The 70,236-nt window shown below is 46.5% G+C and overlaps 1 protein-coding gene and 2 long non-coding RNA genes across 6 annotated transcripts; 2 read left to right on the top strand and 1 right to left on the bottom strand.

Moving 5' to 3' along the window:
- Nucleotides 1-11,823: 11,823 nt before the first annotated feature.
- On the bottom strand, nt 11,824-14,750 carry LOC119153384. The gene is made up of 2 exons (XR_005106129.1): nt 13,837-14,750; nt 11,824-13,035 (listed from the first exon to the last, which is right to left on the bottom strand). It is a non-coding gene; the product is annotated as an uncharacterized LOC119153384 (long non-coding RNA).
- Nucleotides 14,751-15,252: 502 nt separating this feature from the next.
- On the top strand, nt 15,253-47,270 carry XPNPEP1 (X-prolyl aminopeptidase 1). 4 transcript variants are annotated; one of them, XM_037399842.1, is made up of 21 exons: nt 15,253-15,359; nt 16,498-16,593; nt 19,270-19,400; nt 25,648-25,711; nt 27,444-27,548; nt 27,847-27,939; nt 28,861-29,004; nt 29,385-29,480; nt 31,724-31,805; nt 32,762-32,972; nt 35,739-35,828; nt 37,146-37,196; nt 38,337-38,395; nt 39,088-39,165; nt 39,666-39,737; nt 41,572-41,632; nt 42,472-42,541; nt 43,756-43,929; nt 44,806-44,882; nt 45,576-45,674; nt 46,722-47,270. In XM_037399842.1, the coding sequence occupies exons 3-21, from the start codon at nt 19,284-19,286 to the stop codon at nt 46,848-46,850; spliced, it is 1,872 nt and encodes a 623-aa protein (XP_037255739.1). In that variant the 5' UTR covers nt 15,253-15,359; nt 16,498-16,593; nt 19,270-19,283; the 3' UTR covers nt 46,851-47,270. The 4 variants fall into 4 exon arrangements, 3 of the variants coding, with proteins under 3 accessions (XP_037255739.1, XP_037255738.1, XP_037255740.1); XM_037399843.1 differs by lacking the exon at nt 15,253-15,359 and adding an exon at nt 16,087-16,108; XR_005106128.1 differs by lacking the exons at nt 16,498-16,593; nt 46,722-47,270 and adding an exon at nt 44,125-44,260 and having other exon boundaries at nt 15,314-15,359; nt 45,576-45,665.
- A 336-nt stretch (nt 47,271-47,606) lies between these two features.
- On the top strand, nt 47,607-52,249 carry LOC119153385. Its single transcript, XR_005106130.1, has 3 exons — nt 47,607-48,819; nt 49,501-49,622; nt 52,053-52,249. It is a non-coding gene; the product is annotated as an uncharacterized LOC119153385 (long non-coding RNA).
- The last annotated feature ends 17,987 nt before the right edge of the window (nt 52,250-70,236 follow it).

The following is a 70,236-nucleotide window of genomic DNA, read 5'->3' as shown; positions in this document are numbered from 1 at the left end:
ACCTCTGAGAACAGTCTCTCTGCCTCACTGAGGTTCACAGGAAAATTCCCTTTCTTTCCACGTAGTTACCACTTCCCCATCAGTTTCTACCCCTTCAGATGGACTGACATTAGCATATACAAACACGTCATATAAATCCATCTGTACTATTACATCTATACACATACACACACATCAGTTTGGTTTGATTATTTATTCTGCAAGGACAGTCTTTGATCAGGAATGCTTGTTTCCCAAGAGGCAATAACACTCTTCCGCCAAGTAGGGTACTGAATTATGTTGTGCATTTGCGGTACGTAGACACAGCTTTACCCATTAGCTGGCTTGAACACATCTCATTGTGTATGGTTGGTTGAGCTGGTTCTCTCTCCTTCTGCTGGGATACTTATTCTCAAGGCTTAGACATGGCTGTAGTGAGCTACTTAAGCATGTGCCTAACTAAGGATATGCACAGCCCAAGGGAGGCTGGAATGGGACACATCCTTGAGTAGCTGCTGAACTAGTGTCCTGATTTGGATCCCAGTGTCAAAAATATAAATTGGGTGACAGCAAATGGTACTGAACAAGATGGCAATTTGTGCCACCACCCCGCAGAAGGCTGGGGGGACTTTTACAACCTCCAAGTATAGGTATAGGCTTGGATGGTGCTGGATGGGAAAATGGCATACAAATGTTCAGCTGGCATTAAAACAGATGAGAATGGCAGTGTTGGCGTTGGCCCTCTGTCAAGCCAAACTGCCACTATGAATCCAGCATCCTGCCTGGCTTTTGGGTAGGAAACCAGCTCCAGACCTTGGAGCTCTGCTCTGTTTTTCTACAACTGGGGGGCTTTTCAAAGCTGTTGAACCTACACATGAGAACCGGCTGTTTCACTTCCTTTCCCAACACCAGAGGTGTAAAGAGGCCAGCACACAGCCAAGAAAAGGGGCCGTGAATCAGCTGGGAGTTTCTGAGCATCTGACTGGTACCCTTATTTGAATTGAGTGCTCCAGTGCTGGGGCTGGGGGCAGCTACTGCTGCTGGGGACCAGCTCTCAGGTTCCTTTACAGTGTCCTCTGTGCTCAGCTCAGTGATATGAATGCTTTGGGAAGCTGGCATGGAGGGACCCATTTTGTGATCTACCCTCTGTCACTTGCACCACTGCTGTGCCCCCCCTGCTCTGCAAAAGCTGCTCTTGATTTACAAAACGTGTAACTCAGACCTTGCCTCTCTGCCTTGTGAGTGGGTATTTGGGACGGTGACTTGCTGGGACTGTGGGAGTGGTTCTTCCCTGTCTCATGGATGAACAATACGGTCCCTTCACTTATGATGTTGTTATCAATGATTCAAGACGAGATAGCAAAAATACTTTCCACACTGTGTAACTAGCTTCCTCGCAGAGAGATCCAGCTGCAGATATGATACTCATGCTCTAGTGCTTTCAAGGATTATCAGTGTAATTTTGGATGCTAATGGAAAAATAACACTGAGTGTTAAAAAACTCCCTCAAACAACAGCTGTGATAAAATGGGATTGTAGTTCTGTCACTGCTGTGAACTTTGTGTATGAACATAGGCAGGTCTTCGGGAGAAAATATCAAGTTTTCATCCACACATATGAGAGTCCAAGTTTTCAGATGTCCTGATGGATGGTCTTTCAAATCCCGGTGCAGCAGGTGGTGTTGCCATAATTTATAACCTGTCCTCCACCTGGGTGTTCATTTTCGCAACCTTTGACTGAAGTGTCCTGAGCCACTGATTTCTCTAACTGGATCCCACACTTTGTGCTTCTGTTTTGAAGCCAGCTTTACTTCCAGAGTCCTTCTGGCTTGTGGGGAACTTTCATTCATCTCAAACAAAGTCAAACTGGTGATTCAAGACTAATGAACTGCTGTGAATACTCTGCTTTATCAGAGGAAATAGTTGGAGGCTGAAGTCTTGGTCCCTAACAAGTCTTTGCGAGGATATTAACATGTCTTGCCAAGACCTAGTAATTCCCTTGCAGCCAATGCAACATTCTTCAGAGGCCATAAGGCAAGACTGGAAAGGGGGATCATGTGCCTCAGCCCAAGCTGAATTAGCTACTTCAGAGAAACACCCCAAGCATATGACTTCTTTTCCAGACACAGATCTAAGGTAACAAAACACACCATATTTTGGTGAATCCATTCAAGATATCTACTGTGAAGAAGTCTCAAGTATGAAAGGGAGAAATAGATTTTCAAAAAGGAAATTAAAACTGCCCATACAATGCAATATTCTTAGGAAAACAAATAGCTCTGATGATCTGGGTTAAAAAAGGAATTGCAGAAGAGGATATTGCACAGCTATGACTAGATTTCGTTTGCCTGTTCTCCTCTGAGAAAGGTGTCAGGAGAAGAAAAACAGAAAAACGCTAAATGTATTCCCTGCAATGTAACTGATTATGCAAAATACTGTCATCCTGGGAGCTGCCTACAGTAGGTTAAACCTGGCTTTCAGGAGATGAACAGCGGGTTTTCAATTATGGCATTTGAGACCTCCGGAGGGGGGATTATGAGAAGCTAGTATAAGTCAGATGGCCCTTTTAAGACACACTTTTTATTCAGCAACAGGATGAGCCCTCAGACAGATACTCTTGCAAGCACTCAAGGCATGTACAGTAAAGGGCAGGACAAAGATCCCTTGAAAGAAGCTTCAGGAGTAGTGGTGCATGGTTTGGACTCGGGGTGGGGGGAGGAGTGCCTTGGATCCCAGGGTGTTACCATCGTTGTGCCCCTGCTGAAATGCTGTGTGGGTAGTGTGGGAGTAGCCTTGGTGCCTGCTAGTCAGGTTACCTCTGTGCCACACATTGTTGCTGGGCTATTTCTCCAGCCTGAAGGGCAACGGGAATTTTACTGGCAGCTTCAGTGAAAACAGGCCAGCAGGCAGTGCTTTGCATCTCCTACACTAAGGATCTTTACTTGTTCACCATTCATTGTTCTGACAGTTGTCTCATTTATTCACTTTTTACATCAAAATTAATTCCTCTAAAGCTTATGTTCAGCCTTAAGCTTCAGCATGTGCTAATAGTATTAATCATTCTGGAAATAGCTCAGTCTGCTATCAGTAGCTATCTTGATGACACACTGTCCCAGCTCCACATTGCTTCCCTGCTCTCTGGGGGTGGCTCTTGAGCAACTAAATAGGCGCACAGCACGGGAGAGGGGTAGGAGGCAGAAGAAAGCAGAGAGGGATGCCCTTGGGTTGTGCCTTCATGCTTTGGAGTGTGTGCCAAGGTGCACTTAGTTGCAGCGTGACTCAGCCATGGTTTCTTCTAGGGGGGTCTGAGCTTCCCCTATGCATCCCATCTGTCCAAAAGGAGACATCACACAACATGTTTGGGGTGGTAAAGATGGTCTAGAAACCTTTCAAGAAGAGTCCTACTGTCACAGGTGTCAAGGGCAGATGGGACCAGCAGAGAGGAGAGCCAGGTCTTGGAAATAGTCTAGGATCCTGCAGATCAAGTTAAGTGTTGGTGCTGCTGTGTGACCTGCCCATATGGTTTGGCCTTTTTATTAGCCAGACTTCTGTGGATGTGTCTCTTCAGAAAAAGGAAGGATATGGTGGAGGACTTTGAAACCTCCTCCTGGATATATTAAGAAGTAACACCATGTGTGGAATCACCAGCAGAGAAATTCAACTGAAGTCTAAAAATAGAATTTCCTTTTGCTTTCTTATTCAAAAAAATGCTAATGCCCATTTCTAGGATTCTCACATTTCTTTATCTAATGGACAGTTTTCAAATAAAAGCATGCTCTAGGGTAATGTTATGTTCCCTTCACAATTGCCTCTGCAGGTTTTCTCTTCTTCGTGATCATATAAAATCTCACAGCTAGCTATGGCAACTGTGGAAAAATGCCAGTAACAGTAGCAAGGTTGCAAGTAACACATTGCTAGCTTCTTTGAACATAATTTAGCTGCTGAAAAACAAATGATGGTTACAAGCATATGACCAGTCACCTGCCTGCTTCCCGGCCCATGGCTTAAGAACTTCAAATTAGTACAAAAATATTTCACAGTTAATTAAAAGCCTTACTTTTATGAAGGTCAATAAGGATGGCTCTGCCCATGATTGCACACAAAAAATTTCCAGTACAATTGGAAAATCACTTTTGATGTCTTAGTTTCCCATTTTTAAATAGTACAAAGTACTCGCAGATGTGACTTTTCCACAATCCACAGCATGTGTCAGGAGAACATATAGGGCATTTGGTGGTCTCAGGCATACTACTGTACTCTGCTGCTGTAGTGCAAGATGCGCATGATGAAATAGTCCTTGAATAGAAAAACGTGAGGTCATTTTTATCTATGGATAGGCCATGAAAATGTAAAATGCATGGGATGTACATAGCAGTGGAACAGAATACTGCTATGGTAATTGTTTAAGAAATATTATACTTCACTCACAAATCAATAGACAAGTCAACAAGTTCATCTGAGATTGTTGTGTATCTATTTGAGGCACTTCAGTAGTACTTGAATTTCAGTATCCTAGTATCCCATAGCACATGTCAAAATATTGTATTGGTAGTTGAAATTAATTTAATTACCTCACTTCTTTGGCACTGATCATCTATTTTGACACTACCATCCTTCAGGTAATGCCCTTGCTTCAACTCGGAGCATACTGTCAACATTAACAGTGAATCATAGTTAGGAGAGAATAATCAACTTGCAACCTCATCTTTTTTCCAGCTAACATTTTGCCATGAAGTATGTTTAAAAAGGCTGGAAATGAACATAAAATTGAAAGTTAAATGAGCTACTTCATGGCTTTTACTATAGCAGCAACAATACCTGTGTCACTAAGCAAATCTACTGAGAAAACTATTTTGCTGTCAACAGTGTTGGAAAAAAGCCAGAGGTCCTGTTCAAGTTACAACAGAAATGCTGAAGTTAAACAAATGTAAAAAAATTATAATTTTGTGATTTTTTTTTTTACTCCCTCCAAAAATGTGGCATATGTCTTGCATTACAGGCTAAGGCATCCTATTCAGCCACATTGCTTTTTAATCAAATGCTTTCCTTGACTTGTTGCTTGACATTAACCCACTGCTCCCCCTCTGGATCCTTTCCTCTGTCTCCGTGCTCCCCTCTCCCTTCTGCTGCTGCTGTGCTGTTCAAGTTAACATCAGTTCCAAAAGTTCCCTTTTAATCAGACCGAGACTGCTGGCATGAGCTGTCAGCAGTATTCATTTCTCTAGGCTCTTGCCTTATGTTGCATTGCCTTGGCAACAAGATTTAGGAGCAAGGCAACAGCCTTGAACTTGTCAGAGTCTGTTGCAACGCGCTGAGCATGTATTACTCTCTGGCACCTCAGGTTGCTATAACAACTACTAACAATAAAACTCATCTCCCAGCTTTAAATACAGGAAATTTTACAGTCTGTTTCCTGGCAGGGCTGCAGCAATATTATGTGAATCCTGGCTATGTTTGTTTTGCCGCCTTCTTCCTTTTCGCACATGATAGCAGCCTCCAGGGGTGAAGTGATGATACATGAGAAGGAGTCTGGCAATGGGCAGCACAGCCCGTGGCAGCAAGCGTGGACGCTGCTGGTGCCGGGAGTGGGGCTGGGCGAACAAAAGGCCGAGTGACCGCAGGGACAATGCTGGGCACAGAGCCCCAGCAGCAAACCCCAAACACTCCAGACTGCAGGCTGTGCCCAGTGATGCTCAACACCTGCCCGCACCATGTTTTCAGCTGTGGCATTTTGATTTTTCCCCTGCTCCAGCAAAATACACCTTGCATGGGTGTCTGGGGTAGGAGCCTGCAGCCATCAGACAGGAAATTTGGGTCTCTGTCAGCACAAGTGTTTGCTCCCATTCTTGCAAATACGCAGTTGGCATTACTGATGGGAATAAAGGAGCAGTGCTAGTGTGGAGAGAGATGCAAGGGACCAATGACTCTTACAGAATCACAGAATATCTAAAGTTGGAAGGGACTCATAAGTCCAGCTCCCTGCTCCTCACAGAACTACCTAACACTAAATCATAGTCCTCCAGACATTCCTTGAACTCTGACAGGCTTGGTGCTGTGGGGATCCAGTGATCAACCACCCTTGGAGTGAAGAACCTTTTTCTAACCTCCAATCTGAACCCCCCCTGACGCAACTTCATTCCATTTCCTTGCATCCTATCGCTGGTCACCAGAGAGAGATCAGCACCTCTCCCTCCGCTGCCCACCTCCAGGAAGCTGTAGGATGCGATGAGGTCCCCTCTCAGCCCTCTCTTCTCCAAGCTGAACAAGACAAGTGACCTCAGCCACTCCTCCCAAGTCTTGCCCTTGAGGCCTTTCATAATCTTGGTTGCCTTCCTCTGCCCACACTCTAATAGTTGGATGTCCTTCTGTTGAGGCTCCCAAAATGGCACACATTGCTCGAGGAGGGGCCGCACCAGTGCAGTGCAGAGTGGGACAATCACGTCCCTCAACTGACTCTCTGTGTGCTTGATGCACCCAGGACACGGTTGGCCTTTTTGGCTGCCAGGGCAAATGTTGCCTTATGTTCAACTTGCCATCAACCCATGAGCCCAGATCTTTTTATGCAGGGATGCTCCCCAGCCTCTCCTTCCCCAGTCTGTATGTATAGCCAGGTTTACCCCACCCAGGTAGAGATGGGTGAACTCATGTACTCATCATATACATGTGCCCTGCTTGGCGCAGGTTGTCATGACACTAATGTCACAAATTAGGTCTGAGCCACTGGTGCTAGGTATTAAAAAACCCCAGCTCTTAGCAGAGACAAGGCTTTTAGTGCCAGAAGAGGCCTTTATGAGGAACATTTTCAGTCAATGGAAATGCAAGCTGAGGATGTAAATTGAGCCACTGCAGCATCAGGAATCATGGAAATTTCCCAGCAGCTCACCCACTGCCCTGTCACACCTTCTTCCTGTGGCTTCATTCATGAGGACAGTGCAAAGTACTCATCCTTTTCCTGTATGTCAACACCATGAGTATCTCGTGCAGACTTAACATCATTCTCACTTTTCCATAGCACCGGTCATATTTCTTCAAAGTGACAGAATTTATAACCCATGACTCAAACAATGGGAAAGCTTGTTTAAGAATAGCTCAGGATACAGCACATTGGAAGCATGGTGAGGAATGAAAACAGGAACAGAAAAGAAGTAGCATATTTTTCCTCCTTTATGACTGAAGCCCAGCTCCTGCAGCCAGGAAGCGCTGGTGGTGATACAGCACTTGGTGAGATGCAGGAGGAGGCTGAACTCTGTCTGAGCAAAGGTCTGTTTGTTTAGACGGATTTTAAAATGTAGAAATGGTGCTTTTTTTTTTTTCCACAATTGCTGCCAGCTGAAGGACAGTGGTTGTGGGTGGCAGGAGTGGCTGGAAGTCTGGTCTCGTACTGCTTTCCAGTGACTGCCACCCTGTAGGGTCAGAGGCTGCAATACCTCAGGGACCCCAAGCACAGAGCACCACCTGGACCCACAGGTCTTTTAGAAATGACCCTAAAGAAGACCCATGTGGGCAACGACTTACTGCTGATGATAACAGAACTAGTGCATGGCAGAAAAGTTGCAGGCAAGGACCGTCCCGGGGTATTCACCGTCTTTCTACAGGGATCCTTTTAATTGCTTCATTTGCTTTTTCAGGCTCGTGCTTTCTCCTGCACAGAGTTTTGAGTAAACATTCCCCATACTGAGTTGCTAAGAGCCAAGCAGCTGACCTGACAGGGACACCCCAGCCCACAAACTTCTCTGGAGCTCCTCACATTCCATGTTTCATTTGGAGAAAAAAAAAAAAAAAAAAAAAGCCCAGTTTTTTTGACTCCTAATCTAGAGTTTTGGTCTCACAGATAAGAACAAATAATGAAACATAACAAGCTTTTGTTTTAAGAAAAACAGCTCATCTGAAAAGCCCAGGGCTCAGTTCTGCAGTTAGATCTCAGGAGAGCTGTGTCCAAAGACCTGAAATAGCATGGACAGGGTCTCAGATGGTCCCAAACCTCTGACAGATACAGGCTACTGATCACTGTCTCTTGGGCATGGGAGTTAAAAAATGTGGCCAGGCACCGAACTAAAGCACCCAAACAGTCTCAGAGTTCAGTGTAACGTGCAGGGCATATGCCAGTGCCCAGGTTTGTGCCTGAGTACTGATCACAGCCCGGGACTGCTGCACAGCAACTGCAGGGCTTGCTCTCACAAGGCCAGTTACAGAACCTGGGCTACATCGTTAAGGTTTATGGTTTCTATGTGGGACACGTAGAGTGTTTAATCCCAACTTTTCCACTTGTCCCGTTATCTGAGACAGACAGTAACACAATACTTTGTGTCTGGACTCCTGCACCCACTGGAATAAACATCTGTTTCTTGTACTGTGATTCATTCAATATACTGCATGGCACGGGACACCAAATTATTTCAACACATTCAGGCTCAAGGGATTTTTCAGCAGGTGAGTGGGCCTCGCTCACAAAGGTGGCGACTTCGGGAGGGAGTTGGGCCTAGTAAAATGTAGCCCTTTACTATATATTTACAAATAAATTTCTACTATACTGAAAATGTTAATTAGAAACAAAATCCATGTCTGGTCCCTCACTGGCAACCCCAGATGCCAGGCACTTGAGTTAGCATTGCCCAGAGGAGATGTGCCACTAACCCAAGTGCTGCCAGGAGCTTGCAGGAGGACTCCTGTTTGCCCCCTGAGCAGAGAGCGAGAGAAGCGGGATCTAGCAGCGTTACAGAAGGCAAAGACACCTGGCCTCATTAGTTTTATTGCCAGAGCAAATAAGGAAACCTTCTGCAATAAAAATGCTTCCCAAGTGTCAGGCCAAAATACAGGCAGGTCACTGCACCCTGTTAACTGTGGTGCTGTTGAAGACTTTGAGGAAGAATGGCATCATATGAGCTAAGTAAAAGCCTCTGTTGTGCAATAGGCATGATTTTCATATTTAAATATGGAATATATCCATAATTATATCCAATTCATCAGGATATACCTCCTTAGCAGCATGGAGTTTTACGCAAGCTGAACAAATGATCTCCTAAAGTACTTAACAGGGCACCAGTGACCACTGTGGCCTCTTTTGCATGCAATTAGATCTAGCTTTTCCCATTGTTTTTTCCTGCTAGAACAGACAAGGGAAAACTAAGAAGTTCTGGAAATGGCTATGAGTCTCACATTTCACTTGCAAATAGGCGAGTTCAGGTGAGCAGGGATGTGTGCACACTGTTTGGTGTTGAAGCAGAGCCAGGCAGAAAATTCAGCAAACATTTCATTTTTATCCTTGTTGTTAAAGGTTTGCAAGTGAAGTCCTAACATCTGGTATTTAACTGAAAAGAGCAGACGTGGAAATACTCAGATATCTACCTGGCCTGCTGCTGCCTCCCTTTCCTTTCCAAATGCAGCTGCTGGGAACCACCCAATCATGATCAACTTCCAGTGCTGGCTGGATAAATTGTCCTCCCAAGAAAAACTAAGATAAAATCTCTAGATAGACTTGTTTCTTCTCTCCCTGCTATCTTTTCCTCCAAACACACCATTTGTTGTTGCAGTTTCTAGTTTCACTGTTTCCAAACATACAAAATTTATTTTAAACATGATCCAAAAGGACTCGTGCCACATGTTTGAAACCTCCATTTAACTCAGAGCTGAGAGCTTAAAATACAAGCAATTCTCTGCTGAACTGTTTTCAGGCCCTTCCTTGCCTTGGCACATTACAAAGCTTCTGTTATGTACTACCAAAACATTGCCATTAATTGTTAGGTAATTTTCTAGGGTGGGATTAGGAAGAAAACCGGGCTTAAAAGTACTTGCTGTCTCCTGTGTGGACCCAAGCATGCCTCTGGGCTGGGAGGATGTGACCTTGCTGAGCCGGCACAGAGGCATGAATGCAACCAAACTCACTGCGGGGCTTTTGTGAGTAAAACCACTTGCACGTGATGGTCTGCAGGACAGCCCCTGCGAAACACAAATACAACTGGGTTAGTTATTGTCCAGGCAATCCCAGTGCTGTCACACGGACAGGAGGGGCTGTTTGGCCATGTGTGCAACCTTGTAAAAAACACATTTTGACCCGTGTTCATGGGGGTGGAAGTGACCTCCCCCCTCACCTCCAACCCTCTGTGGGTCTTGCTAAGATGTTTCCCAGCTTGGAAGTGGTGCTGAGGCTGCAGCACTGTGGGACGGTGGCAATGGGAGAGCCCAATGGTGTGGTGGCCCTGGCCCCTGCGCCGGGAAAGTGGGGCTTTCACCTGTCCAGTGTCCAGGAGATGTCCCAAGGCACTGGAAGGATGCCATGATCCAAAAGCCAGGCTTCGCATAAGCAGAGCTGTAGCATCCCCTGTCCTCAGTGAGAGCTGTGCAGATGCTCAGTCCCCTGCTACAAATCCCCATTTCCTATCGCTGCCTCCCACAGCATCCCGCACCTTGATTGCTGCTTTGAGGGAAAAGAGATGTGTCCCAGTCACAGACTAGTCACTGGGTCGGCCTCCGGCATCACAGTCTCACTAATGTGCCAAACATCTTCTGCCATGAAAAAGCTGTGGGCTTACTCAAAGTGGGCAGGGGTCATTTTGGGAGATTAGGTTGCAAAGCAAGTCTAAATTTCACAGGTGCCCGACAAGAGAAGGTGAATGAAATTAAAGTTACAACCACAATAAAGGTATCATGAGTATAGAGGGGTTGATAAGATAAAGGGAGTTCTTTTATGTCTTATTTCCTGGTCTTGATCACTTGATACAGATCAAGATTACAATGGAGTTAATGGCTCTGTCACTTGGTGAGGTTGGTCTCAGGCAATTTTCTTTGCAATGTGTCAGATCTTTCTCCCTCACCCCTCTCTTTTGTAATCCGATGCAAACACAGCATTATACGAACATAAAAGATAGCTCAATCAGGACAATTTAATTAAAAGCAAGTTACGTTGAAGCGTTTTCATAAACCACCTTTGCAACAGAATTTGCACCATTTTAGTCAGCATCAAACAGCCATTTAGAGAGGACAGTTTCATCTCTTCTAAACATTTCAGATTATATATCATAGACAGCACTGCCGGATAATCATTAAAATATTTTACATTATCTACATTGGCAAGTTCATTAGGGCCACTTCAAAGCTTCCCAGAGACCCAAAATGCCCAGGAAACAACCATCAGACATTTTTGGCTTAACCGGAAAGCTCATTCTGCTTTCTCTTATTTAACTTATTAGTCATGTATTATTCAAATGAAATAAATAGTGCTGCCTTGTGCACTCATCCGGCCAAAGCCTTTAGCAGCAATCAGCTGGCTCATTCAGCCCGGGCATCCATCAGCCTCCACATGGGCCACGTCTCAGCACCAGTCCCTCAATGCACTCCAGAACTCCCAGGGCTCATCCATGGGCTTAACTCTGGTCCTGCTGGGTCAGGCCCCTGGTGGTACTGGGATGCTCGCAGTGTTTAGGCCTAGGTCTCTGCAGACAGGCAGGACACCAGCCCATATGACACAGTATGTCTCCACCTGTGCAATGGCTGTTTACTGCAGAGGGCTTGTCACAAGCATATCAGGAGATATCTGCAAAATGCTTTCTGGCCTGAACACATGTTTTCTTACAAGACCATTCCTCTTCTGGAATGAAGTTCCTATGCAGAATACCCATCAGTTTGTCATTATTATTTCTATGAGGAAGGGGAGGAAATTTGTCTAAATTTTAGTGCTCAGTGAGTCAGAATCAGTTGGAAGTCACCTGTGGGTGCAGAAGCCTTCACAACATGGCTCTGCAATACCAGGCACTCAATAGCAACTAAGAAGCTCTTGCAGACATCAGTGTTTTCCCTTCTACTTTCTGCTTCCTTTAGCACATTTTTAGAAGATGGGAATGCAGATTTATTTTTTTTTAACCTTTATTAAATCAAGATCTTGATCAGGAAGACAGAATGGGGACACATTTCGGTCACCAAACAACACAGTAAGGTGTTTCAAGTGGTAACTTAATTCCTTTTAAATTACACAGAGACATCAGTATGACATTGATAGTTGGTCTGTCCAAAGTGGTGCTTGTTATTTCTGTCCTGAGCTGGGACAAAAGGAGAGAAAGTTAATAAAATTCAATCCTCCTGATTTGCTCCCCTTCCACTCTGGGGTTGTAGAGTAGCTAGAGGCAGGACAGATCTGCTCTGATGCTGTAGCTGCTCTGTGGACTCTTCGGACTAGCTGTGGGCAGGCAGGATGGCACCTCCAGACTCGGAGGAATTAATGAGGCAAGTTTAATGGAGATTCTGAGCTTTCCCCTGCTCTGTCCTTCCCTTGGTATGCTGGACTGTGTGATCAGCCTGGTTATTTCATGCTGTGGACAGTCCCCAATTCACACTCCCACATAAGGAGATATATTTTCTATCCTCCCTGTATTTGATTGCCACTGCTCCCACAGTCTGTTAGCTAACCCAAACTAATTTAATAATGATTCACTGGCAAAAAATAATCAAACACTGGCACAGGCTATAAGATTACCTTGTGTTTAGCCACTGTCCTAAACTCAGCCAAACTGAAAGCTCTGCAGAGCAGGAAGGGAAGAGACTAGACACCCTTAGCTCTGTCCCTGGGAAGTGAGTGTGGAACATGTGGACCGTGCCAAGGGGGTGTTGGAGTCTCTTTCTCCCTTGGGTACACCGTGTACAAGCTGGGAAGCACAGGAGAGGAAAAGGCATCCCCACAGTGCAGCACTACTTGGTGAGCTGGAAAGGCACGTGACAAACATTTGAAATGTTTCCGACTGATCCATCCCCCTTCCCTGGGCCAGCACAGAGCTCCGGCAGGTGCAGCTCTCCACAACCCTCTATTAAAAGCCACAGCCAAATGCAAAATCTAACCCTGAATTATTATTATGAGTCAGAGGAGGCTGAAAGGACCTTTTCACAGCCCTGATTGGATTCAGCTGTAGAGTTTGCCATTGGCAAATGATCTCCATGATCATCATGCCAATGTTGCAGTGCTTTTAAAATGTCCTGACATGTGCTTTACTATGAGCATCACTGGATTCTGGCCGGTTTCCAGGAAATGAATCTTCTCAGCAAATATTCTGCAGGGTGAGCATAACGTGTTCTGTAACACAAATGCAAAACACGGCTGTAGTTTACCCTGAGGGGGACACTGATGTGCTGATCTAAATGGGCCCTTCCAGCCCAAACTGCCAGGATTGTATAAGATCCTTGTGGGGAGGGCTGGGAGATGGGATGAGAATAATTGGGAAACAGCAATTAGCTTCAGCCAAGGCAATTAATGAGGAAAGAAAATTCTTCCTGCTATAACAGCCATGATCACCAGCCTCCCCTCCCCTCTCTCCCATCCCTCTTCAAGGAGACCCTACAACCCTGGCCCCATCCAATGACCCTTCCCAATGCCGAGGTGCTGGTTGCAGGACGGACCTTTTATTCTCTTCTACTGCATTATGAGTTTTGCTGTGCTGTGTTATGCCCTAGATTTTACTCCAGAGATGTGTGAGATAGACCTCTGCAATGTGGAGGGAGCCGCAGAGGGCAGCAGTTGCTGGCTGGGGCTGGCTGCAGGATTTGGGGCTGCAGGAGGGCTGAATTGCTCAGCCTGGAGAATGGTCAGAAAGAAGAGGGAGCCAGATCCTTTCTAGATGTGCACAGCGAAAGGGCAAGGGGCAACTTGCAATGAGGAAATGCTGCTTGGATATCAGGAAAAAAACTTTTTGTTCCAGGGTGGTCAGCACTAGCATAGGCTGCCCAGAGAGGTTGTACTGCTCCTGTCTTGGAGATACTCAAAACCCAGCAGGACGGTCCCTAAGAAACCTGCCCTAGCTTTGAAGCTGGTCTTGCTTTTAGCAGGGGGTTGGACTAGAGACCTCCAAAAGCCTCTCTCTCCCTGAATTATCCTCACCTGATTTTGCTTCACGCTTCACCTGGAAATATGCAAATAGTCAGGGAGACCCAGGCGGTTTAGTAAAAGACTGACTTGTGCTGGCTTGCTAGACGCAGCAGCAAATGTTTGGCAGTTTGTGGGTAAAGCTCTGTGAGCTACAGCATTGGTGTGGACTGAAGACGGAAGGACGAAGGGCAGAGTAGCTGGAGGCTGCACTTTTTCTCCTCTGGAAAAATGCATGCAGACCGGGGCCCTGAGGCCAGTTTCATGAGTTGGTTGTGTACCCACACAGTTGTCCGGTACCCGTGGGATGCCAGGTGCAGTGCTCAGCCCATGCATCTTCAAGGGCCCGCTTCCTGAGCACCATGCAGCCAGCCGAGCATCTCCTCTCCTACTGAGTCCCCAGGATGTGTGGGAAACCCTGAACGAAGGTGGCTCCCACTGAGCACCACATTTTCCTCCTTTCTTCATCCTCTGTGGAGTGGCAGTTACACTGGGTGCAGTGACAAACCCCACGCAAGAAGAGCGGCTGCAGTGCTGTCACAGCATGGGCGCCAGAGGGTCCCCAGGGTCCCGGCTGCTGCAAGCAAACCCCTCTGGCCTGGATGCAGTTACAAAGCAGGTAATTTTTTTTTTTTTTTTTTTTTGCTTTTGTTGCTTCTTGGTGGTGATCTTCTCATTTCTGCATTTCTGTAACAGCCTCCTGGGTTTGTCACTAGGCTTGACTTATGGCCCACCTGTAGAAAACTACTAGGGGCAGAGGAGCGCAGTGGAAGGTATTTTCATTAGCGCACGCATGGCAAACGGCCAGATTTCACACCAGTTCCACCCACCGCTGTTACAGTAGGAGCCTCCTCCCTTCCAAGCAGAAAACTGCCGGGAATTCACCTTGAAAAGCAGCCGGGCAGGACCCTTTCTGCCGGGGGCTTCGAGCAAAGTAATGGGAAGCCAACGTTTCCCCGGAGCCGTGCTCAGCACTGCAAAGCCAAAGCTGCGGGGCGCCCGCAGCCCGCCCGTGCGGTGCTGGGGGAGCCGCCGTGCGCCCCCGCCGCGCCGGCCCCAGCCGGGGGCCTGGGCTCCCATCCCCGCCCCGGGCCCTGCCCGGCAGCTGAAGAGTGAAGCGGCCCGCAGAGGCGAGCGCCGGACGAGGTCCCGGGGCCAGGGCCCGGCAGCGGTGCCAGACGATCCGTCCCGCCGTTTTTTCGAGGGAGGCACGGGCAGCCGGCTGCAACGCGCTCGGCCTGCCCCGGGTTTCGCACCGGCTTCCCGGCCCGCCTCCTCCGCAGGACGGGGCCCCCCTCGGGCTCCCCCAGCGGGGACCGCACCGGGCCGCCGGGGCGGGCTGCCCCCGCCGGGCTCAGAGGACGGCGGAGGCTGGCGCGCGGCGGACGGTCCCGGCCCCGGCTCTCCCCGGGCTCCGCCTCCCGCCTCACACCGCCGGCTCCCCCGTGACGTCCGCCGTGACGTCAGCGGCGGGTGGGCGCGGCGGCCGACGTGGGCGCTGACGTCGCGGCGGCGGGCGGCGGGCGGGCCGGCGGCAGGTGAGGAGCGGCGGGGCGGGGGCAGGCCCGGGGGTGCCCGGGGGCAGCGGCGGGGAGCGCTCGGTGTGCGCGGTAGCTCGGCTGCGGGGACCCGCACCAGGCCTCCCCGGCAGCCGGGCCCCGTCGGGGTGTCCGGGCCCGAGCGGCCCTGTCAGCCCTGCGTGGGGCTGGGGGAGGCCCGGGTGCGGCCTGGGTGGGCTGCCGGTGCGTTTGGAGTGTCGGTGGGTGCCAGGGGGGCGAGTCGTGGGGTCTGTGCCTCGGTACGGGAGTGCTTGGGCTGCCCTGCCTGTGGCCAGCCCGGGCCAGAGAGGCCTGGTTTTGAGGTGGTGCTGCTGGTTCCTGATAATGCGAGCTTACGTGCTTGTTTTGAACAAGTTTATTCGTAAAAGAGAAAACGAAAAGGCAATTAACAGGAGGACGAGCCTATCTGAAGCAAACAGGACGTAAACCCTCAGGATGGTCTAACACAGCAGCCACAGGCAACCCCGATGCAGCCTGACCGGCTGGCCTTGCCTGCCTCCCCGCCGCGGCCCTGCCGTGCCCCCGAGGCAGCAGGCCTGGTGTCCCCGACCGTTGCTGGCCTGGGGCTGCAGCAGCCCATCGCGCAGTGTGCATGAAGGAGGCAGGAGGAGGTGTCTGGCTCCCCGGCAACATTTTTGTGGTCATCCTTTACCCTGCATGTCTGATGGAGATGCTATCCGGGTAGGATCTGGCCTGGGCTCTTGGAGAACTGACTCCCCGCAGTTTGGGTGAGGTGTAGGTAATGTAAGTCTAGACAATGCCAGATTTTGGGATCCACCTCTGACTGCCATCGTGCTGTATTGATACTTTGCAAGTTGCTGCTTCTCTGCCTTAGTTTCCCCATGTGTAAAATGGGGAGTGCCCTCTGACAGAAGGATTGCAAAATCAAATTGGCATAAAACAGCACATGCTTGCAAGATTTAATCGTAAGTCTTGACAAGCAAGTGCCTGGCCCTTGATGTTCCTTGTTCCCCCACGGTTCACCCTCAGTGCGTCTCTAATCTTGCCAGTGGAACATAGTATTAATGCATTCTCAGCTCTTTGCTGGGGAATAAGAATGTTTTATGGGGGGGGCAAAGTTTGTTAGCTGTTTCAGTTTTGCCCTTTGCTTTCTCAGGCACAGTGAAGCTTATGAAGGCCAAGCAAAGAGCTGAATGGTATTGTGCATGAGCAGAGGCAAGAAGCGTCCAGACGTGGGGAGCTACAGAGGCAGGTAACATGGCAGTCTGATACCTTTGAAAAAGTTAGGTCAGAGAAGGGGACTGTGTCTTGCACTGCTAAATCCACTATCTTCATTTGAGCTGTGTTTGGAGTGATTAAATAATGATAGAGAAGATGTTTTAACTTGGTAGAGGCTTATAGTTACGGCCAAGAAAGGAAAGGTCACCTGTTAAAAATTATAGGGGGACCAGAGTAAATGACTACCAAAGATATGGGAGAAAATAGCTTCTCTTTCTCTGGAAATTGAAGACAATTTTATTGGAAAGTTTGTGAAGGTTTTTTTTTAAAGTGATTTCTTATACTGTAGGGGTTGTCTAATTTAGATGTTCTTCTTAACATGGCTTTTGTTGCTAATCTAGCTTTGTTGCATTTTTAATATTTGCAAGCAAATCTTTCGACAGTGAGAGTACTTATAAATTAAATGAATTATTATTTTTTTTTTTTAGCCTTGAGAGAATCTCTTGCTTGCTAAGAAAACTGTAGCTTGTCAGCAAGGAGCTTTATTACAAGGCAAAGCCTTGTCATTCCTTGCCTATTTAAATGAGACTTTCAGGCTTCTGGAGACAAAGTGCAGGTCGAGAAAGGAAGCTGTGTCCTTATGAGTTTGTAGAAAGGGATTTTTTTCTGCTGGCCTGTTGCTGTGTTGTTGCTCTCTCTCCTTTCTGTTTTTCCTCTGTCTGAACATAAATCAGCAGCAGTATTAGAGAGTGTTACAGCAACTTGTTACAACGGACAGACAAAAACAATCACAGTATAATAAAGTTCAGTGTAGCCTATGAATTTGTCCTGGAAATAAATCTGAGGTGTAATCTAATCCCAGAAAAGGCACTGGAGTCAAGATACCAGTTTGAGGATTTAGTGTATGGTGCCTTTTGTGCTTGTTTTGCTTCTTGTGGTCTGGGTTGTAAAACATAGTGCACCTGTGGGCAGACAGTCAGTCACAAGCCTGGTGTGCTCTAAACTTCCTGGGATGAGATGTGTGAATGGTGGTCTCGGGTTCAGATTTTTACACCTGAATGCATCAGACCTTGGTTCAGTTCCTGGTTTGGTCACAACGCTGCTGTGTGACCTTGGTCAAATCATGTCTTCCTGTGGCTTGTGAAATGGAGGCAGGTTTTCTGCCTTCTTGTGTAGATGGCAAACATCACAGGGCAGGGACTCTGCCTTATTGTGTTTTGGCATAAGACTGTAATGTCTCTTGGGCTTCTGGGTAGTTATAGCGGTATAAATAGAGTTAAGTGCTTAGATAAGCAAAAAATGTTTGAGTTTCATACTATTTGCTTCTCCCACCTATGATCTGTTTGTAGACATGGCTGTGAAGTGAGCTGTGGAGTGCACTGGTCAGAACAACATACTGCATAGCTGGTGTTCAGGCAGCACAGAGCCTACCAATCTTGCCCTGGAAAGCGACAGCATTAAAGTTGTAGGATCCCAGCATGTTCTTAAAAATTTGAAAGGAATGGATAGAGAAATGGGAAGGGGAATATCCCACTTTGGGCACCCTTTGGAGATGTGAGTGAAGAAAACACAGAGAGAACCTCTTCTGAAGTTCAGGTTACTTGGTTTCCATAGGCTTTCAGGCCAGGCCTCCCCCACAGCTTGAATATCCTCTGCAATCAGCTGGTGCCTTCCACTGCAGCCTTCATTCGCGCCAGCACAGCAGCATGACCTGATGCATCACTGTGCACGGTGCTCCCAGCGGGACCCAGCTATTGACGGTTTCTGGGTAGTAAATTGAGAGGCTGATATTCACTGCAATGCTAAAGATATATCTATTGCAAAACCACTGCAAGGGAGGATAATTGGCCTGTGCCCTTGTTTTGCCCTCTGATCTGCTGTCTTCATTTAGCCTGTGCCCCATCCCTGCCTGTCTGACACCAGCTGAGATCTGCAGAGCATTTGCCAAAGGTCTTCAGAGAAGCTTTCCTTAAGCATCCCTAGTTGTCCCCTGGCAGTCACTTGTGAGAGCTCAATGGGCTATTCTTCCTGCTAGGTGAACTAATGTGCAGCCCAGAGGTAAATATGGCCACTGAACACATCCCTGTGTATGTCCTTGGGAGTAATTTCTTTGCCCTGAGTTAGTCTGGTCACCAATCCACTATGAAAACCTGGGCTATAGTGAAACTTCTAAAAATCGCCACCTTAACTTGTCCGTTTCCGAGTCTTGATGTGCGTGGCTTGCTGTGGCGTATAAGCCACAGCATCTCTGCCCCCAGAGTGAAAAGACTGGACGCTGTTCTTTATGCATGTGATGGGTGGGGCTACTTCTGATCTGTGAGTATTTGGGACCATCGGTGTGACATCCCGAGACCTTTCCTGGCTGTCATAAGGCATGTCTGAGGTGCTCTGTTTCTTGGTGCTGCCCACGTGCAAGGAGGGTTGGCACATGTTAAGCTTGCGTGTCATTATTACTGGGCATGTCAGTGCTTGATGAGATGGGAAAGGTCCTTTACGGCATGGACCAGCTTTGTCTCTGTGGCCTCAACCTGATCCCTCATTCTCAAGGAACATAAGTGAAGTGATAGGACAGGAGAAATTCTTGGGTGGGAGGGATGATGTTGGCACACTTGTCCTCAAGGGGAGTTTTCAGTGGTGATGGCCTCCAGCCTGTGCATGTGAGTGGCCTGGGATGGCTGGAGAAGCTCTGAAGTTTTGTACTTTATTTCAGTTGCAGGTAGGAAGATGAGTCCAAAAATTACAACAGAGCTGCTGAAGCAACTGCGGCAGGTGATGAAGAGTCCCAAGTATGTCCAGGAGCCTGTGCAAGCCTACATAGTGCCCTCTGGAGATGCTCACCAGGTATGGATGGATGGATTATGAGAATGATTGCATTTTCCTTCCCTACAAGAAATAAAAGCCAGGGATAACTAAAATCATCCTTCATTCACTTGCTTTAATGGTTCTAGCATAAAAGCTTGGGTAACCTGAGAAGCGTCATGTTGGAAAAAGTTTCTGGAGTCTGTTCAGGAGACTGGAGTTTTTATGTTCTTGTAACAAATCAGCATGGATGTTCCACCAGCAGCTTCTCATCAGATTGTCTCCAGGGAGCTCACGCTGTAAAAAAGGGAGCTTGCCAGAGCACTTGCTGTCCCCATCCTGGCTGTTGGGAAGAAAAGATTTACTAGGGGAGGAAGGGGCATTATCTGGGCTTTAGTTTCCCCATTAGCACTTCCTGATCAACGCATAACTCTTAAGCGAGGTGGCGAAGGACTGGTTGCAGAGCTTTCCCTTTGCTACATCCAGTTCTTGCTGGAATTGCTGTCTTATGCTAAAGCCCTCAGATTCCATGCAGAGGGAGGGGCCTTTGGAGAGCAGTGAGGTGATGTGTTGCAATGACACTTCTCTTTTGATGCTGCTCTGCATCAGCTTGTCTTGTGCACTAAAGACAGGAGGGAAGTCTGGGCCCAGGGTGGTAACCCGTGGCGGTAACTGTGTTGTGTGCAGTTTTCCACTGTTAAGATTTCTGTAGTCTGTAACATAAATTTTAAATTGCTGAACTGCCTTTTACCTTCCCCACCTGCTCATATGCTAGTTTCACTCTGCTGTTAGGAGACCCAAGAACTTCCAAGGGTTTTTCCCTCCTCAGCCATTTTCAGGAAAGAAAAGACCTGAAGCTTTCCTGGCTCACACCCAAAGCTCCCTTTTACCCCAGGGTGCACGAGAGCAAAATAAAACTGAATCAGGACCTTTGCCCTTGACTTTGCACTGGGGTGAGCTAGGTCCAGACTTGCCTGCGCCTTGGGACCATATGTGCAGCATCATGTTTCCTCTTAGGGAGATCCAAACTTGGGCAGGTAGAGGGAAGGCAGTTTTCTGCAGCTGCTATTGTCTGCTGCATTCCTGCCTCAAGCTGCCTCTGTCCATATATAACTCTGGTTTCATTTCACTAGACGTTAAGTGCTGTCATGTGAGTTGAAGAATGTGACCCTCAGGACTTCTGGGTTTTTCTGTTGCTTTCTTTTCCTTGACAGAATGCAGTTAAGCAGAGAACCCCATGTTGCTATTTCCTGCCGGGCAAGTTGGTCAGGTTTCTCTGCAGAGCGAATCTATCTGAATGGAAACAATTACTAAAAGCTGATGATTCTGGCGCCTCTTGACTAGCTAGTGCAGGATTTTGTCTGTGAGGTTTGGGAATTGGTGCCATTTTAAGCATTGGTGGGAACCTGTTGATCCCGGAGCAGGCCTACTGATTCCAGGGAAACTGTCATGAGCTGAGGTTTGCAGCTTCCCCATCTTCCAGGAAAGCATTTGTTTATTGCATGCAAATAAAGAACTTTACAGCCCTGCAGTCAGATTTTGCTCTTAGGCAGCTTCCCTCCATGACTCAGAAGACTGTGGTTTAATGATACCCAAGCTTCTGGTGGCTTGAGCCATTTCCTCCCCACAACCCAAGTTACTTATTGCTGTCCTTTCCTCTCTCAGCTGTTCCTGAGGCTGTCCTGGGATCCACATCAGAGAACTTGTCAACAAAAAGGGCTTTCCCTCCTGTGGTGCTGACAAAGGGTTTAGATTGGGGGAAACTTTATTCCCTTCTTGGTTGCAAAGGAACCCCTGGATTGGTCCGATGCTGATACACTCTGATGCTGCAACTTGCTGACTAATTTCTCTTTGTAACACTGGGGATGTTTGGGGTTTGAGCTCTGAGCTCTGTGATGCTTTTCATATTGGTTTTCCAGCCAAGGCTAGAAGGCTTAGGTTGTAATACTGCGAGGAGGCTTGCCACCAGTTGTATCCTTTGCTTTCTATGCTTAGTTGTGTAAAGAGCTGAAAGACTTGCAGAGCTTCTCAAACACAGCTGGCTCTGACTCTGGCTTAACCAAGGCTCCTGTTACCTTGGACTTGTGGCTCTTGTAGCCATCCCTGAATGTTGGCTGCTTTGATTTTTGAAACTTTTGATGCTGGTGATAAGAAGTCAGAAGAAATGGACTGTTTGTTTGGTGACATGGGTGGTCCAAAGGCTGGTGAGAAAGGAGGGGAGTAACCAGCCAAAAGTAGGCTGAAGTCCATACAAAGAGCCCTGCTTCCTTACATGAGCGCTGGGTGGATCTTGTGGCTGGAGGTGTCAAAGGATCATGGAAGGGTGAAATGCCATGCTTTTGGAAATGAAGCACCTAAATCCTTTGTGGTTTGGTTAAAAATACCTGTCTGACCTTTTGGGGTGTTGCAGTGGTAAACACGGGATTCATTTTTGTGTTGAGTCACCCGGTTTACATTGAATTTGAAGTTTGCCCATATGGGAATATTCAGAGATTGGAGGAGCTTTCTTCTTAATGGGAGGGAATGATGTTTGGATTAGGGCTTGGGTTTGGAGCCAGTCACAGCTTAACTGGGGCTGGCTTCTACCCCCAGGGCCTTGACTTGGTGAAAACAAATTTGGTCAGATCTGGCTGGTCTTCTGTATCAAGGAAGCACCTGCCCAGCTCAGGGCCCCATGTTTGAATTGGCAGAGATGCTGTCTTCTGCTCAGAGCTGGCTCCTCTGACACACACTTGTTCTGAGCCAAGGAATCAGTAGAGTTATAAAGCAAGAGACTATTTGTGCACAGGTTGCACTGACCTGTTCCAGTTCTTACCAATGCAGTTAGGTTCTTGGCAGTGAATACCGACCTCCCTCCAAGTACACAGCAGTGTTTGTTCTTTAAGGCATCAGTGTCATAGCTCTAAAGGCAGCAAGCTGTACTTTTCCTTGCTGATCTTGGTTAACCTTAGGATAGAATAAGCTTTTACATGTTAATGGCCCAACTGTGCAGGTTCTGGTGATAAGCACCACTTTTTTTTTTTTTTTTTTTTTTTTGTGGTTCCTCCTGGCTTAGCTGAGGGTTTCTGTGATGCAGCCCCCAGTTTTGTCTGCATGTCAAGGACTGACAGGTGTGGTGGAAAGCAGACTTGAAAGGCCTGAGGAGAGCCAGGGTGAAGGTCATTGGAGCTTCAAGACAAGCCTCAGGGTAATACCTTGCTCTGACTGTGCTGCGGCCTGTACTTTGTGTGGCGTGTGCAGGTGTTCCCCTTGTAATTTTAGCTCGTGCGAAACATGGACTTATCTTTGCACAGTGGGGGTTGCTGCATGGAACAGAACAGGTGGGCGTGCAAGAATTCAGACTGACAGATGAATGAACCATCTTCCTTTCCAGATCCCTCATACTCCCTTCTAAAGCCCATCTGCCTCATTGTAAACTCTTAAAACATTCCCTGGATTTGCCTGTGAATGGAACAGCATGAGGCATTCCCCATGTAGTCAAGGTCTTTGATAGTTTTAAATCTAGTAAAAGCTGACCTAGACTAACAGACTTTTTTTTTCTTTCTTTTAGATTAAAAATTGTTTTAATCTATTTCATTGTTCTATGCTGTTAATGCAGCTAGCTCAGTGTTAACCCTTCCCGTGAATGTGAGTTTGCTTGTCTGCACAAGCAGACTAGCCTGTAGCCTCTGCTGCATTGGTCAAGAGAAAGGGAAGAGAAATTGCTGGTCTGATTTGAGATGTTCTTAGTGATACAATCCACAGTGGGAAATTTCCAGCATCCCCTTTAGGCGCTGGACCCTGGGAGATGGTATCCCAGCTTTGAGCTGAGAAGTGTAGGAGGAGGGGAGCTGTAGCAGTCAAGAGGCTGAATTAGGAGATGCTGAAATGGGGAATATTCCTCAGGTCCAGCATCACACTGCCTTCACGTTCTGTCTTACTGCTGACAGGCAGCCAGGGGAATGGGCGCTTGATTCTGCTGCTTGAATGACTTTGTCCTCTGTCTGCTGATGCCTGTGTCATTATTTGAATGGGATTGGTGGTGATAGTGGTGCTGTGGTGGGCTGATGTGGATCCACCCCATCAGCTAGAGGTATGCAGGGGGCAGTCATCCCTTCCCAAGGTGGGTATCCTGACCCTTCTCCTCCCCACAGTTGTTGAGCATGTGTCACAGCCCTTTGGGGCTGGACAGGAAGAGACACAGGGAACTGGACTGGCTCAGAGATGAGGGCACCCGTGGTCTCAATACCCACCCCATTTCTGCCAACTTTCCTTAGTGGTTGGATAAAATAGAAGATTTCTTGGGACCATATCCCAGGAATCTTCAGTGGCAAACAAAAGCAAAAACTACTCAGCCAGATCCTCTTTTGGTCTGTGGGTTTTTCTGTCCCAAGGCTTAGATTCAAAGTGTGGTGAATGGTTGGTAGCTGCTGCCTAGGGCATCTCCAAGGAGGGGAGAGATATAGCTGTTCTGGAGGGGTGACCATGGGGTGACTGAGAACAGAAATAGAGTTGGTCCCAGGTGCTGCGATTGTGCTTCTCATACACTCCTGTGCTTTGAACCCTCTGCTGCCTTTAGAACAGTGAAGAGTACCATATCTGAAGGGAGTATTTTCTAACAATCAGGTGATTTGAACATAGCCCTGGCCAGAGACAGGGAAATGCAGTATCTATGGCAGTAGGAACTAAACCCACCTGAAAACTGGGCTGTGACTTCTCAGCTGGGTCCCTAAAATGTTTCTTTTGCCGCAACACAGCTGGGTACAGAGGAACTTTGTGGGCAGAGTAACAGAGTTTGGTTTCAGACCATTTGTAAGGTACAAATCCAGGGGTTTTGCAGCTCAAACATTGGCACTGTCAGCCTGGATTAAGCTGATTTGCTGAGTTATGCTAGTTAATTAACAGGTCTGCTCAGCAATTCTGACCTCTGAACTTGCCAGAATGGAATCCCATAAAAATGGTGTGTGGGCCACTTCAAGATACAGTTGTTCTTTTAATTTTGGCAGCTCCTGTGGATGTTAGGTATCTGTGCGTTGTCAGACTCTTCTTTAATGCTGCCAACAGACGTGTCAACAAACACAGGCTGTGATGGGTCTGAGATGAGGATGGACTAGTAGTCTTTGATTCCTGTTTACCCACCAAACCATGATCTGGTGGTTGCTGGTGTAGTTGGGTTTTCAGTAGGCAAGGAAGAAGTGAGAGGATCAGCATCTAATTATGGAAGGTCATAAGGGTTAAAGTTTTTACACTTTTATTATCTTGATGATTTTCTTTCAATGTCATTGATGTGGAAAACAAAGTTGTTTGTTGCAGTTTAACACCAGCTAGCAACTTGCAGCTGCTTACTGCCTCCCCTCACAGTGGGATGGGAGAGAGAATCGGAAGGGTAAAAGTGGGAAAGCTTGTGGGTTTGGATAAAGACAATTTAATAGGTAAAGCAAAAGCAAAGGAATTAATTCATCACTTCCCATTGGCAGGCTGGTGTTTCTGTTGTTTCCAGGAAAGCAGGGCTTTGTCGTGCGTAACAGTTATTTGGGAAGACCAATGCCATCACCCCGAACATCCCCCCCACTCCCTCTTTCTTCTCCCAGCTTTATATGCTAAGCATGACATCATGACCCCTTTGGTCAGTTGGGGTCAGTGGTCCCAGCTGTGTCCCCTCCCAGCTTCTTGTGCTTCCCCAGCCTACTCGCTGGTGGGGTGGTGTGAGGAGTAGAAAAGGCCTTGGCTCTGTGCAAGCCCTGCTCAGCAATAATGAAAAGGTCTCTGTATTATCAACACTGTTTTCAGCACAAATCCAAAACATAGCCCCATACCAGCTACTATGAAGAAAATTAACTCTCTCCCAGCCAAAACCTTAAATGTCAGTGAGGGGACTTCACTGGAGATAGTGAATTTTACAGATTTTATGTGCTGATTACTCTGGTCCCCAAGATCAAGGGGTGCTTCTGGTTTCTCTTCCTTTCACGTTGCAGCTTCAAAGGCAGCATTTGTTTGTTGCCTGAAGGGGAAGTTGAGTGTGAAATAAACATCTGCAGAGTACTTCAGTGTTTACAGATGTTTGTGGGAGAAAAGTGCTGCAGCTTAAAAAAAAAAAAAAAAAAAAAAAGACCCAGTTGGACGTAAATACAATATAATCACAGATGATTAAATGTTCCAGTGGAGTAGAGCCCAGAATTTTTAACTCCTTTCATTCTCTCTGTGGTGTCCTTTAGGAGAAAAAGCTTATCAAAATATTTTTCATCAGCTGATTTCCCCCCCCCCCCCTCCCCTGCTGCTATAAATAATTGCTGCCTCTTTTGTTTTCTAGAGCGAGTACATTGCACCCTGTGATTGCAGACGGGCGTTCATCTCTGGATTTGATGGCTCTGCAGGTACCTTTCCAGAACTTGGGTTTTTGCTAACATACATAATTCCCCTGTAAAGAAATAGTCTCATTCATGGCATAGAGGCGGTATGGAAAAGGAGACCTATCCAGCTTGTTTGGACTGTTTTCTTCTCATTTCAGCATCTGCAGAATTATGTCTTGGCTACCCACTGGAATTATGTAATATCAGTGCAATAACAAGTTTCCAGAAAATGTTTGACCCCTGCATGAACCTCTCATAAAGTAAAATCCTATTAACTCTTCAATGTAGTGCTTGTAACCTACAGTCATTTCTTTTGATGTGCAGCCAGTACGAATAGAATTTTGCATTGCCCATTTGGGCAGGATGAATAGTAAATGGACTTTAGCTAGCCTTTCTGTTTAAACAGAGCCAAGGCCAGTAACACTGCATTTGGAAACTGAACGCTGCGGAAAAGTTTGCTTATCTTGCCGAGACAGGATGTTTTCTTGGCTGTAGGGTAGGTCTGTGTTTCAAGAGATCTAGTTTTTAACTTAACTGTACCCTAAGCTCTGCAACTTACTCTGTTGTGTGATTGTTGGAAACTCACTTTAGTGTCTACTGAGGTCTTCCCCCTCCTGCCCCAACTGTAAATCAGTTTAATAAATACTGCTACCTATGTGTTTGGAGGGTCCATTCATCAGTTCCTGTGAACTACTCTGGGACCTCCTGTGGAAGGTGATAAAGCCAGGGCTGTGGGCTGCTGTTAATGGATAACATGAATCCTGTATTAATTTCACGCCTTCTGCATGGCCTCTTCATAACCTTCCTCTCTATTTTGAGCCCTTGTTATGTACTTGGAAGGTCTGTGTTCCCAGCCTAGTGCTCAGCATATCAGTGAGGCTTCACACAGGGGCTTATCTTGTGTTACTTGCTTCATCTTTTCAGGCTGAAGCAGTTTAAAATGAAGTTTGTGTTGGGGAGTTTGGTAGAAAACAGTGAATTCATATTTGAAACTCTGCTAATGTGGGCTCTGTCACCAGAGAGTATGGTCAAGATGCAGAGACTCAAAAGACTCGGATTCAGTTTCTGTTTGTGCTGTGGTGTTTTTGTGGGGTTTTTTTCTGAATCACTAGGGGCAAGGCAGCTAGAGTGCCTTGCTGAGATGTCACTGTCCCTCAGCTGTTTGCCTGCACCCCTCCATCTGGAGTCAGTGGAATGGGACAGGCACTGAAACCAGCAGAAGTTTATATTTGTATTTCCTGTCAGCCATCTCTGCTAGAGCTGTAACATTTGGGAAGGGGGTGCAGCTGACAGCTGGGAGTGATACCCATGTCTGCTAGCCTAGTAACAGCTGTTCCATGTGGATGGCCAGAGCCCAGGCTTCCTCCCCATGAGAAGATGGGATGGAGTTCCAGGGATGTCCAGTATGTGTTACTGTGACAACAGCCAAGTGGAGACCACAGTCTCTGTTACAGAAAGTCTGGAAGGTCCCATTTACCCAGTTCCACTGACTGGCTGAGATATGCTTAAGCTGAATTTATCTGAGGTGATTTGTTAAGCTGCATCCTTGTGCATACTGTCTCTGATAGGATTTGGAAGGTCATAGTGCAGGGTGAACAGTGAATATCTCCACTGAAATTGGACTAACTTTTGAACAGTGAGCAGAGCTGCCTTTTGGGGTGTTGGGGTGCATTTTAAACACTCGCCCTGCTGACTGTGGCTCTGCATGGTGACTGCCCACCTCTAAATGACTCCATCTTTCTGCCTTCCTGTCTAGGTACTGCCATAGTAACTGAACAGCATGCAGCCATGTGGACCGATGGACGCTACTTCCTGCAAGCTGCACATCAAATGGATAGCAACTGGACACTCATGAAAATGGGTACACAGCAGGCTGGGATACTGCTCCGCTGATAAACAATCACAGGCTATTTGGTCACTTTGCACATGTTACAACTTGTGCTGTAGAGATACCCTATCAAGCAGGGGCTTAGGGATATCTTGGGTACACTGCTGCTCCTGCTTTAGTGTCCTGTGACTCTTCTTACCCATGGGTCTAGACATTCATTAGTAGGTGTACCTGATGCATTAGCTTGGACTTTTTGGGTAGTGTGGGAATGCTTCAGTATGACTGCTTCTTTGAACCTCTTTTTTTCTTTTTTTTTCTTAAATCCCTGAAGGTCTGAAAGATACACCAACTCAGGAGGACTGGCTAGTGAGTGTCCTCCCAGAAGGCTCAAAGGTGGGAGTGGACCCTTTCATTATTCCGGCAGGTTGGTTTTACTTTATTTTATCTCTGGGTTGGGCAACTAGATTTTGCTTCCTTGCTTCTCTGGCTAAGCTGTTGTATGATGTAGCTAACGATGTTTCAACTGGTTTAAACTGTCAGGCAAAACAGGTTGGATTTTGGTTTGAGGCATGTATTATGAGAGCTCGACATCAGTGCATTGGCTCCAAAACACAAGAACTACTCTCTGGGCTTGCAGTGACCTTAGTTGAAAAGCAGACTCCTGAACTTCCTTTTGCCTGTGCTGTGGCTCGTCATGGGCACTTCAGTACAAAGTTGCTGAATGCCTTGGCCAGCTTGTAAGCCAGAACACCCAGGCAAAACTGATGCTGATACTCCTGCTTGGTGGTTTTGGCATCCCTGCAGCTTTCCCTGCAGAAAGCACGTTCCTGGAGTGGTACCATTCATATCAGACGAATGAATATCCATCTAGTCATGCTTCAGAACACGGAGCCCAATCCACAGGTCACTGGAGTCAAGGGGAGATATTTGCTTGATTTACATGGGCTAAGGATCAGTCTTGTGGCTATGTGGAAGCCCATCTCTTATCTTGTCTAGCTTAGGTCTAGTGTGGTTCTGCACTGGGGTAGAAGACACCCTTACAGCAGCCTCTGGGGTGGCTTCTTCCAGTAACTTCTGTCTCCCAGCTGGAGCACTTGTTCAGCTCAAGCATGAGGCTCCAGGTCTGCAAGGTTCTGTATGTGCTACTGGCTGTAGCAGCTGTGTTTGTGGAACTGTAATTGTAATAGCTTTTGCTTTGTTTTTAACGAATGGGAAGGAGAGGCTGGATGGAAAGAAGGAGACTCAGATTCTTGAGTATGCCCCCTGTGAATGGGGCTGTTGCTGAACCAGTGTGTGTTCTTCAAAGCCGTCACTCTTAATTTTTTTTTTTTTTTCCCTTTGGTAGATCAGTGGAAGAGGATGTCCAAAGCCTTGAGGAGTGCTGGTCACGACCTTGTGCCCGTCAAAGAAAACCTGATCGATACAATCTGGACAGATTGTCCTCAGCGACCCTGCAAGCCTCTCATCACGCTGGACCTAAGTTATACAGGTAAGAAGCTTAACTCTCAGTAGACAGGAACTGTTTCTACTGCCCTGTCCCCTTTGCTTTCCTCTTACAAAGTGGTGAGAAAAACACTACTGCAGCGCAATATGATCCACTATGAATAGGTCATGAAGGTGATCGGACCTCAGCTAATGACCCCATTGTCCTCAAAACTTCAAATAGCCATTTACTAGATAACTTCAAAATAAATCTATGGATGTGTGGAGGGCAGCTCGTTTGAGAGTTCGTATCGGTTACTAGAAAGAAATGAGGAGCACAAGCACAGTATGTTTTGGGTACCTCCAAAACCCAGTGCATTGGTTTGTGCTTACATCATCATCCCCAGTAAGGCTGGTGACTGTAGCTTTTCATACTGTGTTTTGCAGGGGTCAGCTGGAGAGACAAAATTGTAGCCCTTCGTTCAAAAATGGCTGAGAGGAAAGTCCTGTGGTTTGTGGTAACAGCCTTGGATGAAGTAGCATGTAAGTCTTTGCATTGCCTTTCTCAGTTCTTCCTACAAAATAAATGTCCTTGGAAAGGAGGAACCTTGCCAGGGTGAGAGGCACTTACGACAGCTAATGTGTTCGTTAGAGGTCACTTGTATCAAGTGCAGTGGTGGTAATGGGTCGCAGTGACCCTGTATTTCTACCTAGTGCCTTAATACACCAGTGCAGCTCCCGAGTACTTTCTTGGCCCAGGAAACACAGCAAATCACCACCTTTGAAAAACAGCCCAGGCAAAGGGAAGGGAAGATTATATATAAAGCCTAAGGCAGTTTGAAAGGGGAAAAAAAGACCTGTGAGATTTTCTAGCTGTAAAATATCCTGATGCTGCCATACCCTATGGGAAGATGGAGACTTTTCTGCTGTGAAGTCTGGGCTATAAACAAAGCAATGCAACATGTGGCTTTGTATAGGTAAGGCGAGGGTGGGGTACACGGCGTTCATGGTAGTCTTCCTAATTGTCACTACCCTTTAAGTCAGTCTCTACCTTTCCAGCGTTTGGCAAATGCTTTGGTTAAAACAAGTAAGTCAGGGCTCAACTTGTATTTCCAGATCGTTTCAACCCAGGGTCACAGAGTCCCATTGGAGAGTCCCCTCGGTGTTTGGGGCCCCAGGATGACCAGGTCTCCATGCCCTGGCTCCCAGCCCAGTGTGTAGGAAGCGAGAATGGCCAGAAACAGCAGTGGTTTCCCTGGGACTGTTGTTATTAGTGCTGTATATCCTTTGTGCAGAAATCACCAGTGTATAGACTGGTGCAGTGGGAACGTAGTGCTGGCAGGGTGTGAGTGCTGCTAATGCCTGTGTCCCGTGTCTGATCTGAAATGATAGAAATTAAGGTGGTGTGTTCCTAACTCCAGCACTGCCAGTGCAATGTCTCTGGTGCTGGGTGAAGCCAGCCCGCTGAGGTCTGCGGGCTCTCCTGGATCTGTGACACTGAGCAAAGAGCTTGTTTCATGAAAGAAGTACTTCTGAGAGTGGTGAATAGGACTCCTCCCTGGGGAGGCCTGTGTGAGTAGAGATTGTGTGTCTCACCTTTTCAGGTGCATCTCCAATTAAATTAATGATAAATTGGTGCCCTGAGGTGGTTTCATTTTCAGATGGAATGTCTACAGCAAAGCCAAGCTGGGTTATGAATCAAGGGTTTTAAGATGGACCAGAGGAGGTCATGAGAGAAGCTTATTGCTGGGTGCCTGGTTGATTTCCTGTCCAAAAGGGGGAGACGTTGCCTTTAATTTTATCTAATTCAATTCACTGTGTTAAACTCCAGACAAGTTTCTAGGGATATAGAGAGCCTCAGAGGAGGCTGTAGCCTCCTTACTGCATTGGGAGTCGGCTGAGAGAGGAAGTTTGTACCCATGCAGTAAAGAGTTCTTTGTGGCTCTTTCCTGCTTTCAAGTGACCTACTCCTTCCCTGGGGAGAATCAAACTCTATTTTTACTTTTGTGGCAGAATTTGCACAGTTCAATGAATACAGTGCTGGGTTGTGATTTAGGACATGTTGGTTCTTTTCCCAGCTGTCCTGCTGGCTGGCCTTACTGCTTTGAGTAACTCATTTCAGCTAATTGGATACCCTGGGGTTTTTATTTGACCCTAAAATCAGAGATTTGGAGATGCTGCACATCTACTTCCCCTCTTGACTTTGAAATTTTGTGGCATAAAACCTTTGTGAAAAACCTTAGTACTATGCAGTCTCAGCCTGAGACGTTGGAGGCACCTAAATGAAGGCTCTTTGGAGTATTTTAGTCTTGCCTAGGCTGTCTCCCTCTTCCTTCAAGTATCAAAAGGATTGGAATGAAATGGTAACTTGTAACATTGTCTCCTGGCTGTTGAGAAGTGAGCTTTTGCTGCATTACACAGACCAGAAAGGGCAAACACAATTTTTTTTTTATTTTTTTTTTTTTTTTTTTTTTAGCGTGTGTCCTTGTCTTTTTTTTTTTTGCCTGTGTCTGGTTTCTTCCAAGCCAGCCCTCCTTTAGAAGTTAAACCCCATTTCTTTGCCCGATGGGAGAGTTTAAACTGCAGTTCTGGTGCCATCTCCTGGCAAAAACTTAGGATTGCGGGAAAAACAGCAGGACGTGGGACAGCTGGGTGGGAGCTGGACCCACGGCCTGTACCCGTGACGACTCATTGCTTGACTGTGTTTTGCTGAGATTATTTTTGGCTTTCTCTAATGTTACAAAAGATGAACCAGGACTGTGATTCTTGGCGTTCTTATTTTCCAGGGCTTTTCAACCTCCGAGGCTCTGATGTTGAGTACAATCCTGTGTTTTTTGCATACGCCGTCATAGGAATGAACACAATCAGGTGCTTGTATTCCCCTCTTCTGTCCCCCAAGATACATTTTTCTGTGGGAGAGCTGTTCTAGCAAAGCATTTGTCTTTTCAAAACACCTACACTTGGGCACTTTAATGTCCTTTCTGAGCACTTTGTTTGAACATTAATTACTCTCCTCCCCTGAGCAGAGCTACAGAGGCAGCGAAGAGCTCTGCTGCACTCCTCAGCACCTTTGCTGTCTTGCTGGGTGACTGTGGGTATGATGGCTGAGCCCTCTGTCACCCTGAAATAATGCAGAGGGCCCTTGGAGCCCTGGGTGAAGTGTGGGTAAGAGCCAACACTGGCCTGGACATTGGAAAACTTTTCTCTAATGTCATTGATGAGTCACTTCAAAACTGCAGGGATTGTGTAGGAAAGTTTCAGGGCTGGCTTATGACAGAAGGCTTCTTTCCTGTGACTGCCCCATATAATGAGCCTCAGCAAGCATAAGTCTTTAGAAGAAAAAGAGATGAATCTGCTAGCTATATGCATCTGAGGTAAAACCTGGCTGGGTGAGTACCAGTTGTATGTGAAGGTGGAGCTGAACTTTCCAGTCCAGTAAAAGCAAGAACAATGTGGTACTTGGAACAGTAGCTTTTCAATTTCCAGATGTTGCCCTTAAAAATTAGAGAATGGGCACCATTTGCCTCTCTTTATTCTCTGCTGCATGAAGCGCAATGATGGGATGCAGCCATTTTGAATGTGTCATACAAACAAAAATGTTATCAGCTCCTTTCCTCTTAGCAGGGTGGTATGTCTAAATTTCAAAGCAGGATTTAAGTTGTGTGAAGGGCAGTGGTTAAAACAATATAGGCCAAAGTATAGTGCATAATTAACTAACTCCTTTCTCCCTGAAATGTCACCAGAATGGTTTCTCCTTCCCTTCTTTACTCCAGTCACTATCAGATGTGGTCCCACCTATCTGTTCTGTCCAATTTGTTTCTCAGGCTCTTCATTGATGGTGACCGGATGATGGACCCAGCTGTGAGGGAGCACTTACAGCTTGACTGTACCCTGGAGCCTGAGTTTAAAATCCAGGTGATGCCCTATGGATCTATCGTGTCGGAGCTACAGGCTGTTGGTGCAGGCCTCTCAGCCAAGGAGAAAGTGTGGCTCAGTGACAAAGCCAGCTATGCTCTGACTGAGGCTATTCCCAAGGTTAGTAGCCCATGCAAGGGAAAATACTTCTCTCTGCTCAGCGTGGTCAGGAACAGTGTTAGTAAGGGCAGCTGGCCTCAGCTTCCCCTCTGCAAAGCATGGTGCAGGCTGCAGCTTGTGCAGAAGGGATCCAGCTATGCTGAGGTATCGAGAGGTTGTTAATCCTGGGGTTGCTCTCGCTGGAGCTGCCCTTCCAGTTTGCTAAGCTGATTTATCCAAAGAATTGTCAGCTTAAGATAAGACAAGTATAGTGAGAGAGGGGAGGGGGGGAGGAAACAGGGTGAATTTGGGTCATTCTGTCCATGGATGGAGCATCAGCCTTATGTGGACCAGCAGTGAGAGCTGGAAACTTGCAGAAACTGAAGCAGGGATGTTGAGCAGGATTTTCAGGAGGGGGCATCTGGCTTGATCTGAGCGTCCGAAGATGGTTCCCCTTATATCTTCAAGCCACTAAAGCAAATCAGGCAATATGTGGCATCCAGTACCGAAGACAGGAGGGACAGGGTGATAGAGCTGTTGCAGCAGGGAACCTTGCGAGGACACATACAACCTGCAGGCACTGGTTGCTCATGCAGTGAGTGTGTCTGCTGAGGGACAGTTGCAGCATCAGAATAATTTCTGTACAGCTTTATGTGCTATATCTTACCCTTGAACTTCGCTGTCTGGGAGTCATGCAGTCCACTTATTATTCCGGTAGTCATGAAAGGAGATACTCGGGGAAAGACACACCAGCAACTATGAGCAAATAAGCTGGTTTCCATGCATCTTGTGTACATCTCTTGTTTGCCAGAGTTCACGTTCCCTGGAATGCCATCCGGTTTACAAAGCTATTTAGTACCAAACACGTACTGTGAGTAAATATGGGTGGGAGTTAGGGACCAGTGAGTATTTTCCAGATGTTGCCTTGAAAGACCCACTGAACACAATCGGTGCTTGTGCTAGGTTACTAAACAGTCTGGGCTTCCTACCTGAGAATCGCAGGGCTCAGTTGAAGGAGTTGCTGAAGGAAGAACTGAATTGTAAAAAGTGTTTGGCTGTAGGTCTGCATTCACACACCACCAGGTTTCTGCTCCACCAGGCAAGCAGGTATCTCCTGCCTGTTTCATGTGCTGCGTGGTTGTTCTGCAGGTGTGTGTATGATGCAGCCATACCTGTGACAACAGAGCTAACTCATGAGGCCTGAAGGCTTTTTCAGTGCACAGGAATTCTAAGAGTGGTCTCAGCTTTGTGTCTTCCCTGCCTCAAGGAACTGTGCATTAGAAAGCAGGAGAGGAAGGACTGAAATGTCTTGATTAAAAATCACTTAGTCACTGAAAGAGCCAAACGTTTCCCAGTTCCTCATGCTGGGCCTTTTTCTCCAGCTGTACACCACTTTACACCAGCTGAAAAACTAGCCTGGGGTGCTTTGAAGAACCCCAGTGTTAGAAGTCCATCTACTGTCCGTCTCCATGAAAGCCAAATATTGACGCTGGCGAAAATCCAGTCCATTATTAACACAGATCTGCAAACCCTTTATAGATCTGCCTACAGCTGCATGTAAATATGCTTTTCACAGAAGATTAATAGAACCTACCAGACTCCAAAAAGCCAAGCCAATCTAAGAATCTGACTATTCAGAAGTTTTGTCCTGACTTTGATAAAAGGACTTTCCTGACTTGTGGCTTCTTCAGTGCTTTAGTTTCTGCATAGTATAGTATAATTGTCTTGCTATTTTTAAGAGTTTGGAAACTGTAAGCCGGTAGGATTTGTGTGAAATTGGTCTTTGCTGAGGGTCTGCCAGGCCTTTCCCATGAATTTGAGTGGTATTTATCATATGCCGGTGCATTGAAAATAGGAAAACAGCATGCTGCTTGGGCTGTGCTTGTGTAGATGCTTATCCCATCTCCTGATATATAATGGGTAGAGCAGAGAACTGTGGGGCAAAAGACATCGTTCTTGTTCCTTCTTCTGATGCTAAGGGTAGCGAGGCTTGGGCAAGTCATCGTAGTTGGTGTATTTCTGAAGACATGCCCAGAACCGGCTAATCTAAGGACAGCTGATGTTTGGGGAAGTGCACAGTGGTAAGGTAAGTTCTTAATGCAGGGCTGCCCTGTCCAGGCACAGGAAAGCTTTGTCTCGAACTGCTGATGTAAGTTTCTTTCAAAAGTGGATGGCATGTAAAGCTCATCTTTGCAAAGGCCTTTCATGTTTCTTGGGGCTTCAATGTGTTTGTCAGAGCTGCTGATCATTAGAAGTGATGATGCTCAGTGCTGGAGAAGTCAGAGTCTTGAGGGGCCTGCCAGGTTCAATTCCAGTGCTTGGTACCCAGGCTGGGTTCCTTTTGCTCCTTGCTGCTTGGGGGTGACGGGTAACAAATGAAGGTGACTTTTTAGGTCTCTTTGCACAGCCTAAACTCCAACTTAGTCCCTGGGATTGGTGTTTCTTACTGGCTTTCTCTTGGCCTTTAGTGTACATCAGCAACATGAAACCCATGGCTCAGACATTGATATGTATGGTATTTAAGATATCCAAATCTTCACCCTGCTTCGTGGCAAGCTGTTAACTCTTTAGTTCCTTGGATTTCTCTGTGGCTGTTCTTTCTTCAGTCAGGGACTGTTTCTCTTTATTCCCCAGTACACTTTATCTGACTACTGGCAACCAGTATCTCACAGCACTGAAGGTTGAGAGAGACCGCCAAAGTACAAATTATGGCCAGGCTGAGATATTAAACCTCTAGGATTATGTAGTCTGACTAATCCACAAGTAATCCCTGTCCTTCTGCTGCAGGCTTACAGATACCTCACCCCATATACCCCCATCTGCATTGCAAAAGCTGTGAAGAATGCATCAGAAACGGAAGGCATGAGAAGAGCACATGTAAGTGAAGCCTTCAGAGCCTCCTTGCACATGACAACAGGTTTGCTTTATGTTTAGGGAAAGAGATTACATTCTCCTTTCAGTTTTAGTGTTTTGGATTAAAAAGCAGGTAAGAATTTGGATGGCAGGGTAAAAATGGTTATCTGTCAGACATCTGCCGTTGAAGCAGTTTTTTTGCTTGTTTAGCATTCCCTCGGGATGAAGAGCAACATTTGTTGCTGTGGGGTATTACCAACCATACTCTGTTGGAAGACTGTGCAGACTTGAGAAGTGTTGTTTAGATTATGGGTCCTCAAAGGGATGTTCTCTCCCCTTTGCCAGTTCTGTTGTCTTTCTCAGTGGAGCCTTCAAATTGTTATCACTTGAATAAACACAACCTAAAGAACGCAGAGAAATTCTTCGACGCATGGTGCAAAACACAGGCCAAGATGTTCAGAAACAGACAGTGTTCTCAAAGCACTTTGGTTTTGTGTCATCATTGTGACGCTCTGGAAATGATGCTGATTTCTCAGGAGGCTTCGTATTTTCAAGCAAAGAAGCTGCCTGTGAAACAGGTTCATGGTGGGGCTGAAGTTTGTCTTGCTTATTTCCTGTTAATTTTCAAGCGGCAATTTTTGCAACACAAGAAGTATGCTAGTTAAAACAGGGCTGGCAGTTCTGAACTTGTCCCATGTTTTCTGCTAGCTTCTTGGGAACTGCTACTTTCAGTGCTTTTCTTTTCCTGTTACTTAAGGGAAGTAAAAATACTTGTACTGAGCAGAGACACTTCATTACTTGCCACCTGAGGACAAAATTGTGCCTTGCTCTTGTACACTTGTCTCTTGCTTCTTGCCTCTGCATGCTGCAAACGTGTAGAAAAAAGGAAGAAAAACAGGGGTTATCAGGCGAGAATGAAGCCAGGAGCTGTGACAGACTGTGGTGCCTGTGTGCCCAAAGGGCATGTTCCCCTGACACATCACCAGATGTGTTGTGTGGTTGCCTTCCACGATCTGAAATACAAGATCTTGTGTGTTAAAGCAAGAGAGACTTGAAAGTTGTGTAAGGTAAAGCCAATGTTTGCTAAGTACTTGGTAATTCTTCACAGTAAGATACTTCCCAGCAGTAAACCTTTATTAATGTTTATTTAGTTGTCCAGATACATTTCTAGTGCTTGTGTTAATTACAGGGTGCAGAACTTGGAAAGACCACTTAAATAATCTGTTAGTTTGTGTTTCTGAAACTTGCAGATTGAATTTTTTGCATCAAAACCTCTTTATACTGTGGCTTGATAAATCTTTATTCTTTCAATTCCCTTTTCTTGTGCTTATCTTAACATAGATTAAAGATGCTGTTGCCCTGTGTGAGCTCTTCAACTGGCTGGAGAAAGAGGTAGTGTATTAATTTTTTTTAACTTGGAGATTTTATTGCCATGTAAAACTCTGCATTAGCATAAACTTTTTGGTAGTCTTTATAGTGCCTTTGCTAAAAGTGGGGAAACAGTTGGGGTTTTACCTGTGTTTTTTGGGGGATTTCAATCATGCTTTCATCCAAAGCTGAATGAGTTGAAAACATACTCTCATTCATTTTACACAGACCAAAGCCAGAGCGTATGAGAAATGACCTGAACAGGCTTAATATAGTTTTAATACTATCTTGTGCTGGTTTGGTATTGTAAATCATGAAATAATATCCAATTTGATACAAAGAATTATTCTCATCAGTCAGTGTTGTCTGGCAGTATGGACAGATTTGGCGTTTATGAATGGAGAGGTGCAGTCATGCCCAGTGAAAATGCAATAAAGACAATTTACTCATGTTTTCTCTGGGTTACAAGTACACGGTGAAGGTGCAGAGTGCTAACTGTTACTCAGCAACTTAATAAGCTGTGCTCCTTCTGTGCCACTGCCTGTCTGAATCTATTGACTTTACCTATGGAGATGGCTTGATGACTTCCAGAAGGTGCCTTTTTACATGTCTGAGTACCTCAACAAGTCTGCCTCAGGGATTATGAAACGTAACTCTTGCTCCCCTTTGCCTGCTGTCCAGTCCTGGGGAAGTTGTCTCACAGGTTTTAATTTATCAAATGCTGAAAGTAAAATTTCACATCCTTTTGTTTTTCCTGCAACTGCTTCAATTTCGGATTTTAAAGCATAAAAATTCTGCTAATACTATGGGCTGTTGGAGAGAACTGATTAAGCTTAGTGTAACCTGTCTGTGAAGAGATACCGCCTTATGAGGTGTTACCTTTGTATATATCTCAGTGAAGTTAATACTGCAGTAACCACTAACTGCTCCCTAGTCAGGGTTCAGCAGTCCTGCTTTGACCGTCTCTGCTTCCCACTTCTCACATGTGCTGCGAAGTATTGCTAGGTTTGTGTTTATCATTCCTGAGGAATGAGGACAGAAAACCTGGAAAGGCGCCACTTCGAGAATGGGTTTCATAATGCACAGACGAAGCCCAGTGCTTAAGCGTATAGCATTTTCTTTACTTGTTGGTGTACTAATTCAACCTACATCTCTGCCCACTAGGTTCCAAAGGGAACGGTAACAGAAATAATTGCTGCAGACAAAGCAGAGGAGTTTCGCAGGTAAAAAGTAAATCCTCTGTGAGGGTGTTTTCTTGGTGGCTTTTTTATCCTTTTCTTTTTTTTTGTTTTAGTCTTTAGAAGTCTAGAACATGCATATATTTTACCTGAGGACAAACCATTACTACAGGATTTCATTGAACACTTAAAAGAGTTGTGGAAGAATTGGGTCTCTTGGGAGATACAAGCCCCAGCCCACTGGATCATACCTGCTTTCCTTTTGAGATAGCAATGAGAAGTGCTGCAGGTTAGGACACTTCAATACGAGATAGTTGCTTTCTTACTATGGAGGAATTGATGTAAGAGTTAGATTTTCTCCTCTTCTGATGGGAGAGTGAGCAGCATTTGTATTGAGAGATACTCCCATGTGTATGTCAATAGGACCTCTGAAAATGCCTTTGAGCAAATAAGTAACAAAGAAGAAATTGTTCAGGTCATCTCATCCCTGGGTGGTCTGTGGTGAATTTTTTGCTTGTAAGGAAAGGCTAGAGATGGAAGGCAGGTTTCCACATGGTTGGGATGACAGGGCTCCAATCTGTTCAGTTCTTCTACCTGAGTGCACTTGCCCACGTGGCTTTCAGGGCTAAGGGGAATGCTGAGGTGATGTGAAATTAAGGATGGGGCACTCCAGGTGCCACCGGTGCCTGGTGTACTCCTCTTGCTTGTGCTGTAGCGATGACAATCTTTTCTTTCAGCCAACAGAAAGACTTCGTTGAATTGAGTTTTGCTACCATATCAAGCACAGGTCCAAATGGAGCCATCATTCACTACAAGTAAGAGAAACGCAGCTTCTCCTTTCATCCTTCAGCAAACATAGTTGGAACGAGCTGTCTGGCTTCTTTGTGGAGTCACAACAGGGAGATGTAGTCGCTGTTGATTGCCATCTTGCTTTATTCCACCAGAGCTTCTGCACTTACTAAATAAAGATCTCTGCCTGCTGGCAGCATGCACGTACTATGATGCTGATCTGCTCAGGGGCCATAGAAAAGGGCTGTTTTGGGGGCAGAAGTCTGTGAAGGGTGAATATGAAGTCCAAACTGTTCTGAAATACATCCAGGAACAGATGTTGAGGGTTTTGCTGGAAGCACTATTTACTGTAGACAGATATATTCCTCGGTATGATACTTGGCTCAGCATGTGTGGGATTTCCATCATTGCCACAAGAAATCAGAGCTGACAATCTAAGCTGGCACTTAAGATGGTTTCTGGACTGCAGACATGGGCTGGAGACCTTAAAACTGTGGAACAAACCCCTTTGTGTTTAACTAAACAGGCCAGTTCCTGAGACCAACAGAACACTGTCTGTGAACGAGATCTACCTGCTGGACTCAGGAGCACAGTACAAGTGAGTGGGATGAATGGTGCTGAACCTCTGCGTTTTCTGTTGCCAGTGACCACCTGCAGGGTCAACTCACAGCTGCAGGGGCAGGCATGGCAATGTTTAGTTTCGAGTGCAGTGCCATTTCACAGAGAGCCTGCTCACTGTATCCCCTCTGGAGGGCATTTGTGGGGTTCTGAATATAGCCAAGTGCATCAGTCAGTGGGTGACTGATCCATGACAGGAGGCCTGACCTAGGCTCAGGACAGCAGATGAGGGCTGCTGACAAGCCTTGTCTGGGGTAGGGGACGAGATCTAAAAGCACGGTTCCCGTCTGGGTCCCATTACCAGCATGATGGTAGCAGTGCTGTAGCTGGTGGTGCATGCTCCTGTCTGTTGCAGCTCTGCTCACCTGGCACATTGGTGTTAGAGCTGTAGGGAACAGGGAGCAGGCCTCACTGCCCTGGTTTAGCTGTGGGCTCCCTACACAGCAGCCTGCACAGCTGAGTGAGGCACCTACCCTGCCAGCATCTGCTCTGTGGGCAGATTTGACTGATGTTGAAGTCAGAACAAGGTGGGCAATGGAGCAGGACAGCACTGCCCTGTGGTGTTCTCTGCCTTTCCAGAGAGGCAAGGTTGCTCATCCCAGTGGCCACTTGGGTCTCAGGTGGTTTTGGAAAGGCATCACCTCGGTTGACTCATTCAGTGCTGTTTTGACAGTGCTATTCAGTGGCCTCTATCTCTGAAGCTGTTTACTGTGGAACTCTTGACTCCATGGAAAATAAAAGAGGTGATGTTTTTAACCAGTGTAAATAGATGAGAAACGGCTTGTTCAGAAAGATGCAGGACAGGCCTGCCTGCTTCTTTGAGATGAGCTTTGTCTTTAGAGCTATGCCTTATTGTTATGTCAGTCAGTCAGTCAGAGCTTTGAAAGAGAACCATACAGACACTGTTTGGTAAGAATTTACAAGGAGATCAAGGAGATATTTTTTTTCTCTCTCTCCGCCCCCATCCCCCCCCCCGCCCCCCGATGGCCTAATTAACAATTTCCTTAGTGGCACTATGAAAATCAGCCCTTTGAATACGATGTAAGCTGGACGTCAATGGCACTTAGTACAACATTATGACGGGGATGTTCTACTTGTCCCTGCTGAGAAGTTAAACCATGAGTTCTTCGTGGCCGTGGCCTGTGTGTGCTGGGGAAAAGCATAGTCACTGGAGTGAGTGTTTCAAAGAGAACTCGGTATTTCCAGAGCCTCTGTTTTTTGACAGCAGGCTCAAAATGATATTTGTAGAAGGAACTCGGAGCCAATTTCTGACACCTCAGACTAACCCCTATCCAAATGTTGGAAAACCTCTAGAAATCTTAGCACAAGACATCCTGAGGATGAAAGGGACATTATACCCCCTTATGCTTCCCTTTCCTGAGCTGGTAGATGTCATTTGTGCGTAAGTATGTATTTTTAAGCTGCTAATGAATCATCTTCCATACAAATAGACTAAATATGATGTTCTGTTTTCAATGGGTAGGTATCAGTTGCTAAACCTTAAATTAGCAGCATTTTTATGAGCAGTTTAGATTCTAATTTGTGAAGACTTTGGGACGCTTATGGATGAAAGATAGCATTTTGAATTGTAAATCATTATTGCTACATCTGGGACGTGTGTTCAGGAATTTTGAGATTAGGAACTGTTACATCATCAGTCTTGTGTGGCACAGAGCAGATGACTTTACCCAATTACAAGCTAGGTTGGTTTGCTGCAGTGTGACTGGGTTTTCTGTGCATTCTCATTTTGATCTCTTTTCTTCCAACTCTCGCTCCCACCCCTTTGCCTCTTGCATCTTCGTTTGCCTCTGAAGGGATGGTACAACAGATGTGACCAGGACAATGCATTTTGGCACACCATCAGCCTATGAAAAGGTAAGTTGGCATCTCAGTGTGGTTTGCAATCTGACTCTTACGATTAGAGATGATTAAACAAATTAGTAATGTGCCCTACTGCTATATAGACAAAGTGCTTTATGGAATATCATGTATTTAATGATATGTGACAGCATTTTGATAAAGACTGGAAAGGAGGCTGTCAGACTTCAGACTTCCAAAATACAAACTAAGTGATTTAGGGAATGGCACCTTTCTATCTTAAAATGCACACCTCTCATCTGAGAAGTGGCATGTCTGCTCTAAGAAACAATAAAATCAGTGGGCTAAAGATAAACATTACTGGCTTGCTGGGAGTTAGTGGGGTTTAACGTAGTGCAAAGCTCAGTGTCTGATGCAAAGCTGCAGTGGTGGTTTGTGTCTAGTGTACCATATTAAAAACCAGTCTCAGACTTACCTGAGAAGGTAAGTGTTGGAAGTTCAGCAATGTAATTTTGTTGATTTGAAATTGCTTCTTTAATTAAAACTAATGTCATCATTATAGTTTGCTCAGTGATGAAAATATGCTGTAGGGTATGCTCAGGAAGTAAAACTACAGCCACAAAGACAATCACTCATGTAGGTCAGGTGAACCCTACTGCTAAACCTGCACTCTTGAGTTTGTGACACGCTCCATAATTAGCAGAGAAAGATCTTGGGAGTCATTTAAAATCTTTCTGCTCATGGTTTGCTTTGGCATTGCCAGCCATAGGAGAGCACGAGCAAGTCTTTCCAGATCCTCCACGATTTGCTACAAGATGCAGTCTTCCTCTCCATTGCTGGGGAAGGCAAAGTTTTTGCCTCTCCCTGTTTACTTATGGCACACATTTCTTTGACAGGAATGCTTCACCTATGTCCTGAAGGGACATATAGCTGTGAGTGCAGCCATCTTCCCAAATGGAACCAAAGGTGGGTTGGTGAGTTGGAGTGTTTTGACCCACAGCAGTGACCTCTGAAGAACCATTACGTGGTCTGAGAGCAACATTATGGTTGACAGGTCCAGATGTGTTAGGCACATGTTGATGTAACTATCTGTCTGTTTCCATCACAACATTTTGGATTCTGGATTACTGATGCCTTCTCCCTCATCATCAACCAGTGCTGAAAATTTTGAGGAGGGAAGTCTGAAGGGCGTTCAAAGTGCTCTGGTTCTAGGATGATGCTGATTTTCAACAGTCAGTGGCACTCCAACACACCTGTTGCCCTTCTGTGCTTGGAGGTTGTCTGTATGCTTTAATCATGGCCCCATCAAATCGAGAGGTCACACTCCAGCTTCAAAAGGACCAGCCAATTCTCTTCCAGTTAATGTGGAATCTCTTTTATTTGTGAGCAGCATGGGAAAATGACACACAAAGGAGCTGTTTTGATTTTATGCAGGAGAAGCTGTGACATACACTCAGTCCTGGTGAATTTGTTGCAGAGCTATTTTCTCCCTGATAAGACACCTTACGCGAAGGTGCTTCTTTTTAGAGTTTTCTGCAGTTTGCATTCTTGGAAAAAAAGTGAGGAAAAAGCAGCTGTGTAGTGGTACCAAAACCCCAACTGAAATTGGAGGGTGTCAGAACTTGGACACATGGGCTTGGTGCTCACATGCAGGCAATGCAAATTCTCTGCATTGTGGTTGAAACAATCTGCAATGGCTGGCAATCCAGGCAAGAAGTCTGGCTGATTAGTTCAGCAAATACTATTGGCAGATCTACTTTTTGTTCGCTTAGTGCAGCTACCTTTAAGAAAGGTGCTGAATTCTCTGTGGGACATTTAACCACTCAATGCTTTCCTGAAAACCCCAGTGGAGCAAGCAGCAGTGCAATGTTTCTTTTACAGACCATCTTCTGAGAGCTGGGTAACAGGAGAGAGAGTGAGGGGGCTCCTTAGCTGAGAAAGGGCTTGAATGTCAGGCTTGCCAAATCTTCCCTGTGACTTCTAACAATCCAATTAATTCCTTTCTTTGTTTTTTGGTAGGTTTTTTGAGGGGGTGCTGGTGGATTGTTTTGTTTATTTGGTTGGGGTTTTTTCCCCGTGTTTTCCAGGTATGAGCCTTCAGTGTGATTATCAGCATCTCAGAGGGAGCCTGACTTGTTCAAATTCTCTCTCCCTGTCTGTCTCTTTTCCTTGGCCTGCAGGTCATCTTCTAGATTCCTTTGCCCGCTCTGCCTTGTGGGACTGTGGTTTGGATTATCTGCATGGGACAGGACATGGAGTTGGCTCTTTCCTAAATGTACATGAGGGTCCTTGCGGCATTAGCTACAAAACCTTTGCAGACGAGCCTTTGGAGGCTGGCATGATCGTCTCTGATGGTATTTAGCATTGGTGATTCTCTCTGGTTGCTGGGGGAGGGACCAAGCTCTTCTAATGTGCAGGGGGAATAAATCTGACAATGGTATAATGGAAAGGTGGGATCATAAGCTCTGGTCCCGCTTCATGTTATTTTAATTGTCGTTTAAGTTCTATAGGTAAAGACCCTCATTTTGGCTCTTTCTCCTTCCATAAAGCATCTTTGCAGTTGGGTGCTGCAGGCCTGCTTCCTGCTCTCTGCAGTGCAAACCTCAGCAGAGCTGTGATGCTGACCAGCCCAGCTCTGGCATGCTGCCTCCTGTTCTGCTGTGGAAGAGCTGGCTACAGTACAAGGTGGACACTAAGTTTTCAGGAGATAATCCTGTCTTTGCTATGGGCTTTTTGAGGCAGCTGTTAAATCTTTATGTGCCTTACTCTTCCAGTAGTCAATTAACAGCCTGCTGGGGTTTGCTGAGAGACTTACGTTCTTTCAGGGCTGCAAAGTCCTCTCAGGGAGTCAGGGGAATACTCTCTAAAATAAGTGTTTTGGGGAAGGGGTTACCCGCCTGCCTTTGATAAAGACATTAACATTTTCAGAGTTTCTGGTGTTTGGAACTCATGTACTCTCTGCTGTCTCTTGACTTGCAAGGAGACTCTCTGAGCTCGAGGGCTGTCTGTCTTGTTTCTCCTGTCTTTGAGAACTTTTGCTGTCACCTTGCTCGGGGCTTCTGTGCAGATTAAGTAGAGTCAGAAATTTGTTTGCTTCTGTGGATGCCTGATGTCAAGATTGCTTAGTGACTTCAGTGGACTAAAGCCATGGCGGGGAAGTTTGGCCATAGGGAATAAGTATTTGCACAGTGCAGCTGTGTGGCTTAGTTAATTGCTGTCTGTTTCTGCAGAGCCTGGGTATTATGAAGATGGGTCCTTTGGAGTCCGAATAGAGAATGTCGTGCTTGTGATCCCTGCTGAAACCAAGGTGAATGACCTGCTCAGGATACACCTTTCTTCATGACTCACTGCTTATAAAACTTAAAGTACTGGAACTTGAGATGGGACTATGCTTCAGACAGTTGAATCCTACTCAAGACTCCTAGTCTCCAAAACCCTGCTTTGGTGGAGAATGATTCTCTGATTCTAAGTCTCCTTTGCTAGTGGCAGCACAGAAGACAGTTCTGCTTCTCCAGAGTTTCCATAGGTTGAAATTTGTGTGTGAGAGTTGTTCTGAAATGTTTCCTGTCTGGATGTCAAAGACCAGAAGCATCTTTATTCAGCCCCTTGGAGTCATTGCTCTAGAGCTGGTTGATCTTCTCAAGCTGTGATTTTCTTCTCTTGATATGGTGGCAGCAGAACAAAAACTACAGACAGATTTCGACATTTTAATTGCCAGTCTGGCTGAGTTATGCTTTTAGAAATGCCAAACATGAAACTGAGTCCTGTACAATTGTGACCTGGGACATGGCCTTTAAAAAGTGACCACTGAAAGAAATAACTAAGGTTTATATTGCAATTCTTTGCTTGAACTGTAAGAAAAATGTTATTGTAAGTTGCTGCCCTTTTGTCTGAGCATTCCATGGGTTGTTCTGTAGTGATGACATGAACTGAGGAGTAAGTGTGATCTGGCTAGAGCTGTTTCTAAAAATCTACAACCCTATTTTTCTTTCTGCTGCAGTACAACTTCAAAAACAGAGGGAGCCTGACTTTTGAACCCTTAACCCTGGTTCCAATCCAGAGGAAAATGATTGATGTTAATTTACTGACACAGAAAGAGGTAAGTGGAACAGCAGGTTTGCATTGCTTTCTTTGCACTAGAATGAGCTTGTTATGTTCTGTTTACAAGAACCACTGGTCTCTGTTCTGTTTCATACATCCAAAGAGCAATCCTGACCAATCTGACTTAATTTTAAACTTGATCCAGCTTTGAGTGGGACGGTAGACTAGATGAGCTCTCCAGAGGTCCTTCCAATCTAAATTATTCTGTGATGAAGGCAGCAAGGACCCCTCTGATGTTTTGGTGGTTCCCTTGATACGATATTTGCTGTTATCATCTCTTCTCTTCTCCTACTCCTGCATTAATTTGCTTCTGTCAGACCATCGTGCTGTGTCCCTGGAGACATGCTAATGTCTGTCCCATGTTCTTGTCTGTATCTACTTGTGACCAGTCCCGTTCAGCCACACCACATTCTGCAGTGCATATGGACTCCGAGCAGACATCACTGATGCCTGCTCAGCAGCATTTATCTCCCTAATAGCTTTATACTCTACACTTTCTATTTATGTCTCCCACTACCTTCACCATGGTGTGTTTCATTCTGTTTTTCTACCATACTCTTTATTTTGCCTCAATCCATCCTCCTTTTCTGAGTGATAATCCTGTTTGCATTTCCTTTTTCTGAAGAGGACTGTGAAGAGTACCCAGATCTGCCATAAGGTTACTTGTTCAGATCAACAGGGCAATTGTGTCTCAGGACTGCATTGTTCAGTTACAAATTTGCAAAGCTATTTACTAGACTATGCTAAAGTAGCTCTTCTGACTTGCTGGAGGCAGCAATTTGCAGAGACTTTGAATATGTGTCAGCTGAACTGAACCTTGGCTCCTCTGAAAACCCGGGACGAATTGCTCATCAAATTTACAAGTCACTTCAATAGATCAGAGGTTTGTCTTTTTAGGATAGGATCCCATCCCAGGCTAACAGCTTGGTCCTAAAGGGCACGGGGGCCTTTGGCTTTGTACTGTGTGACTTTGGCTGTACATAACTTGTAAGGGCACCAGTTCTTCTGTGGTTATGCTGAATGTCATACCTCTCCGTTTCTCTAGTGTAACTGGGTGAACGACTACCATCAGAAGTGCAGGGAAGTAATTGGAGCAGAACTGGAGAGGCAAGGCCGTCACGAAGCTCTTCAGTGGCTCATCCGGGAGACGGAGCCTGTCATCAGAGTTCAGTAGCAGCACAGTTGTCTGCGGTGCGTAAAACATCAGGACTGCTCGGTGTCACAGTAAGGTCTTCTTGGCCCTTGACACTACTGGGAGAATGTTCTTCAATAAACCTTTGGAAATCAAGAAGGGATTTCATGTGGTGTATCTCTCCCTGCAACATGTGTGGGTAGTTTGGGGTAAGGAGGGTTACTGTCTGAACAATTCTTTGTGGGGAGGGGTTGAGAATAGAAAGCAAACAAAATAAATAAGCGTGTTGCCTTTGAAACAGGCGTCTTACTGAAATAATGTTTCTAAGAGGCAATACTGGAATATTTTATACTGTCTGGTTTTTCACTGTGAAAACTCAGTATTTTTGCATACTTGGGTTTCTGTTGCTAAGATGCTGCCCACACAGCAGGACTGATTACTAAATAAAAGATTCCAACCCGCTGTTTGCTCCGTCTGCCTTCTCTTGCAGTCAGTGATGTCTTGGGTTTGATAGCTTGAAGAAGGGCAAGAACCAGATAATTCTACCTTTATATATGCATCCAGCTCAGACAGTGAAGAAATATGTATAGGGCTGCCCTGTGCTAGGCACTGGGCAGATGTATAGAGAGGCCTGCCAGGAGCAGCCAGTTCTGCCAGATTGTGGAAGGGATGTGAATGACACCAGAGGTTTATGTGTTCACACCACCCAGGCCAGTACTTCTGTCTATTGTTATGGCTTACTGAGTACTCTTCTAATCCTTGGCAGCGCAGGATGTGAGGGCAGTATCATGGAATTAGAGGTTTTCCTGGATACAAAGCAATTATTAAGTGGTTTGTTTTGGTTTTTTGGTTTGTTTGTTTTTGTTTTTTTTTTTAAAAAAAGCCTGCAATGGACAAAAGAAGGCCCTTGCAACTTTGATTCAGAATCAGGCTGGCTTTGGTCACCAGGTGTGCTCTGGATGGCTGAGCAGCACACAAAGACATCTCGTGGTTAAGTGAGCTACTGCAAGTTAAACACTGGTAGGAGAGCTTCCCTGCCCCGGAGTTCTCTGCTCTGTGATCTGAAATTCACTGTGTGCAGGTGCATCAAAGCATTCTCCATGTTACAAGATGGGGAAAGAATACTTTTACTAAGTAGTCATTCTGTAACATTTACACTGAAAGTGTTCTGATCAAACCTCAAGTTCAATCTGAGATCTAAGAAGAGCAATTAGGTAACAGCAACTCAAATTCCTGAGGTTTTAAAGAAATGTTCTGTGCAAATGGATGTGTTGGTATACCTCATTTTCTTCCCCCCCAAGAAATTCTGAGAGAGAAATAATAATCTCTGTTCTATGGCATGAAATCAGTATTTCCTTTGAGAGTTCTGGAAATTGGAAGCAGTATTGTGTAGCCAGACAAAAGGCCTAGGAAGAGAAACACAAGTTGCCTGGCCTTCTAGCTATGTTATCCAAGAAGGTGATAAAACAAAAGTGCAGTAAGTGCTTTAAAAAGGTCATTTTCACACCCCAGCCCCTGCAGATAGGTATGTGTACTTAAATCTCCAAGTTGTTTCCCACCGCTGCCTGGAAGTACTAGCTTTCACCTCGGCTGTGTCTGTGGGAACCCAGCTCACACGTCACCCAGTCTCGTGAGGATGTGCTATCAGCTCGAACAGATCGAAGAAAGCATTTCTACAAAAGGTGCATCTTGCCTCTGTAGGTCCTGACTGTGCCACAGGATCAAAGGATGAGCGAGGGATCTCCGAACAGCTTGTGCTGAGACGGGTCGGGACTTTCCCAGCAAAATCTATGTGCGTGCAGCGAGGCTGAACCATCATGGAGGTGTCAGCTGAATGCTGCAGCCTCCCCCCGCCGGCGGGAGACCTCTGAGGCTGGCAGGCAGCTGCTCTCCGAGGTGGTGGTGGACGTTCAGGCAGATAACTGCTGGTTGGTGTAGACCCGTGGGGGGGCTGCACTGCAGATGTTCCCAAGAACGGCGTCCGGGATGTCCTGGCAAAGACCCAGCCTGGGTAGGTCTCTCCTCAAACTCGAGGGCAAGTGTTTCCCACGGGAAGGCAGGAGAGGAGAATTTCTACCAAATGGTGAAACATGACAGCCAGGGGACCTTTTTTCCTCTTGACACAAAGCCACTGTGGTTGGCTCAGGCACCTCAGCGGGGAGACACGACACTGAAAGTGATTTTCTGGGTTTGAATGGTCTTACTAGACCTTTTCCCCACCTTGATTCCTTCTTTGCAGTCAGACGCCAAGCTGGGGTCATTCCCATCCAGATCCCAGAAATTCATGGCTCCTTCCTGTCCCAAGGTCCCTTCCAGCGCACAGGGCCAGAGCTGGGGCAACCCAAACTTGTCTTCTCCCTTAGGCACCAGCTCAAAGAGCCTCAGCAGATACCTCCTGCCCATCACTCCCTAGCCCATCCCTCCAAGCCCTGCGGGCTTTTGTTGCAGGGAGTCTGCCACTGTATCCTGGTCACAGCTTGGAGATCTTTACCCCTTTCTCAGATTTAGCACCTCAGCAGAGGGAGACAGGGGGCTCTGCAGGGCTGGCTGACACGCATTCCTGGCTCGAAGGCATTTGTGTCTCTCCAATTCACTCCTAGAAAACACAACTACATGTTACATCCTTTCTGTCTGAGCTTCAGGTTTCCAATGGGAACTAAACTTGGCTGCTTCTTTTTTCACCTTCTTCCAGGCGTTATTCCATTAGTGCCTGTTTTTCCTGGGTGGTCTCTACCTTCCTCTCTCCTGTGGAAGGAAAAAGTTAAGGAAGAGAGGAGCAAGGAAAAGAATGAATGGAAAGCAAGTTCCTCTCAGGTTTGGGTTTTATTTTTTTATGAGTGTCATCCACAGAAATGACCATAAAATTATGATGTTCAAGGGAAAAGTGTAATTTGGTTTGATTTTTTCCCCCCCCGTAGAGGCTTTCCTTGTTACTGTTGTGGGAAGGAAGGGGCATTTTCAGTAACAACATGCTTAATGTCTATTTTCAAGCCATTCCGTTCTGCAGTACTTTTAACCCAGTGGGCGTCTCACAGTTTTAGATCATGCTGCAAAGCACGTTTCTGCTCCTTGTACAGCCTCTCTTACAGGGGTGCTTACTGGGATAAGCCGGTCTGGTCCCATCACTTCATCCAACCCAGGAGCTCAGTGGGCAGTTGTACCTCACCACCACCTGATCCTGTTTCTACCCATGGGACAGGACTTCAGCAAATGCAAACCAAACTCAAGTTCCATGTAGCCAATCTGATTTACGTCACCAGAGTGCTTTCCTCACTGTCCCCTGCCCAGCTGTTTGTCAATGTTTGTGCTAGAAGTCTCCAGCTATGCTATTACCGTCTTTGGGGGCTCTGAAATTCTTTGTTTCCCTTGGAATAAAAATGTTACAGAAGGAAACAGACCCTATTTTTCAGAGAGGAAAATCCATATTGGCTTTACTGTTCAATCCCCTATCATGATGTGTGCATTGGCAGCGTGCCTGTTGGTGTACAAGGCTTTAAAGGCAAACAGACCAGTTCTCCTTGAGCAGAGGCGTTCATATTCATTCATCACTAGAAACAAATGCACCTTCCCTCCATGAGCCAGGGGACTGCTTGGCTTCTCCACAGTCACCCCTCCTTCCTCAGTCTGTGGGTATTACCTTAAGTGTGCCTGGCAGCTGTAAAATCCAGTTGGGTTTTTTAACTTAAATGGCTCATAACTCACCTGTAATGGAAACCTCACTATTGTTTGCATGACTATTAAACCCATCATTTTCCATGACAGCTATTGAGGCATGTTTTGATTTACCCCAGCCCAGCCCTAGAAAGAAAAATAAAACTTCCGAGAGTGTCGTTGCTGAGGAGTTCCTCAGCAAACCCATCAAACCAGCCTGACATTCCGACTGCACGCGTGAATTAGTTGCCCAGTAATGATGAGGGGCCAGGGTGTGCTGTGGGGCACGAATCCTTATTCCTGTGGTTCCTTCTGCTGATGGTGAAAGGGAGAGCCAGGTGGATGAAGTAGCCAGATATTAAAGCTGTCCTGAGGATCAGCTACCTCTTCTCTGTTGCATGGTGCTCTGTGGGGTCTCCTCTGGGTGGTGTGTGGCTGAGGACAGCATGGAGCACACCTGCATTTGAGTGATGCTTGTGAGAGGCTGAATGAGACTCCTCAGTCATGCAGGCAACTGCCTGACCAACACCTGCTTGTTGGCACCTCATGCCTGGAAAGGACCTGTCTTTGCCCAATGCTGTCTCCTTTTTGCACTCAGTGGGGGTGAGCTGGCTGCTGGTGCTAAGGACTGTTGGCATTTATTTTTGTTGGCTTGTAGCAATTCACACCTTATTCCTGGAGTCCTTTATTTTTTGGGGGGAAGTAACTGCAGGCCCGGGCATCTGGCAGAGGTGTCTAGATCAGGAGTTAAATAAGTTGCTTGGTGTCAGTGCCCTCAGCTTGTTTTACATGATTAGGACAAAACTCCCCATGGCTTTAGATGTAGTAAAAAAAAAAAAAATGAAACAAGAGCCTCTGGAGGGTAGAAATATGAACCGGGTTAGTGCTTAATTAAGTTGCCTATTAACAGTTCTGTAGCAGCCTGGAAGAATTTTAATGTACCAATTAAAGCAAGGAGCTATCTCCTCAGCTTTCCACCACCTCTGGGGACGCTGTCAAGAATGGGGAGCTTGCAGATCAAGTCCTGTTTATTTTGCTCCTTCCAGCTTGTTAAAATCGTTCTAAACTTGGGATGTGGCTGATGCCTATGGACATGTTTGCTTCCGTGAGGCCATAGAGTGATGTCTGTCTGATGAAGATTAGCATGGGAAGGAAATGGGCCCATAATGCTGTCTGACCCCATAAACCCCCTCCTGTTTCTTATGGTTTCTCTGTGCTGCTGCATGAGGAGGTGGGGGTTGGTGGCTGTAGGGTGGCTCCATGCCGACAGTGGGGATGTTGGTTTGGCATATACAGCCCAGACAGCTGGTGTGGGCTCACAGCGTCTGTTTGGAAGGGTTGTGCCAAGTTATCCTGCCTGTTTTCTGGCTGTCCTGTCACCATGTTGCAACACCCTTCAGGAGCTTGTCTGGCTCCATCATAAGGTGCAGAGATGGGAGGTCCCCCTCCAAATGCACCTTGTGCGAGGTGATCAGAGAGCACGGCTGCTCTGATGACTAGGAACCTTCTGTTTTACAGCCAGAAGGTACTTAAGGCCATTTTAGCCCTGTTTGCTCAAATTGCTCTTTCTTCCTGCTTGTTTCCCTCCTGAAGACACTGCTGAGCAGCGCCTGTACCTCCTGCCTCTGACCAGTACGAACAGGCTGTCCTTGTGCCATCACTGCGTCCCAGCCCACGCCCATCCTTGCTCCAGGAGGAATTCTTGAGAGGGCTTACTAGCAAAATCCTAAGGGCTTTAATCTTCACATTCCTTGAAAGCTGGATTTTTGGAAGAAGAGGAAGAAATTTAATCCCAGGGTTGGTGTGTCATGTTATGTTCTCAGACATTTGTAATGTATCTTGAATTTGGACAGGCCAAGCTCGGCCACAGTGCCCTAAAAAGAAAAGACTGAGCAGAAAGGGTAGATGAAACCTCACTCTCTGGTGGAGAAGGGGCTCAGGAGAACAAGAGCCATTGGTCTCCTCTTGTCCGTACATTACACAGTCTGGACCTCTCCACGGTGTCTCTCAGAGGGGGGGAAGTCTGTGGGGGGAAGCAGCTCAGGTGCTTGGCCAGGAGGAGAGGAAGGACAACCAGATCACTTCAGCCCTCGGCAAGACAGCAGGGTGGCAGAGCCTCTGTGGGCACCCTGGAACTTTGGATGGGAAGCGAACAGCTTTCCAGCCACAGCCCTTTGCGGTGGGCTTGGCCAGGGACACAGGGACACAGGCAGAAGGGTCTGAAGGAGATTCACGTTGAACAACCCTGCTTATGGACAAGGCAGTCTGCGGCATCATCTCTCTTCTGCTGGCTGCTCAGGCAGGGGCTGCAGGCAGGGGTTAGGAGAGGCAGCAGCAAGGCTTAGAAACTGGGGTCAGAAAAATGTGCAGACAGAGTCTGAACTCCTTTAACAGGCTGTCAGCCTGATGGAGAGGGGATCCCGCATCTCCCCACTCCCAGCCCAGGGCTTGATCCGGGGGAGAATGTAGTGCATGTAACGCTGACAGTGATCCTGACCACAAACACACGGGAGCACACAGAGCCAGCAGAGAGCAGGCTAAGTCACATCAACAGACAGAGAGAAGCCCCCTTTTTTTTTTTTTTTTTCTTCATTTAAATTGCTTACATTTTACTGGCCTGAGGGTTGGTGAAGGCTGCAGGGGAGTTTGGTTCCTCGAGGCTGCCCATCACCAGCTCTCTTGGGAGCACGGGCTCCTGGCATGTTGTTGCCCTGCTCCAGTGATGCACTGGCTGCAGAGCAATTTCCATGCTCAGATGGCATTTGAAGAAAAAAATTCCAATCCTATCTATTTTTCATGTACCTGCCAGTGGCTTGCTCTGGCCCCTGGCGTCATGGGAGCCTTTTGCCTGTAGAGCCTGAAGGCGAGTCACCTCCCGTGTGAATGCTCAGCTGTGACCCCTTTCTTGCAGCAGTCTGGGGCAGTTTATATGGGCTGGCAAACGGGTGAACACAGCGCCTGGTCCCTGCGACTGCCACCCATAGAGCTGCACTGGACGGATCCTGCTTTAAACCCTGTGCAAACATCCCCCAAAACAGTGCATTAACCAACTGGAGAGGGTCTACCATGAGCCTTCAGTATCCTCCCCATCACTGAGCATCGTATCAAGCAGCCCTGGCTGGGCATCTCCAGAGCTGGAGCAAGCCCCTGCTCACTGTGCCCCATCCCTCTGTGCATCCTCTCTCCCACACAGATGTTGCTCCCCGCTCTGTGGTGTCAGGGGACTCGGGGAGCATCCTTTGTTTCCATTTGCATTTGAAGCACATCTTCCTATAAACAGCACCACATTCCTCTTGAGATTTTAATACAAAACGAGCTGGGGAATTTCAGATGAAGGTAGCGTTAGTTTAGAGTGCCACAGTCTTCTAGGAGGGGGTTTAAGGAGCTTGGAGTGGTTGTGAGAATATCTCTGCTCAAATCCAAACAGGCGGTTTGGTAAGTGCAAAGTTGAGGAAAGTGTCCTCTTCCTCTTGTATCCCATTAATATTTAGGGCTGGGCTTCAATTATGCATTTCTTCAGGGTGTGCTTTTATCATCTCAGTGCTACAGGATTAGCTTGTGCACCTTCTCTGGGTGCTCAGAAAAGACCTTTTCATAATATTTGTGAAATTACATATCTGAAAGGCTTTTTGCAAGCAAAATATATGCCATGCCATTAGTTGGGAAAAGCAAACCTTCCCCATCCCCACCTGGAACTTCTTTAAGACTGTACAGAGCTGACCCTTACTAGATACACAGGATCTGGCCTTGGCTGGAGATGGCCTAATCCAGCATGACTTGGTTAGAGGTTGCGTCCATGATGTCTTTTTTTATACAAGAATGAGGAGAAATGTGATAATATATAGATAGAACCAGACCAGCTTCCATACACATCCCTGACCCTTGACACAGCCAGCTCGTTTGTCTGACCTGTGGACAAATCCAAGTATGCTGTGATTAAATACTCCAAATTATTGACATCTGTGCTATAAATACCTGACTTGTTAATAGCGCATCTTCCTGCTGCCTCACAAAACCTGACAGTCAGTTTGCTAAAATGAGGATAATTTGAGCACAGCTTGATCAGGGCAGGGTCTAGGGAGAATTCTATTTTTTTTTGCCCAAATATTCTTTTTATTTAATTAAGTAAAGCCAACCATGGAATTAGCATTCCCTTTCTCCCTTCAGGAGCCCGAGTGCCTGTGGGAGCTCAACACCACAGAAATCACTGCAATTTCAGTTGGTTGAAATAAGGACACCAGGAAATATTTTTCTCCCTTTTGAAAATATTTTGTAGGGTTATTCTGTTCTAGGGTGAGATGATAAGGTCAGGATAAGGCCATGAAAAGTTTTGATAACCAAAAACCTGGAAAAACTACTGAGCTGAAAGAGTGATATCCATCAAACCATTTAGTTTTCATTGGTTTAGAAGAAGTTTTGTAAATACTGGCAATCCTAATGGGATTAATTTTTAAAGCAAAAAAAAGAACCAAAAAACCAAAGTAGAAGTTGGGAATTTTCCATTTAGAACTTGTTGGAACAAGGCAGTCTGGTGATTTTTGAAACTGTGTTAAAATATTTTCTGACATAAACCTGATGAAACCTGGCCCTAATCCCCCGTGCAGATTGAATTTTGATGAACTTGAATCTTTCAGATAAGAAACACAAACCCATAAAAAAACCCTTGAAGTCAAACATTCTGCTGAAAAATTCCTGCTGCAGTGATTGAACTACTCCTGAGAAACAGGAGTAGCAGCTAAGATGCATCCAAGTGTGTGTTCGTGCTATCAAACAGAGCTAATACCTTGTGTTTGCTTTCTGTAGTCAGTGCAGAGAGACAGGTAACCCCAGATACTTGTGAGCTGGAGCATCCTTTTGGGGTTACAGACTTCTCCATTGACTTGACAAGCAGACAAGGCTTCGCTCGTGGTTACAGTTAGGTAGAATAAATAAACCTGTGTTCAAGCAACCAGACTCAGAGTGACATGCAAACCTCTCCTTTGCTTCAGGCAATGCTTCCCACTCAGGACCTTCACTGACCCCTCTCTGGGCACAATGCTGTGTTATCACTTCTGAAGTGCTCTCGTAATTTACAAAGTTCCCAACTATTTGGATTTAAAAAAAATGTTTAAAATCCAGATCAACAGCACTGGGCAGCTGTGAATCAATCAGGGTCTGCACACAGCTGGGTGAGAAATGCTGAGCCAAGTGAGCAGCTTGATGGACCACGCTCGTGGCCGGTGGCTGACTGGGCATCGTTGCTGATGCTGAGACCTACTGTGGCATCCATTGCCAGGCAGTACATGGGCATGCCAGTACAGGGTAGTGAGCAAACCACGTCCCACCTCTGCTACCCACATCTGAGCAGTGATAACGTGCTTTTTCCAACTCTTGTCTGGATTATGGCAAGGCAGTTTAAAAGGGCTCACCACCCAGGGCAAAGGCGTCAGGTGCTGTTACCATTTTTCACAGGTTTTTCACAGGAGAATGAGAACAAGCATTTCCACTTGGCAAAGCAAATAACCCTGGGCATTGATGCTTTTGCATTTTCTTTGCTGAAGGCCATGGGTGATGGTGCCTGTGCACCTTGCAGTGCAGAGGATGTGATAGAGATGCCTCATGGACTGCTCGCTAGTCAGATGGCATTGCCTTGCTTCTGCTGCAGAGCAGAGGTGACAGGAGGCAGGTGCCTGGGCCATTGCTTAAAAAATAGCCCCTCTTCACAGGTGCACTGTTTAAAAATGCTTTTTATTATTACCACAGGAGCAAAGTTGGCTGCTTCCATATCACTGTAAGGCAAACATCATGTACTTACCCCACAGCAAGCCGCAAGTCAGCAACACAAGCTCCTTCCTGGGCAGGAAGCAACAGGTAAGACTGTCGCTATTTTGGGATAATCAGCCCCTTAGGAAGCCAAGCTGAAATGTAACATCTCCTGCAAAAAGCTCCCCTGAAAGCATTGCTGGTTGTGGTAGTGTGAGCAGCCTGATGGAGAGATACACAGCTCCCTTGCCCTTCCTCATAGGGTCTTTCCACCAAAAGCTGCAAACCCTTTTTATATTAAAGGCTTAGCATAGCTACAGGGAGGCTCAATAGGACTCATTTTTTAATTGTGAAATATTGATAGAGACAGCTTTTTTGCATGCTGTCTCTTGCTCCTGCAGCACTGGTTATAATTTCTTATCAACCCTGGACTCTGCAAGCAACCCCAGCTGAGCACCAGGGAGGTGCCAGCATTAAAGAGGGGCACCGTGGGCCCTGAGATGGGGGTGGAGAGCAGGAATGGCAACTGGCAGTAAAAGCAGACAACAGAAACTAATGCTGCTTTTAACTATGAACTCTCAGTAAAAATAAACCTTGAATCCTACCAGGCCCAGCTGTAAAATCACACAGATTTTGCTTTAATCATCAGCTGAGCACACTGCACTCTCTGCTGCTGTCTTGAGGAGGACACTGTAATGCCTGCCTGGCTCATTAAATGTGCTGTGGGCTGAAAGATGGAGACTGTGTAAATCCAACACCCTAGCAAGGGGTGTTGACACTGTCAAACTGTGGGCTGTTCGGGAGCAGCCTTGCTCAGGAGCTCATATCAACATGGCCTGCTATGTCCTGCCACTCCTGCCCTGGGATGGAGGATGGGATCCAGGGCAGGGCTCACCCATCTTCCTCTGCCCGTAAGCCTTCCTCCTGAGCCGTGTGAGCTGTCTGAAGAAGAGTTGGGATATCGGTCTTTTCCTGAGCCTGAAGATATGAAGTTATCTTGCAACATGTGTGATCACAGGCTGTTGTACGTGATCTGGATAAAAGGGAAAGCTCCTGAAAAGCTGGGAAGCTTTTCTGCAGGGGCAGAAAAGTTGTAATAATAATACAGAGGAGGATCTCTAGAAGAAGGCATTCTGGCTCCTTTTATTGCGTTCTCTGTGTACAGAGGGACATCGCTCACTTGATCACAGGTCAGATAGATAATCTTTGTAGGCTGAAATATCTGGGGCACCATTAGACCTACAGCACGAAAAAAGGGTGAACTCTCGACGCAGAGTGGAAGAATTGTATAAATCTAGAGAAGATGCAGCTGCTGAATCAAGAGATGTGCAATGGCACCAGGAAAGCAGCAGAGTCACAACTAACAAGGTAGTGATGCTGCAGTAGAGCAAGTTCCCATTATCTTTAAAGAACAAAGCAAGTGAGCTTTTTGCTGCTATGGTCAAGTGTTTAAAAGTGCATTTCATATACATAGAATTTTTAATACAAGCTACCCCACCACTAATAGCAGTCTACATAGCATTAAAAATTGTACCTCAGTTGCATGATTTTGCCAGTTTTGAAGCATCAGCAAGTTTAATTTTAATCTGCTGTAGAGCTAGAAATAGTCACTGTAAGGATGATACTGTTTTGCATTCAGTACATTTATTGATATGAGAAAACTAGCAAGCATTAATTTAAAGTGATTAATTCAGGAACATGCAAATGTGAAGGCTGTATGGAAACACATAAACCATGTGTTGCAGACCTGGGGTTCGGTTCCTTGGTTTCCCTGGGTTCACTACCTCACAGCAAGCCTTCTGGGCCCAGGTAGAGAGAACAGTCTGAAGCAAAAGTGCTGATACCGATGAAGGATCCAGGATGGCTTTTGGGTTGGTGCTCAGCAACCTGGGTGACAGAAACCCAGCAAGGAGGGGGACCTACAGGTGGTGGTAGGCAGTGAGTTGGACATGAGAGCCTGGCCAGGTAGGTCCGTGTGGTCTGGAGACTTCACATGCAAGACACCTGAAACAAATCATACCCAAAGAGTGTGCTGGGGAGCTCCTTGGATGAGGAAGGCAGCATGACCTATCCCGGCTTTATACATTGCATATGGAATAAGATTTTCAGCTATCCATGACATTTTTCACAGCACTGTGAAAGTGCTTTTGAAAGTGAGGAAACAGCAGAGGGAGCGTAGCCCTTCGGCAGCAACCCTTGTTTGCTGGAGAATGGTCAAGGTGCCTACACCATCTCTGCCCTAGTGAATGGGGCAGAAGCAGATTCAAACCCAGCACAAATTGCTCCCAACTAGTGCCTGTCCCCAGGCTCAGATAACTTCTGGGAAGACGACAGCTGTAAGGCTCCTCTGTCTCACTGGGGAGCCCCACAACGCTGCAATAAGGAAGCCACCGTAGTGATTTGCCCTCTTCTTTTGAGAACCAAACATTGGCTTGGTCTGTAACACACACATCCCAGCTGGCAAAACCGAACTAGATCATTAAGGCAATAGAAACAGTCAGTGTACAGAGGGACATGAAAAAATGACTCTGAGATGCATTAACATTTTATGCATTTACTGGGATAAAACCTCATGTCTATAATATTAAAGCAGAATGTCAAAGAGATAGCTTATGCTAATTTAATTAAAGGTAGCATGCTGGTGCACGTGGGTAAGGAGCTGAGTTAATATTGAGTACCACCCACAGATTTTGCCTGCCATGGATGTGTTTAGTCTGGGTCATCCTGATGTGCTCACGGCTCTATTTGTTTTTCTGGACAGGATGAGTATTCCCCTCATCACTCTACCAAAATTAGACAGAGTCAAATTTTGCACTTTTTGGTCACAAAGGTGGCAAACTGTGGTATAAATGCCATCTCTGGGCACCTGGGCACCAGTTTATCCATCTGTGCTAGAGAGGTGGGAGACCTTCTCTGCCTTTGCTTCCCATGGGGGGAGAAAGAGAGAGGTTTCTCAAGAAAGCCTGAAGTGCTGTGAACAATCCCCAGCCTTTTGCAAAGTATGAAACAAGATTGAACTCTTCTGGAAAAAAACCCAATTTGTTAATGGAATTTGAGGCGTCATAAAGGTACCATAGGCCTTCAGCCTCACACTTTATACGTCTATATCCTAATTTTTTTTTTGAACATTTTCTTTTCCTTCATGTGTGGGAAAATCATCCTCCATGAGCTCTAGTATGGTATGATTTTGAAAACCTTGACCTTTATGCAGAGGCCACAAAGGAGCTTCGCTAGGCAGAGACAGGAGGTGGTGAGATCTGTCTGCTGTTTGGGTGGAGAGATGCATCCTCCCTTCCCGGCATGTCCTCCCACTTCCAGCAGTTAGAAATGAGAGGGGTGGATGTTCCTGTTATATAAATAACAGGAACATCTTCAGTCCTCGAAGCATAAACAAATACCTCGCCTCCTTATGTGCTGGACCTTGGTAAATAGATGACTCTTTGGGAAATTGTCTCTGGGCCCAACTCAGACACCACCAAGCTAATGTAGAGTTTTGGTGGATTTCAAAGGGTTATAGATCAAATGTTTTGCTTGTCCCAGAGCTGGATGCAGAAAAAAGCTTATGGCATCGTTGTGATGGGCTGAACATAGAGAACGTGTTGAAGTCCTTCAAAGTTAGCTGGTAGCACCAAAGCTGCCAGACATCTTCTGAAATGCTAGATCCTCTCTGCTTCATCTCTGGCATAGCCGCGCTTGTGAAACAAACTTCATTTCTTCTTTCCCAGCTTGGGCCGGGAAAAGGGAGAACAGGGAGTTAAAACACTTTTGGGCAAAACATGGTATCAGTCCATAACATTGATTTCACACGTAGATCTTCAAATCTTCTTACAAGGAGCTGTTTGAACGCTTTTGCCCTCTGCAAATCAGTCAAGGAGCCTAGGCCCATTGCAGATGGAGCTACACAGTTTGGGGGTGAACCTGTAGCCTAACTTGAGTCCATCAGAATCAAAGGCAGTCTGTCTGCTTCACTGGGGCATCGGCTCTCTGCTCCAAAGAGCTTGGTGGTTAATAAGGGTGCCAATAAAGTGGAGAGTTTCATTGCTAACTGTGAGAATTGTGGGGAGAAATGCATCTCTGAGGGTATAAGGATTGCCTTGCTGGGGAATAAGATGGTCGTTATAAGCAGGACTGGATGCAGTTTTAATGTGAAGAAAGTAAAATAGGAATAAATTGCAGCATAAAGTTTCTTAGTGCTCTTTTTCCAGGCAGAGAAAGTGCTAAGCACAAGCAGACTGAATGGGCAACAGACCTCCAAGACTGCAGCAATACCTTCTGCTGATAAGTAATAAGAAGAGCAAACCATTCGCTGGATGGCACCTGTAAAATGGCATATGGAGTGTGTGAATGCCTTTGCAAAGAAAACTGCTTGTGTGCTGAGGTGTCTGTTCTGCAGCAGACTGAGACACTTGGTCATGAGTTTAGCTCTGTCCATGAGCTATGAACGTGCTGAAAATTGTTATAATGGAGTGAAAGTATCCAGTCCCACACATGAGCTCTTAGAGGGTCCATGTGTCAGTGAGAAAGAGGGAACTTTGCCACCCTCGGGGATATTCAGACAGGACCCTTCTAGAGCATGTCAGTGCCGAAACACGAGCAGCTCCATTTGTGTGGTCAGTATAGCTGATATTTCAACAGAGATTGCTGAGCTACCATCCTCACTGGTTTATAAAACACCTTGCTGCTGCCTCATAGCACTGGCAGAAAGCTGGCACACTGCCGTCCACAAGGGTGCAGCTGCAAACATCTGTATTCTGCAAACAGAAGGACTAAGAGACGGACTTTTCTTCTTCCATTAAAGCTGAGCTTCTCGACGATAAACACCTACTTACGAGAGCTGGAAAAAACTAAGATGCCAAACTAGGCATGAAATCTGCAATAGTTAGGACTTGGATTTACGCTTCGTTCTGCTTCCTGCTAAAGGGCATGAATGAAACAAGTTAATAACTTACTTGCCTGAGGAGCTGGAAGGACTGCTCTCATCCCTTGAAATTTCCCACTGGCTACCAGGCATTCTTTTATCATCACACCTTAAAGTGAAGGCACTCTACATTTTTGTTGATGATTGTATTGCAGAACATGACTTGGGAATAACCTAACAGGAAGGTCTGACATTGCTTTTTTCAAAGGCTCTTTAGGGGAAAAAGCAGACATGACCCTCTGCTAAATTACACCTACGTTAAAGTTAATGCATTGCCACCACTATTGACAGCATCACACCAGCGTGAAAGGAGGACTGGGACCAGCATGACATTATTTTCCACTTAGCAGAGCTGCTAGGGTCTCCCCTGAAGCCAGGGGGCCTAGAAATACCTTCTTGGATCTGACCTCCTTCTCCCAGGTTTGACAGGTCCTTAGAGATAGTGAATCAGCCATAGTGATTTGGGGGATTTGGAATGTAAATAATGACTGGATTTCAATTTCTAAAGAAGATTTCATTATTTTGGACTACATCGGTGGGAATGTGCTGTAAGTGATTTGTGAGAAAGGTATTTGAAGACAATTCATTGGGTATGAGCTGCTGCACTGCAGTGATCAGAAAATCACTTTTGGTCCATCCTCTGCCCACTGCACTAAGATCATCCATCCTTTCCTCGTTCTGCCTTTTCTTCCCAAAATGCTGCGTGTGCAGGAGTTTGGACGATGTGACTGTGTCCCTGCTTGCTGTGTTGAGGGTGAGGACTATTGATTCATTTCCATGAGCCCAGGGAGGAACAGTATTTCTTGTTCATGAAAGTTCTTACTCTGTTCAAAGGCAGGTTGTCTGGCAGCCTGAAAAATCTGAGCACAGGCACTCAGAGGCAGTGCCACATTTTGCCTTTGAGATGTGACCTGCTGCCCCCCTCCCTGCTCCGAGGTGGAAAGGGAAGGATGCTGTGGGGCTTGCACCACAGCCGGCACTGTTACAGGGACAAGTAATCCTGTGTCCCTTGACGTGACCCCAATAGGCTGTGCACCACCATGGGATCAGATCCAACACAGCCACCAATGTGCAGCCCATCTTGGAATCGTAGGATCATTTAGGTTAGAACATCAAGTCCAACCGTTCACCCAGGACTGCCAAGTCCATCACTAAACTGTGTCCCTAAGCACTGTATCTATGCATTTTTTAACCACCTCCCTGGGCAGCCTGTTCCAATGCTCGATGACTCTTTCAGTGAAGAAGTTATTCCTAATATCCAATCTAAATCTCTTCTCGTGTACCTTAAGGCTGTTTCCTTTTGCCCTATCACTTGTTGCCTGGGAGAAGAGACCGACCCCCACCTGCCTGCAAGCCCCTGTCAGGGAGCTGTAGAGAGCAACAAGGTCCCCCCTGAGCCTCCTCCTGGCCAGGCTGAACAGCCCCAGTTCCCTCAGCCGCTCCTCATCAGCCTTGTGCTCCAGCCCCTTCCCCAGCTCCGTTGCCCGTCTCTGGACACGCTCCAGCACCTCTGTGTCCCCCTGGAAGTGAGGGGCCCAAAGCTGAACAGGGTGTTCCAGGTGCGGCCTCACCAGTGCCCAGTACAGGGGGACGGGCACTGCCCTGGTCCTGCTGGCCACACTGTCTCCGATACAGGCCAGGATGCTGTCGGCCTTCTTGGCCACCTGGGCACTGCTGGCTCACGTTCAGCCGGCCATCAGCCAGCACCCCCAGGGCCTTTCCTGCCCGGCAGCTTCCCAGCCGCTCTGCCCCAGCCTGTAGCGCCATGTGGGGTTGCTGTGACCCGGGTGCAGGACCCGGCACTGCTCCTGGCTGAACCCCATGAACTGGCCTCGGCCCACCGGCCCGGCCTGGCCGGCCCCCCCGCGGAGCCCCTGCCCCCCCGCAGGTAACGCCCCAGCCTGGGGCTCTCAGCGCGGCGCACGGCGGTGGGTGCGGCGGGGCAGGGCGCCCCGGACCCGGGCTGCGCGGGGGCCGCCGGCCGCGCTCGGTCGGGCCGAGCCGGAGCCGCCCCCCCGGCCGCGCCGCCTCCCCCCGGCAGAGGGACCCCTCGGCCCGGCCGTGGGCCCGGCGCGGCGGCGGCAGGCGGGGCCCGGCGCGGCGGCTCGGCGGTGCTGCCCCAGCCCCGGGACAGCGACACAGGGGATGCCCGAGCGGGCGCGGGGGTGCCGGGCGAGCTGGAGGCGCCTCCGTCCCCGGCCCCGCGGCGGCGGGTGTCCCTTAGGGAAACCTGCTGGGGGTCCCGCGGCCATGCGGCCTGTCCCGGGGCTCTGCGGCGCTGCCGTGGCGAGCGTGGGAAAGGCCTGCGGCTGAAGGGAAAAGAGAGACGGGGGAAAGGGGAGAAGAGAATAATTAAGTTCTTCCGGTCACCTTCGGTTTGCTTGATGCTTTTTTGCTGCTGCTGAGTATTTGGAATTATGAAGGTAGCGGAGTCTGGATAAAACAGACCCCTGTTGCTACCATACATGTTACGCAATAGTCTTGTCCGTGATTTTGGTGGCACTAAGACACAAACGGGGTGGTTATGTGTGGCTTTAGGTGAGAGCAGAAGTCTGGTCTCTTTTCGCGGGGAACACCAGATGCCTCTGCATACGCTGGTGGCTCAGTGTTGGGTCAATGTTAGCCCCCCTCCATCCGCCCCCTCCAAAAGGAAAGGAATGCCCCACAGATTTTTCTTGACAGAGTCACGAGGGTAATAAATTAGCAATAGGAAAAAAGCAGAGGAACCGAAGGGCATCTGCTACATCCTAAGAAACTGCTGGGCTCCACTATGCTAAAAGCTGTAATCGCTAATGTAACAGACAATGAGGTTGATTTGAAACCTTAGTGAAGCCAGCTGTAGCATTTTTTCACCCTTATCGGGGCTAGAATTTGGGTTAGGGCCTTGCAGAGAATGTTTTTCCTCAAAGCAAGCGCAGCCACTGGGTCTGAAGGAGCACACGAGCTGCCCGGCCCCAGCGCACTGGAAGGGAACGTCCCTTTGCAGAGGACTTTGCTGGGCACCGGCGGTGCAGCGCGATGGCTGCGTGCCTGGGCTGTGCCAAGGGCTCCCCGGGTACCCCTGCCAGTTCTGCCACTGAAAATGCTTCAGAAAGTTCTTGCCTTTCTGCTGTCCTTCAGAAGCTGCCAGCTAGAGGGGGAAGACTTTTGAGTGTATCGGTAAAGATTTTTTTTGGGAAATCGAACACTGTGTTGTGTTCATCACTCTTTCCTTTTTGCAAAGGATTTCTTACTTTCATAATTGCCAAATGCAGTGCTGCGGGAGCGTCTAGGAGATGCCAAATGCGGGTAGACAGACCTTAGGCCGGAAGCTTTATATCCAGCTGAAGTGGAAGGATGGGTCCCTGCCCCGGCTGCTTCAGTCATCTGTATTCATCTTTGCTACAATAATCATTCCTGCAAAGCCAGCCATGTGCCTTCGGTACAGATGCGTGACTAATCCTTAAGTAATCGTTTATTTGGGGAATGTCACCTCTGGGTGTGCTATTTGTTGGTCCATAACGGTACATTTTGAAGGGAGCAGGTTGAAATAATCCAATCAGCATTTCCTGAAGGGGGATATGACCCCTTCCCCTTTTCTCTCTGTCCCCAGCAGAGTACAAGAAGCGCATGGTGTGCATGTGAAGAGATGGGAATGCAAGTCTCAAGGAGATGAGGGGTGTCTGAAGGCCGATTGCAGTGTGAAGGGTAGACTGGGGAGGAAACACAGGGTGAAACAAGGTGGGAAAAGCTGCTTTGCCTGGCTGTTGGAGCTGTCAGCTGTAGGGCAGTTAAGTTGCAGAGTCCTTGTTGAAGACATAGTGGGAACCATAACACTGTACCTCATGGTGGGGTGCTCTGTGGCTGGAGAACATCTGGGCTTCCATGTCTGAAGCCACGTCATGGCCACACTGTGCTGTATGAGTTACACACAGCACAAGCATTTCTAGTACTCCTGACATGTCTAGGTCGTGATTCTCTGGGGTGCAGAGTTCTCTAGTGCTAGTCCCTCATAAGGTTTGGTGGGCTGGAGGAGTGTAGCTGAGGCCAGACGTGTCCCTCCTTTTGCAAGCAGGTACATTGTGAAGGTCACAGCACAACCAGCTAGTCTTTATGGGTGCTGGCAAGCCTGACAGCTAAGAAGGTCTTGTTTGGAGTCAGATCCCATCCCAGCAACCCCCATGGAGTAGAGAACCTGCCTTCTCAATGATTGTCTCCTCAACATAATGTTTCCACTTCCATGTACTGCTTAACTCCAGTGGGAAGAACATTTTCAGAACCAATCCCTCCTGGTTTTTTACTTTGCGTCTTTTTATTTTTCACATATAAATCAGCTTAGGAACTCAGCAGCTTGAAGAGGAGGAGGAGGGTGCCGAAAGTTCCTGGGGAAGGTTCCTTGCTCTGGCCTGCATCCCAAGACATGGTCTGAGTTGTTGGCGTAACTCAGGGAAAATTCAGCCCATTGCAGGACTGGTTGCTATGACACTTTGTAGATCACCGTGTTGGGAGCTGTTGGTGCAAGAGTAACCTACATTCTGCCTTGTGTCTGATTAAAGCCTTTTTGACAGGAACTCTATGTGTTTGGCATGAATATGGATGATTGGGGCTTTGCGAACCAGAAGCATCTCTATTCATCCAGTGGTGATGAAGGATAACTCCTGTGGGACAGCTCTGGGGTCATTATGCCTTTTAAGGAATAAGTTAAAAATAAAGCTATTTTTTATTCATCTATTGCTTCCTTTGGTGATAATACTCACCGCTTGCATGTTAGTATAGTGATGAAGAATTTCTAGGTGACAATTTGATTTGGAAAGTCAGAGTAAATGCTTCTAGAGGAACTGATTCCTACAAGATGAAGAGTGGGCTGGCTTTTTCCTCTGGTATAAGATAAAGAGGTCAAAACCAGGCATTTCCAGACAAGGCTGAGGGTATGCTCCTGCCCTGCTCACTAAAAACTAGAGGTAGTCAATGGGCCATTGATCAGTTGGCCCTGGGACATTAGATACAAGACAACTTTGCTAGCTTTTAGTCAACCTCCTTAACACTGCTGCAGGGAAAGAAAACAAAGCTGGTTCAAATGAGGACCAGGATCTGGATGTCTGGTTACAGGAGCATTTTTAGGGCAATGCAAATATTTCTTAAGGCTATTTTTTTGCATTCTAGTTGAAATTGCTGTCTAATCCTGTCTAGCATCTGGTGCTAGCTGGAGAAAGGAAAGGAAGAATGAAATGAAACCTCCCTGTAGACCCAGAAATTCATGTAAACCAGTTTTTCTCATCTTAAACAAGATTAGCAATCATTAAAAAGACAACTCACATAAGAACAGCGCTGGGTTATGGTCATTTCCATGAAGTTATCAATATGTCCTTAGGCATGAAGTCTTCATTTTCAATGCCTTCTATTAAACACCAGCTCAACAGGGTCATCACAGTGTCACTGGCATTACGTGAATTGGTTACCTTTCCTAGCTGATGCTCATATTTATTTTTGGCTTTGCCCTTTGGCTTGCCTTTGGCACTTGAATTGTATTAACTACTAGCAATATGAATCAGTGCACAGGACTGACAGTCTTACAGCCACTCAGGCAAGCTGGAGATGTGCCGGATAAATAATCAAAAGTACTAATGAGGCTGCATAATGCTGGGGGCTTGCAGGGAACTTTCTTGCAATGTGGTCGTGAGTGTGACAGTTGTTTGAGAAGAAGAGGGAAAACGTTTGTTACAGCAGAGAGGAAATATGACTAGAATATTTTAAGTTGAGTGAGTAGCACCTGTGGTGTTGTTTAGATTTTCTTGCCACACAGTTGAGTGTGTTCATTATTTATGACAGCATTGTTGGAGCTGTAGTGGTATGAGCAGAAGGGCAAAATGATTTTTTAAAGAAGTTACAGCTCTTAGTTGTAACAAAAGCTATTACCATTATCTAAAAAACCTTATTTCATTGTTGCCATGTAGGTGTCCACATCTGGGAAGTGATTGTGCAAATTGTGGGAGATCATCGGCTTTTGAGGCTAGAGGAATTGTTCACTAGAGCATTGTGTTAAGCCATTGATTATTGGCTGGGATTTATGGCAACCTACTGACCTGGTAGGTCCACTAAGGAAACTGCTGCTTCTGTGCTTCGGGTTTACCAGGAGAGAGGAAAGAAAGGAGATGCAGAGCTCACATGCAACGTTGGGAACAAACTGTAGCAATCCTCAGTAACCTTTGCCACTGGAACCATCTTTCCAGATGTGACAGCACACTTTATGTAGGGCAAACAGCTTGCTATTACAAACTACCCCTGAGCACATCTTTCCTCATCTGGCCAGCCAGTTAATCTCTGTCTGTCCTTGGTTTTGTGCAGTCTTGCTGTAGGTCATGGCCAGGGAAGGAGGAGTGAGTGGGAAGCTTGTTCATTGCTGGCCTGTGCTGCAACAGACATCTTTAGCCTCTTCTAATCTGCTTCAATAAACTGGAACAGTTTGTCAGGTAAAAACCCGTGAGATGTAAGAGAGAGCAGGAGCACTTCACCAGTTCTCTGTAGGAACTTCTCATCACATTTTGAGTATTTCTGAGAATCCTTTCCTCCCCCCCCACCTTTCTAAATGCTGAATTTGCAATTATTAGCCCCCCTCACAAAAACCCAAAGGTGTGCGATATTGTCCCTTCTCTCAATCTCTTCCATTCTGCAAGTTTTTCCTTCAATCACAAGGGCTGTCATCCCTTGCCCACCTCGCTGGGAGCCCACTGCAGTGCTGTGACTGCTAAATCCACCTTGGTGTCTCCATGTATTGGGAAGGAGCAAAGGACGTGACACATGGGACAGCATCCTTGGTCCCTCACAGTCCCAGCTGCAGAAGACCTGAATACCATTATGCCTGGCTGACCCAGGACACGTTGCCTTTGGGAGCACCTTGTGTAGCCCACACTAGTGAGGCAGAGCTACTGATCATTTGAATCCTCAGGCATCTTTTGCAGAACTCAATTCATTATGCTCCAGTCTCCAAAATCGTTAGTCAGCAGTGGCCATTTTTTTCAATTACGGGGTTTAAGGGATTATTGTGAGTCATTACTCCGAGGTATTTGTATCTGCATTGCTCCTGAAATGCTTCAGGTAAGGAGGTGGCACAGCAGCTGCACCCAGGATGGCTGGGTGCTGGGAGCACGACTCTTTCTTTTAGTCTCCAGGGCAGAACCGAAAGGAAAATGTGCCCTTGTGTTAAAAATTCAGCTAATTCCACAAGCTTTTCACTTTGTCTCTTGAGGGGTCAATTAAAGCTTCACGGTCTTTCCTGCCACACTGGCAAAAAACACCCAAAGAGCTTCATCTCTCCTTCCTTTGATTAACTGTGTTGTTATAAACAGGTGACGCTGCACAAGCAAGGGAGCTAATATGCTTTCCCTCCTAGCTGAGGTCCTGGTAAATGCATCAATTAGTTTAAATCAGTGCACCCCTGTAGCTGAAAAGGTGCAAAGCTGGCACACAGCTAAAATCCTGCAAGTCTCAGTGCTGTGAGGGGGCAAGTGGCCTCAGATATGGGAAGCCACCCCTGGGCACAGACTGCACACACGTGCTTGGGCATGGGCTTGCTGAAGCTGTTTACTGCTGCAGATCCCTCCCTAAGTTTAAGAGAGATTCTTGGCCTTTTAGTTCCATGAAAAAGATGCTTGTAGCAGGCATTTAAATTTTTATGAAGTGCTTGCTTTATTATCTTAATAAATCCTTGTTTGGTTTGCAGAATGCATCCCCATTGAAGTTAAGAGTTTATATGAAAATTAAAACGGCACTATATCTTCTTAATTAGACAAATGTATAGATAAAAAGAAACAAATGTCAGCTGGCAGTGGAATTTAGCTGTGCTGGGAGGGCTCTTTTTTATTTCTCTCTCAAGATGCTTGCAGAGGTTAATGCTGGTGCTGCAGGCATTCAAAGGGGCAGCAAAACTATCCCTTATCAGCAGGCAAAACACGGGCACAGCCCATTCTTCTGTGTTACGCATCTCATTCTTGCTGAATTATTTACTTCCAAAAATAAGTTACATAATTATTATCACACAAAAATTAAGCAGGATTTATTTTTTACAGGTGAACTGCCAAGGCTGAGCCCATGAAGCCTTTGCTCTTGCATGTTTTTTAAGGTACACTAACTTACAGGCTTAATTGGCAAAAAATGGTGGGAGAATATTGATCACTGAATTTTTTATTCAGATTGTTTTGGCTTTCAGAAGCAGAACATTTCAGAAGCAGGTCATTATTATTTCTTCCATCTCCTAAAGACTGTAGCTGTAAATCAAGGGGAGTCATCCGATGTTCTCTACAAGACATATTTTTTAAATTTTTTTTTTTTAAGGACAAAAAGGAAATTTTAGCTGAATTGTGGGAATAGTTTTGTTCTAGCTCAGAGCTGGCTGCAGGGTGGACCTCAGGCTGCATTTGCTGTCTTAGCTATGTATGGCAGAAGAATTTCTGGTTCTGAATGAAATTTAGTGGTAGAAAACTACTGTGTTTTGAAGTAAACTCTTGCAGATGCTGGCTCTGATGTCCAGAGTTTCGGTAATTGGTTTTGTTCCATGTAATAGGTTGGGATAACTGCTGCTCTGCAGCACATCTAGTGCAACAGAGATGGCCCTCGCTGTAGGGCTCCTCATCTTCTTTCTTGTGTTGAGGTGGATGGAGACTTGACAGGAGGCATCAGCCTGGAGATCTCCTACCAAAGTTTTTCAAGACACCCCAATTCTTTCCCGGCTGTAGCATTGCTGGCTGCAGCAGCTATCTCCTCTCCCCTTTTTTCTTAAGCAGGCCAGTACACCTAAGAAAGCAGCGGCTTTGGCTTTGCAAGGAGCGCACTGGTTTCATAACCCTGCCCTGCAGCTGAGTCCTGGCAAAGCTGTCACTGCAGTGGCTGGAATAGGGATAGAAAGCAGAGGAACAAAACCATAATACAGAGTTTAAAACACTGCTGCCAATGACCTCTGCTTAAAAGGTTTTTCATCTTGATTTCTCCTGCTTCTTTTAAAACTTTTTGAATTAGGGAATTTTTTCTGCTTTTAAAGGGAACATGACAGACTCAAGAAGTCTTTCACACTTATCGAACAAAACCAAGACCATCAAAACAAACCCCTTGGTCAGGGCAGTCTCTTTGTCTATGGGAAATCAC

The sequence above is a fragment of the Falco rusticolus genome, chromosome 9 (assembly GCF_015220075.1).
Source record: "Falco rusticolus isolate bFalRus1 chromosome 9, bFalRus1.pri, whole genome shotgun sequence".
NCBI classification, from domain to species: domain Eukaryota; kingdom Metazoa; phylum Chordata; class Aves; order Falconiformes; family Falconidae; genus Falco; species Falco rusticolus.
The sequence above is the reverse complement of the archived record's forward strand: the minus strand, read 5'-3'. Positions and strand labels throughout refer to the sequence as shown.

Coding starts and splice junctions, on each gene's coding strand:
- XPNPEP1 (XM_037399842.1), top strand. CDS start 19,284: ATGAGTCCAAAAATTACAACAGAGCTGCTGAAGCAACTGCGGCAGGTG. Junction 19,401..25,647: donor CCTCTGGAGATGCTCACCAG/GTATGGATGGAT, acceptor TTTGTTTTCTAG/AGCGAGTACATTGCACCCTG. Junction 39,738..41,571: donor GACTCAGGAGCACAGTACAA/GTGAGTGGGATG, acceptor TTGCCTCTGAAG/GGATGGTACAACAGATGTGA.